This window comes from Colossoma macropomum, unplaced genomic scaffold, assembly GCF_904425465.1.
Source record: "Colossoma macropomum unplaced genomic scaffold, Colossoma_macropomum, whole genome shotgun sequence".
Lineage (NCBI taxonomy): Eukaryota > Metazoa > Chordata > Actinopteri > Characiformes > Serrasalmidae > Colossoma > Colossoma macropomum.
Window position 1 is genome coordinate 412,857 of NW_023494804.1, and position 60,948 is coordinate 473,804.

The window sequence follows — 60,948 nt, forward strand, 5'->3', positions numbered from 1 at the left end:
CTCCCAGTCATTGCCAACATGAGCACTGAAGTCTCCCAGTAAGACTATGGAGTCTGTAGGCAGGACCCTTTCCAGAACCCCGCCCAATTGCTCCAAGAAGGCCGAATACTCCGACCTGTTGTTTGATGCATAAGCACACACAACAGTCAGAGTTTTCCTCTCTGCGATTTTAATACGCATTGAGGCGACCCTCTCGTCCACCGGGACAAACTCCAACTGCACTGCCGCCAGCCGGGGACTCGTGAGTATCCCCATACCCGCCCGGCGCCTCTCACCTTGTGCAACCCCGGAGTAGGAGAGGGACCAACCCCTATCCAGGAGTTTGGTTCCAGAGCCGATACTGTGGATGGAGGTGAGCCCAACTAAATCTAGTTGGTACCTCTCAACCTCCCGCACAAGCTCCGGCTCCTTCCCCCCCAGTGAGGTTACATTCCACGTACCAAGAGCCAGTTTCTGCCGAAGGGGCCTAGGCCACCAAGGGCTCCCCTGCAATCTCCCACTGCCTGTACGGCACTGCACCAGTCCCCCATGCTGGACCTTGCGTGTGGTGGGCCCACATGGTCCCCCCACGTTGTCTCTTCGGGCTGAGCCCGGCCGGGTTACGTGGGCTGCCCGGCCACCAGGCTCTTGCCGAGGGACGCTAGCCCCAGGCCTGGCTCCAGGGGTAGGTCCCGGTGACCCTCTCCTGGGCAGGGCACACGATCTTCTGTGTCCGTTTTTCATGGAGGGTTTATGGATCGAGTTAGTCTGGGTCTTCACTCCAGACCTGTTCGCCCTGGGAGACCCTACCAGGAGCATGTTGCTCCCAACGACTTAGCTCTGAAGATCCCTCGACCACACAAGCCCTTCCGCCACGACAAGGCCCCGATCCAGGAAGGGCTCTTTTAATAAATATTAAGCCTTAAATTTAATCAAATAGTGAACATTTGAATTGAATCTAAAACTGACCTCTGCACTGGACAAAATATTTAGCACTGACCTTTATACTTAATCTGCAATGCTTTTTTGATTGAGAAAAAGATTATTTGTCCTAGGAAAAGAAATAAATCTACTAACTAATAAAAATAAGTGTCATAGAAAGCATTACATTAACGTTGAGATACATGTAATCACTCTGCTTCAACAGTAATTGGGATTTCAACAGTATATCATAAAAACATTCAGAAAATCCAGAGAAATCTGTGTATGCAAAGGACAAATCTGAAAACCAGTACAGTATGGCCATAATCATCAGGCCCTCAGATGGCATTGCATTAAAAACAGACATGGTTCTGAAGTGGAAATGACTGCATGGAGTCAGAAACACTTCCGAAAACCACTGCTTGTGAACACAGTTTGTCGCTGCATTCACAAATGCAAGTTAAAACTCCACCATGCAAAGAAGAAACCATATATAAACAGGATCAAGAAACACTGCCGCCTTCGCTGGGTCCAAATTCTTTTTGGAAATCATGGACACCGTGTCCTCCGTGATAAAGAGGAGAAAGACCACCCAGCTTGTTATCAGTGCACAGTTCAAAAGCCAGCGTCCATGATGGTATGGGGTGGATTAGTGTACATGGCATGGGTGAATTGCACATCTGTAAAGGCAGCATTAATGCTGAATGATATAAACAGGTTTCTGACAAACATAAGCTGCCATCCAGATGACGTCTTTTTCTGATAAGGCCTTTCTTATTTCAACAAGACAACACCAAACCACATTCTGCATGTATTACAACAGCATGGCTCTGTATTAAAAGAGTCTGGGTGCTAAATACAACAAAGAAGACCTCAAACTGTTGAGCAGCTGAAATCCGAAATCAAACAAGAATGGGAAAACATTTCACTTTCAAAACAACAGCACTTTGTTTCCTCAGTTCCCAAATGCTTACAGAGTGTTGTTAAAAGAAGAGGTGATGCAACACAGTACCTGCCTCTTTGCCTCTTGATGTCCATAGTGCCCTTTTTGAATTTTTTTTCCCTGCCCTTTAAGGAGGGTGTCAGTGATCGCCAGATCAGTTACTAGTACACTTAAGTTAAGTAAGACTTTGCCCCCCAGGAGAATCCGACTACCTTCTTGTGCACACGTTACACAAGCATTTGGACACTATAGATTACATTTGCGATTTGAGGAGTTTTTATGTGTAAATAATGATTAATGTATAATTTCTTTAAGAGTAAACAGCAGAACAAGACCTAAGGTCAAACACAGAGTCTCACAGTGAAAGCTTAACATATCATATTAACATCTACATATCAATGATTAACAATCATAGTAATCAGTATTACTAAAAAACTTAAAACGGTTCTTTAATTGAGTCTGGAGCAATAACACACTTATTATAAAACAGTTCACATCTGACCATGTGACGTTGCAGTATTACCTTTGTCTCATCATTTTTGGACAAGCTGACTTTCTATTTTAATGAGATCTTGGAGAAGTAATTTTCCAAAGAGCTAAGTGATATCTAGCTAGGATAAATCTAGAGTGCCTAATGAAATAACTTACAAACATGTATACACTCAACTGCATAAACAGTAACAAGTTGGCTATTGTGATTAAAAATGGCAGCAATTTTTAAGATTAATTTTCTTTGGAATGTTAGCAGAATTTACACAGTCAGGGGGAGATTTGAAAACCTGCCGAAAGTATATATACTTTTTTTTCTTTTTGACACTGCAGCCATTTTCTCCTTACATTTCTTTTGAAATCTCAGCCCAAATGTTTATGAGGTCTCAGCGGTGCAAAATTATGACGTAAAATTGCCTGAATTCCAGTCTGGCTGTTCAGACTCATTGCTACATATCAGATATGCATTGGATTTCAGTGCTACATATGAAAGGCTGTGTTCAGACTGCAGGCAAATTGGAATTGTTTTTCTAGACGACTGTCCCCACTGTTATTTGCAAGTGATCAGATCGGATTTGTGCATCCACACATCACCAACCTATCTGCATGTGTTGCCGTGGTAACCACGTAGGCATCAGTAACTACATAGCTATGCTGATAACATGGATTTCAAATGTGGATGCAGAGGTGATGGAAGTGCATCATCTCGCCCTCCAAACCCTTCAAAATTATCCAGCATAAGCATGAATCTTTGGCTCTCTTCCTTCACAAGAGCATCCAGACTGAGACTCATCTGTAAAAGTCCAATTGAAATCGCATTTCAAATCATCTCCAAATGTGGTTTGGTTCAAATTCCTTGGATTTGGCTTTTTGGGTTATTAGCTTTGTTTGGAGACAGGGGATGCATGTCTGACAATGATACCAAATCTTTTAGTTGTACTCCATATTTGGTGCTAAGGTTACAGAATAAATTGACAATTTCGTGAGACTACTGGCAAAAAACGATATTACAGCCAGCCTCAAAGTCAACACAGCAGTTGTTAGATGGAGTATCTGAATAATTGTCCATTGATCTTCTTTAATTTTCCTGAGAGATGCTGTTTGAAGAGGGTCCGTTGTGATCATTTTCAGACTGGAGCTGCAACGAATCAAGTAATTTACTTATTATGTGTTTAAGTTGGGACTTTTGTCTCCACCAAACAACATTGAGTTGCCTCTGGTTTCATATGAACTGTATGCTGTAGCTTTAACATCACCCTTCACTGGAACTAAGGGGCCCAAACCCTGAAGAACAGCCTCAGCCCATCATCCCTCCTCCACCAAACTTTACTGTTGGCACTGTGCATTCTGGTAGCTAGAGTTCTCCTGGCATCCACCAAACCCAGATTCTTCCATCAGGCTGCCAGATAGTGAAGCTGATTCATCAGTCCAGACAACACATTTCCACTGCTGCAGAGTCCAATGGCAGCATGCTTTACACCACTCCAGCCGACGCTTGGCATTGTGCAGAGTGATAGGCTTGTGTGTAGATGCTCGGCCATGAACACTCCTTTAATGAAGCTCACAACTCTACATGTTTCAGCACTTGGTGTGAGTTCATGTGGTCTGTTGCTTTGTGGCTATCCTGTTGTTGCTCCTAGATGCTTCCATTTCACAATAATAAGACTTGCAATTGACCAGGGCAGAAATTTCACAACCTGAACTGTGGCAATGATAGAGTTCTATGTCAGTGCCACATTTGAAGTCACCAGCTCTTCAGTAAAACCTATTCTACTGCCAATGCATGACTCTGTACTTGATTTTATCCACCTGTTAGCAACAGTTGTGGGTGAAACACCTGAACTCTTAACTAGGACGTGTCCACAAACCTCTGGCCAATTTATTTATATCCTAAAATTTCATTTATAATCCTAAATGTATCTCTCCTAACTTGTAGCCAGTAAATATATGTGTGTCATGCATACGGTCACGTATGCTTAGTCTTTGATCTGCCACCAGGGTCAACACTGGGACAACAAACTACACAGAGCAATGGCCAACACAAACAAAGAGAATCAAACTCACTAGCAGAACCAATCACAATCTCCATTTCAGCTGGAGGGTGAGACATTTCCCAAACAGTGAAGCCTTTGCGAGTTGGTGTTCAGTGAGAGGAGCTGCAGCTCACTAATCCAGCAAAATGTTTTACTGCAATACACAAAGTAAAGCACTGGATCCAGCTTTGAATTTACTGTCAGTTTTAATATTTCTTACTGCTATCTTGCTGTACTAAGGTCACTGTCACCCGTACCATGTTTGGTGTGGACCTATCAAACATTTTCTCCTAGTTTGGTCCATTTTGACATGTGAACATTTCACCCATATTCAGGACCACACCAAACAAGTGAACTTTGAACCAGTGACCCCTGCTTGTGCTGCTGGTGGGAATGCATTTTTACGATGGTCCACACCAAATGACAGAACTGAACACCAGAGACTGCTTTTCTCAGTGCACATCAGCGCTGTGCTCTCCATTTTATCTGTCTCTTTTAACATTTTACTCTTTACTAGCGGCAGCATAAGCATGAGCTGCCACTAATAACAGTAGAGGTGCTACAAAATATGCAAAGATATGTTTTTAATTTTGGCTCCTGGATTGCAGAACACATTTTAGCTATGCTTCAGTGATCTCCCTGGTTAAACTCAACTTGGTAAAATAATCATAAAATAGCAGAAATCAAATAGTTTGTTTTATTATACATATAGACGTGTCTCTATTGTCTAATTTCCATGTATGTTTTTTATATATTTTCATGGTGGTAAATGTGGGCACATAGTGTAACTGAGTGATTATATCCCTGCAAAGTTTCTGACCAATGAACAAACACCTGTGTGTGTAAATCAACCAAACCAAATGAATACGATATGATATCCTAAAATCTCATTTATGAGTTCAGACCATGTCTTCAACATGGTGGTGGTAGTATGAGGGTAGATTAATTGAGGAAGAACTCTGAGAATATGGACTGGAGTTATCACATAACTACATTAATAAGTTTAGAGAGAAAGGTCATTTTAGTTACTCAGTCAGTGGCCCAGTTGCATTTTGTCATTCAGCCAGCTGTCTTTTTTTTATTTTTATGTATTTATTTATTTATTTATTTTAACCACAGATTTTGCCCCACTACTTTTGAAGTTGTGGCGTCATCCCTGGTCACCGCTATGAACCCAGAGCTCAGCTTCTGCCATCTACTTTTGCATTTTCTGTACTTGAAGTGTGTGTGTGTGTGTGTGTGTGTGTGCGTGTGTGTGTGTGTGTGTGGCACATCTGTGCATGTTCCACTATATAAGAATCAGATGCTGATTGCCTGTTACATTCACCCCATTTTCAACTGAACTCTTCCACTCTGCACACATCTCAAATAAAATATCTCAGGATGAGGGTCAGTGTGGTTCTGCTTTGGTTCTGCTTGTCTTGTGTTCAGCTCCGGAGAGCTGACGACCAGCTCGTTTTCATCCTTCATGAAGTTTTGACAGTTTTCCTTGAATTCTCTTTCAGTTCATCTTCTCAGGGAAGGGGTCCGAAGTGCAAGCCATGCTACAAAATGTTCTTACGTGTTTCCACCAGAGGTGTCTTCAAATCCCCAAAACTTACATAGTGTAGCTTTTAATATGGAAAAATATGAGATTCGGTCTGACACAGTGCATGTTTCTGTTTGCAGGCAGACGGAAGGTGGCATTCTCATTTGCTTCAGGCTTAAACGGCATTTCATTTCTTGCCTTTGTCACTGATACAAAAATGAATGTGATATATATATATATATATATATATATATATATATATATATATATATATATATATACACACACCACATACCCCAAAAAATCTGCAAAAAACTAGTCGGTTGTGATAGTGTGAGACGCTCAGTCTCTTATCATCTGTTAAGACTTTAAAAGTCGTGTAGTGAATTCAAGGCTTTAGATTTTCTCTACCTATTCCCACGAATATTGTAGTCCAGTTGGTGATGAGAGATAAAAGATCCAAAATAAAATTATATTAAATGCGCTTACAAGCAAACAAACAAACAATCTCTTAATTACCATAAAACACATTAAAAATACTGACAGTGTCAATAAGGATTTGCAGAATTTCACAGCTGAATAGATTGATATGTCCTTGACCCTGATTCTGTGTGTTTGTAGATAATTTGTAAAAAGCAAAACAAACTTTTCATTTTTAATATATAATCATAAAGCACAGTAGTAATGAAATACATAATCAACAATAATAAAATAAAACAGTCCACAATATATACAAACACAGTTCCTTAGCTGGTGGGTGGGAAACTCCTCAGACCACCTTAAACATGGGTGAAGGTTCCTCTCAGCCCCTTGTAGCTGTGGTGTCAAGTTGCTTAAGTGGACAGATGGGGAGGCCTCATATGTGTGATGTAGCGTCACTTAAATGGCCAGCCCAGTAAAACCTCTTAGCAGTGATGTAGCATCACTCAAGCAGTAGGTCCAGGCAGCCTGATCGCTCTGGTGTAGTGTCATTTAAGCAGCCAATCCAGGTAGCCATAAAACTGCGGTGTTACATCACTCAAGCAAACAGCACCTATTTTATTAGAATGTTTATATATTATATACATTTATGCAAGGATCTCTAGAGATGCATCAAGAAAAATCTAACTAATCGATCTATTTAACATAATAATACATGGAAAAGTTAGTTTAAACGTAGCTCACTGTGCCTCCTAAAGTTCCAGGCACCCACTTTCACTTTCATTTCCTGTTTGGAGTGCAGTGACAAAAATGCTAAAGAAAACAAGACAGACTCTGTTTATCACTCATAAATGAGACGAATCACAGGATTGTGACATTGAATTTTTCACTTGTTATGCTTAAAAAGCTGCTTATCTGCTTTTTGTTTGTTTGTTTTCTTGCTTGTTTTTGTTTTTATTTTCATTTCAGGTCTTCCTCTGACCCATCAACCTGCCACATCTAGCACTAATTGTCTTTCCAGGACTTTGTTATTCACAAATTGTGCTCTACATATGCATTATTATTGGTTTAATTCATCAGCTGGATGAGTTTATGTTTAATCAGTTCCCTAATCTTTATCTTGGTGCATCCTTGTGTAAGTCTTCCTTGCTCTTTCAGCTATCATTCATGTTACAATGCTGACATCTAGTGTTCAAATGTACAATCACAGGTAACAATTTACCAAAACATGTGGCATACAGGAAAAGCATAGACGAGACATTTTTTAAAAAACAGATTCAGATGGATTAATATTGTTACAAGATTGTTTCTCTTATTATTGTCTAACTTATAAATAATAGACTGTTAATCAGTGAGAGCCAATTGGAAAAACTGACACAAGACAATTCAGATACAGGACAAAGTGAATTAAATGTGCTGCTGCGTCAGTCTGCATTGTGGATTCTCACAAACAACAAAAAAAAATCAAATCTGCAAATAGTTTTCAGGTACAATCATTCTTGTTCTCAACCACCAAATGCTGAGTTTAATTGTTTGCTGAACTGCAAATTTCCCTGGTAAAATCATATGATTAGTTGATTTTCTGAAAATAAGTTAACACAAATTGAAAACACAGCTCTGCACATTTTGATACACAATTATGGTTTATTGGCTGAATGTAACATATGTTAAACAAAATGTGTCCTGTGCCAAACCTATGGCACATTTTATTATGCAGGAAAAATGTTATTCAATTTCGTTCCTGTGGAGGATTTTCACTTAGAAATTGACCAACTTTATCTTGAATTGAAAAAGATATGTCTCATTAACATATTAAACAAATACTGATGTGCAATTTACATCATCTGCAAAGATTTAATCATTTATGGTAGTGTGCAAAAGATAGAGACCCCTCCCCCCTTTCATTATCTTTCTTTTTGTTTATTTCCAGTGCAAATGGTCTTTTGTTCAGAAAAAAGCAGAAAGCACATCTAACAGACATGTACACAGAAGCCTCATCGACTAAATCAGATATCAGATTAAATCAGTGTTCAGTGAGTCTCTCTTTCCCTTCATTCTAGCTGCCAATCTTTTCAGGAGACTCACTTTCAGTTTCTCAAAAAATCTGCAGACACACCTCCAAAGTTCAGTCTTAGAAGCTGGTTGTACTTTATACTCTTTCAAGGTACTCACAATCATCACATTTATCCTCTGATGGTAGGGGTGCAACGCACTATAACTAATGCAAAAGCATATAAAGCATGACTGATGTTCTAAATGTTCTTCCACACTTTCCATGCAATTACACATTTTCACCAGAGAGGTCTCCAAATCCACAAAATGCTGAAAGTTTATTGTTGTTGTGATAAAGTATGTCACAGTATGCTTTTTGACCATATCGGCTGATGGTGCAATGTTGAAGGAGGCGAGGGGGTAAGATACAAGTGTCAGTCTGGGTTTTTATTGTAATCCTTAATGAAAATGAAAGAAATCCACAAGAGTAACTAAGAACGAGACTAAAAAAGCACAAGAAATAAGATGTTTAAGCTAAAAGAAAACAAAAGACTAAGAGGATACAACCACAAACACTAAGCAAGGCCTGGAAACAACAATGCAAAGGCAAAACAAACCACCAGGATATAAATACACTCAGTGTACTAGAAACGAATGAACTAGAAACACCTGAGACTATTGAGTGGGTGGAGCTACAGACTACACACAGATGGGAACACTAATGGGAAGTTGAGGGAGCAGCGCAGAGACAAGGCCAAAAGCTACAACAAGAGTGCATGAAAGTCATAGAGTGCAATATATTAGGATCGGTAAGGTTCTCTCCTCAGCTGCAACTATAACACCAGAGCTCCACAAGGCTGCATTCTCAGTCCTTTTCTGTATACCCTGTACATTAATGACTGTAGAAGCCCCTTAACAGTCACTACATATATAAATGACTCAGATGACACTGTTATACTTGGGCATCTTAAAGACAATAACTCGGCCACAGCCTACCTGTAAGTAAGTAAGTCAGTAGAGTTTATTTATATAGCGCTTTTTACAACAGGTGTTGTCACAAAGCAGCTTTACAAGGAAATCAGCATTACAGAAAGAAATCCTGGTCCAAGACCCCATGAGCGTCGCCAGTGGCGACAGTGGCAAGGAAAAACTCCCTGGGGAAACAGGAAGAAACCTTGAGAGGAACCAAGACTCAGAAGGGGAACCCATCCTCCTCTGGTCGACACCAGATAGTAAACATTGTTAGTACAAAAACGGGGAAAACAGGTGGAGCAAATGATTAATTTGATTAGTTTAGTTCATGCAGTGGCAGCAGCAGCATCAGTGGGGTCAGGTTGTGAGGGTGAGGTTTGCACGGCATAGTACAGCATGGAGCTGGATGGTGGTCAAGCTGGTCCAGAGGGCTGGCGAGCAGTGGCACCCGATCAAGGCAGAGAGGCAGCAGCATCAGAATGCTTTGATCGCTCACTGCACTCTTTCTTCAATTTACTTCCATCAGGCTGGATGTATGTAGTCCTCATGTGTTTAAATGTGCTTTATTGATGGGTCTTGTTGCCTGTTCTTTATGTTTGTCTTGATGGTTTTTATCTAAATGTATGTAATTTTTCAAATATCTGACCTTATATGTCTCCGAAAAAATGTACGAATAGCAAAAATGTCCTCTCTGGAGATCAATAAAGAATCTAATCTAAATTATTTTTCTGCATCATTTGAGCTCAGAAGCTGTTCTTTACACTGTATGAAAGTTTGATGAAGAATAGACTGATACAGCTGCTTCAACACTGCTTGGAATAAAATCTTTTTATTAACTCACATTAAAAGTTAAGACATTTTTTGCTTTCTCCTGTAAAGTAACCATTTTGGAGATACTTAATTTCTTTGGACAGTGATAAAATAAAGCAGCTTACTGAATTTAATTTCTGGATCAAGTTTATACTGGAGATGAGAGAGCTGATCAGCATGGAGGTGGAGAGTGAAATCATAACAAAATTATTACTTATAAGCCATAAAGGTTAATGTGCCGTATTCTTTGTTTAATCTTGTGAAAATGTATTTTGCATTTCCAGTATTTTATTTCTCACCACAGGTTTTGTAAGCGGCCTTTGGGGCTTAAGTCCTGCATGTCGATGCTGTCGTGACCAAAATGGTCACTTTACAGGAGAAGAAAAAACCTACTTTACTTTTAATGTATCTCAGTGGAACCAGATGTTTTTCCCAGGGAGGGGTTTCAGCCATTCTCCTCCCCTCAAACTTCAGTTATGACATAACTACATTTCGGGAATTTAGTCACGTCTAAAAATTTTTCTCTTCATTTTTGTACAAACATACAGCCAGCCTGTTTGAACTGCTGGAACCAACTATATTAAACCTGAAGTAATAGACTCCTCTGAGTGGAGCAGTGAAAACACCTGCAGAAGGAGAAACAGATGGATCAGTACAGAGTCTCTACACCACCAGAGAGAAGAACCAAACCAGACATCAGACACCGTCTCTGTACTGACTGTGCATTTACCTGTGATTGGACTGAACATGTTTCCAATGTTTGTGATTTCTTTGCTGAAAACCAGTATGGTGTCCACATTGAAAGGCCCGACGTAGCCATTTAAGCCTGAAGCAGATGAGAACACCACCTTTGGTCTGTCTGCATAATGAATGAATGAATAAACAAACATTTTTGATACTGTTTTGATGTGCTGAATTTTGCATGTTGCTCAGCTTTTTTATTAATAAAGCCTTTGAAAAATGATCTTTCTGTTTCACATGTAAGACTTACTTGCATTCTCCTCTCTCAGTGCTTCCACACCCACTTCAGTAGAGACCACCCTCCCCTCCAAAGCTGTGAGACACACGCAACAAAAATTACTATCCAACCAGCTAAACACAGAATCAGATTATTGACCAATTGAATCAGTTTCGTTAAGGCACCATTGAGAGTCGTGATCAAAGTACAAACAATGCAAATGTACCCTCAAAAAGGTACAACAGTGGTTTTAAGGTCCAATTATGTAATAAGTTTTTCCAGGTGAAAAGTATAGACTTGTTACTTTTTATAACCTCAAGTTTTAAAATAGAACAATCAAATATGAAGCCTAGAGATGAGACGGGGTGTGTGGAGTCAATACAACTTAGAAAATATCATTTTAATGGATTATAGTACAATTATGTTCCTGACTAAAGGTACTGAGATGTACTTTTCAGGGTTCCACCCCAGTGACAAGAGGTGCACTGCCCCAGTGACAGTTTACTACCTTTATTTCTGAGAGTGTACCTGCAATGTGAACACATTAACTTTATTCTTTTTTTACTCATTCTTTGGTAGAATGACTTATCTGCTTAGGATCGTTGTATTGCTGCATGACCCACATTCTCTTGAGTTTCAGCTCACGGTCAGATGTCCTGGCATTTTCCTTTAAAATTTGCTGGTATTATTCAGAGTTCATTGTTCCATCAATGGCCTAGATGCAGAAAAACAGCTCCAAACAATGATACTACCACCACCATATTTCACAGATGGTATAAGGTTTTATGCTGGAATGCAGTGTTTTCCTTTCTACAAACATAACACTTCTCATTTAAATCAAAAAGATCTATATACTATCTGTCCACAAAACATTGTTCCAATAGCCTTCTGGCTTGTTCATGTGATCTTTAGCAAACAGCAGACTGGCAGCATTGTTCTTTATATCTGTTCTTTACAGCCAGATTTTTAAGGACACTGGCAATTTGACTGAAAATATTAAAACTACCCAGTTATTTCCTACAGATTTTTACATAATGATCATTACCCAAATTTGAAAAAAGGAACCATGGCAATGTAAATTCCCCTACATGGTTATAATGGAATGCCGGATGTAAAAAGCAATGGCAAATGGACTAATAAAGTCCAAGATAACTGCACTGATGTGATAGTGTTATGACTGGCATGTCAACCAGAAGAAAAATCTGGGGAAAAAAATCCAAGACTCCAGAGTAAGAGCTGGACATCACTGTTATCAGCAGTCCTAATGAGACTAAGGATGGCCCCACACAAACCAACAGGCTTCACACCTATTGAGTTAATGACAGGTAGGGCAGTGAGATCAGTATTAGATTCAGCATATGTAGCAGAAGGTTGTACAGGGTTATTTATGAGGAACTGAGACAATAAGATTCTGAGTTCAAGATAAAGTGATATATGTGGAAACAGATCGCAGTGCATATGCTGCAAGTCAAGGAGCTGAGTTAGGCAATAGTGAAATTGGTTTTATGATTATGATCTGTGAACTGTCCTCGCATGCACTGTTGTGTAAGTGGAAATACTGTTCAGAGTAATCTTTATATCACTTGTTACTTTCCTTAGCACTCCTGATGGTGTCTGACGAAGGCATAAATTCCAACTTAAACCCTTAATAGGTAAATTATTCTATTCTAAGCAGGTCCAGTCTGATGATGATCTTGACAGACCGTCTTCAAGCGGCGTACCTCAGAAAAATTGAGAGGGAACAATGGAAAACTGTTCAGATGCTCTGTCTTGTCTTATAAACTTTGTGTTTGACTTTAATGATGGTTGTAGTCATTTCAATTATAATTCATCTTGTCCTTCCAACACATACATGTAATTTAGTTTCACCATTGTTAGCATGTTGGGACCCTCCAGTTGTCATATGCAGTAGCAATCCTGGTAATGCAAACAAAACAAAAACTGAATATTTTCCTTATGATCAAGAGCTTTCATTGTGCAATACTACATTAAATGATTTTTTGATGCGGAAATTAATTGTTACACAAACAATACTTAACGAGAAAGTTAAAACTCAGTAAGTCATAACATTTGATTTTTGCCTTTGGCCTTTAAATATTATTTCAATTTTCTCTTAGACCTGAGACATAAGTGTACTGTGCAACTGAACAATGAGCACTGTTGATATATAGACGTAATAAATCCAGCACTGATAAAGTTTGGTATACTTATATTCCAGATAGACGATATGAGGCTGTCACTTGTATTACTATGCACAGTGGTGCTTGAAAGCTTGTGAACCTTTTAGAATTTTCTATATTTCTGCATAAATTTGACCCAAGTCCTACTAGTAGATAAAGAGAACCAAATTAAACAAGGCAGAAATATTAGACTTAGTCATTTATTGAAAAGTGATCCAATGTTACAGATCTATGGGTGGCAAAAGTACATGAAACTCTGCTTTCAGTATCTGGTGTTACCCCTGCTAACCGTTGATTAGTCCTGCACATCGGCTTGGTGGAGTTTTAACCCATTCCTCCATACAAAACAGCTTCAACTCTGTTATGTTGGTGGATTTCCTCCCATGAACTGCTGCTTCAGGCCCTTCCACAACATTTCTATAGGTTTTAGGTCAGGACGTTGACTTGGCCATTTCAAAACATTAACTTTATTCTTCTTTAGCCATTCTTTGGTAGAATGACCTGTGTGCTTAGGGTCGATGTCTTGCTACATGACCCACGTTCTCTTGAGTTTCAGCTCACAGACAGATGTACTACCACCCACCATGTTTCACAGATGGTATAAGGTTTTTATGCAAAAATGCAGTGTTTTCCCTTCTCCAAGCACAACACTTCTCATTTAAACTAAAAAGATCAATTTAATAATATTTTTGTCTCATTTTCTTTAATTTGGTTCACTTTATCTACTTCTAGGACTTGTGTGAAAATCTGATAAGGTTTTAGATTAAATTTATGCAGAGACATAGAAAATTCTGAAGGGTCCACAAAATTTCAAGCACCACTGTATACAATCAAACCATGTCCAAATTCTTAGCAGAACTGTATGCTTCATGGTTGTAGTAGTTACAATTTAAGAACAAAACTTTGAATTGAAGTCCCTGTAGTTACTGAATACTACATCATAACCCTTAGTGTGTAATAGGCTTGGGTTTTTAAGGGGTTAAATGGTCAGCAATGGTGGACAAACTCTTTACTTGTGTCAGTGAAGCATTATCTGACACTGCTAACACCTTCTGTACAGAGGCTAATGCATGGTTTCACACATCGGTGTGAAATTGCAAAAAAAGAAGGGGCAGTGTTGTGGATGCTGAAACTGTGGACATACTCCATGTTTTACAGTTCAGCATGACCTGGCAATAATGAATTGACTCACTTATATAGTTTGATACATTTGGGTCTTATCAGCTGTCTGATATGTCCATTATATCTATTGCACAATGTTGCCTCAGGGCAACAAACATTCTCCTCACTTTACAATAACATTATACATATTTAAGGACACTGACAGGGTTAACAATAAAGAGCAGAATTTGAGTGAGTCAGTTAAAAAAGCACGACCCCTGCACACGTTATTATTTTAAAAATGATGGGAATTCAATAATCAGGTCAATTTTATGCAAGAACAGTGAATCAAATACACACACATACACACATATATATATATATATATATATATTTTATTTTATTTTATTTTTTTTTAATTGCTCTTATAATGCGTGCAGTAGAGGGCCAAGCCTAGTCACAATCAGGTAGTTCCTCGTCACTCGTGTGCTAGCTCTGTTGCCCTAAAACCTTCATTAGCATAATCATTTGCCATCACACCATCCTAAATAATGGAATTGTCCCACATTGTCTTAGTTGGCCATGCATCTTAGTTGACCTCATACTCTTGGTTCTCCCATAAGAAACCCTGCTATCTAAAATCTTCTGTGGTTTATCCTCAGCAACCCATACAGTTATATGTTAATACTGTATGTGGAGTGGTCATTTGTAGGTGATTAATAAACTGTTAACCTAATCCCAGCCCAGGGTTAGGGCTAAGAGTAGGTTTTGGGTTGAGGTTAAGTTTAGGGTTAGGATTAGGGCCAGGGTGACGGTTAGGTTGTGGGTAAGGTTGGTAAAGTTGAGTTTTGCATAATGGAAGCAAAATATTAACAACACATCTACTTAATGTAAGTAATGTATCAACAGAACATCTACAAGATATTTACTTTAGTGTATTCAGATGCTTCACTGCTGCTACTTCACTGGTGTGTTGATGTGTTACTGATACTCAGTTAGGGGACCCCTCCAAATAAAGTGTTGCCAATTTGTCTCCCTCAAATACGATAAGGCTTAGTTGGAAAGGAGGGAATTGGAGGGGTTCAGCTGAAAATGACACGCGTGTACCAGGAAATGGACATCTGGCTCTTACAGAAGGGAATGCACTGTAAGACTGTGGATACATTTGAAGAATAGAAAATACAGAAGTAAACTGTACAAGCTCAACTTTGGGTTCAATGACATAACTAACTGGTGTAAAGTGCATAGTGAAAGTGTCGTTACAGTAATAGTTGTGATACATTGCACAGTGTGTATTAATCAGAGAGGAGATACAGTGATGTGGTTCAGCACAGTTCAGACAGCAGGAGATCAGTACCGTCTCTGCAGTAAGGAGACGTTGTAGAGCCGTATATCAGTGGGTAAGAAAGATCTCACACGTTGCTCTTTAACACAGCGCAGCTGCAACAGACGGCCACTGAAGGAGCTTCTCTGTTTATCCAGTGTAGCATGCAGGGGGTGTGAGGTGTTATCCATTATGGCTAACAGCTTGTTGAACGTCCTCTGTTCTTTCAGCGTCCAGCTTGACTCCTACAACAGAGACAGCCTTCCTAATAAGTTTGTTTATTTTCTTCAGAGCACTTTTGTTAATGCTGCTGCCCCAGAACAGCATAGAACAAAGCACTCGCTACAACAGACTGGGGTTGTCCACGATGCTGGTAGCTTTGTGGATGCAGCGTGTGGTGTAGATGTCCATGGTGGAGGGGAGAGAGACCCCGATGATCCTCTCAGCTGTCCTAAGTGTTCGCTGTAGGGTCTTGCGGTCGGAGGCGGTGCAATTCCCAAACCAGGCGATGATGCAGCTGCTCAAGATTCTCTCCACAGTCCCTCTGTAGAACATGGTGAGGATGGGAGGGGGGAGATGAGATGACAGCTGTGTCACGTTTCCATGTCACAGTGTATTCAACATTTGTGTAACTCAAGTGCTGCAAAGGACTAATCCGTCACCCCAACAGGAGACTGTGAGTCTGAACCTCAGCAATGCCATAGCCATTCATATGTGTCTGATGGGATTGTGTTATGGATTGTGTATGAATATTTACATAGAGCTTTTCCCATGTTGGCTATACGGTTACTTTATCATTATACTTGGTACTAGATCTCTGTATGCAAGGGACAAAGTTGAAAACCAGTATTGGCTGGTTGTGATCTTCAGACCATTTTATGAGCGCATATTCTACTGGATTATTTCTTTCTAGCATTTTTATAGGTTTTTTTATTGATGTTGACATCACATTACAATTAAATTCACAACAAGAGAGAGAGAGAGAGAGAGAGAGAGAGAGAGAGAGAGAGAGACTGAGCAAGTGTGTGTTTCTTGTATGTGTTTGTGTGAGGGGTGTGTGTGTGCATGCATGTGTGTGCGTGTGTTGTAAGGGCTGCCAGCAGAGGGCGACAGCGGTGACGTGCCATAAATTCAGGGAACTCCAATTCCCAGAAGCCCTCAGACTAATTAGGCCCAACCTGGCACACCTGTGGACTCCTCCACTTAAGGCCGTGGCAAACAGCAGCCGTTTGTCACACCTTTATAGAGGGGACAAATTGGTCATTTTGATTTTTATGCATTCGTATGATCACTGTTGAAGTCAAACATCATGAAAAAATTAAAGTGTATTTGGATTTTGGCAACATGATGGGAGTGCTTAACGTAATTACATATTTAGTGTTACATTGTGGGCGTATACCACAATGACCTATATTAAACCGGAAAACCACAGACAGGACAAGGTTACTGTCTTTCATTCAGGGAAAACAAAAAAAGGTTGATGTTCCTCTGTGCAACTCCTACTGCATTTTAGTCCCCTCTAGTGGACAAACTAGAAAATACAACCCAAGATATGTTTAAAAGGAAAACAAAGTAAAGTGATGAACGAGTCACACTTTATTACTCATTAAATACTGATTCTTCATAATGAATTCATGTTTGTGCCCCTGAAAGTGATGAGCGAATCACAATTTATTACTGATTATATACTAATTCTTCATGATGAGTTCATAAGCTAATAAAATAGCAGAAGTTAATCATTTTACTTACCAAAATGACTTCATTCTTTTGCCTCTCAAGAACAGTGATGAAGGATAAGTAGCTACAACATGGCTCATATGAAAACATGACATTAACAAAATTCACAGGAATAAAAAGTATTTTATCATATGACTTCTACACCAACACATACTGGTTCTGTAGTTCCACAAACATCTGTAAAACGGTCAGAACTGCCAGCTAATTAAAGTCACACAGATGTTCATACTGCAGCGGTGTTTCCACAGAACTCACACAAGCTGAAGGTCGAGTCTGTGACTCAGCTTTACTGACAAACTCAGACGGAGCACTAAAGAAAGGGGAGAATACGGCTCTAGGTTAGCGCTCGGCTAAGTGCAGTTAGCGCCCTCTCGCACTGCCACCGCACACACATAGCCCTTCACAATAAGAGTCCCTGTCAAAGGAGGAATAACAAATGAACCAAGCAGCAGAAAATGAACGTGATTTTAACCAGACAGAGTAGATATTACTACTACAATCCCGCGACGCTCATGAGAAACACCTTCCCGTTAAAACCAAAAAGGGTTATTGCAAATAACTAAGCACCAAACCAAATATTTAAGCCACTTTATAATGAATTTAGAAATAATAGTTCCTGCAAATCCGTTTTGTTTCACCACAGACAACAACTGCATGTTTTACAGCTTAGTCTAAAAAGAGGTGAGGCACGAACATACATACTCACAACACTCAGACAACAATACCACGTGTAAATATCATCTGCGATGTAAATTACGTATATAATACAGTATACATATGCATAACTCACCTTTAAAAGTAAGAAAAATGTGAAATATTGCAAAAAGGCGAAAAGAGAAATTGAATTTTTTTATTATTTCAATTATTTTCATTTGCTTCTCTTAAACGTTGTACTAGAGATATTCACTCAAGACACTATGGCTGCTTGACATATAGCATTTAACGCAATTACTGCCATTTCCTGGCGAAGAAAAATAGCAGTAATTTCCAGCTGCGGAAACAGTTGAAGTGTTACATTGCAAAATGCTGTTTCCATTAATAAAAACATTTAGATATGGCACATTTTTAAAAGAATAATAGATGTATAATGGGAAACACTGTCATTTTCTGAAGGTGGTATTTCTCAGAATAACTGTGGCATAAATTACGATAATTCACAGTTTTAATTAAATCAAATGCCTATTTTCAGGAAATAAACTAGTTTAGTTTATTAAACATACAACAGTTTATGTTTCTGTTGTAACAGTATGACATTGCAGTATGACATAGGTGATCATAAATTGCATGAATAGAATGAAACTAAGAGCTTCTAGCAGTTCGCCAATGTGTACGAACATTCTTTTTGTTTGCTTAATTAACACACGAATTTCTAATTAAATCAGGCACTGAATAAAGCCTTTATTACCTTCATCTTCATTCATTAGTACATTTGTTTGTTCCTGATTAATGACTCATTACTTTCTGATTAGTTATTCATTAGTAAATGCCTTAATTACTGCCAGTTCATGTACCCTTATCATAAAGTGTTACTGCATATTTTATTGTTTGTCTTGATCTGTTTTTATTTATTAATTTATTTATTTATTTATCACACCTGCATTCAATTGCTTCAGCTCGTCCACTTGGTTCACAGTAGCCAGCAGTCGGCCATTCGTAGCTTAAACACAATAATACATAAGACTAAACACAGAATCAGATTGTCGTATGCAAAAGTTTGAACAACATGAAACAAAGATTCAGCAATAAAGGAAAAATCAAATCTTTTGGTTTACCTGTGTTCTCCTTCTTCTTTGACTGAACTGCAGCTGCACCCTCTGCTCCACCACCATGTCCCTCAGCTCCCTCAGCTCAATCCACACATCGGGCTGGTTTGGATTCAGCTCTGATCTCTCCACACGACTCTGGTTCTAAAGTCTGTTCAGTCTGGACTGTGTGTCCTCCACTGTGAGCTGGTCATCGCCTCTCTGGAGCTGAACACAAGACAAGCAGAACCAAAGAACCACACTGACCCTTTTATCTATTATTTATTTATACGGTCACTTCAGAGTGAGTTCTAATATTTAAAGTTGAATTTTAAAATTCAACACCTGATGTATGGCTGAAATACATATGCCCAGTCTCATATGATCATCTTTAACTTCCATTCACCTCCCTCCCCCACCAAAAAGGGTTTTATTTATCATTTTATTGTTTTTTTGAAGTGCCACTGTAATTTTATGACTGAACACTAGATGCCAGTATTGAAAAACTAATGAAGGCTGGCAAGACCCTATATAGCTGGAGAGGGAGGAGTTGGAGAGAAGAAGGAGGAGGCTGCTTTCGAGATTCATAAATACCACTATTAGAGTATATTTAAGATTAAGCAACACATTCTCATCCATTACAGGGTTACTACAATTTGATATTGTATTTAGTTATCCTTACTTTATTTTGGTTTTCAGTTTAGCTTCAGTTCTTTTTATGACTGCTTTATAGTAAAATATTAGATTAAAAAAATATATAGTAAAAAGTACATTTCTTTGCATGTTACATCAGCTTTGACCACAAGGGGGCAGGTGTTTCTTTTTTTTTTTTCCCCTGTTACTCTTGAGACCAAGTTCAGACCAAAAAAAAAGGAGCTAACTGGCTAACAATTAACAAGCTACTGCTAAATCTTGGTTATTATTATTATTATTTTTTTTAACTTGATCAAAGCTACTATAGCCTAGTAATTGTTAGCCTTTTAGGTCCCTAGTGAGTTTCACAAAGCTGTTGTTGTTTCACCTGTTTGCTCTTTGTGGAGCAAACACCTCTCGTATTGCTTGGAGCCGTTTCTTGCTCAAGCCTTCTTTTGGTTTTTAAGTAGTTTTGAGGCAATTTCTCTCATTTTTTTTCCTGCCCTCTTTTCTTTTTTGTTTAAATACCCACCTGGCCTAAGTACCGTGCTGGTCACCCCTCTACAAAGGTGTGACAAAGGCTGCTGTTTGCCACGGCCTTAAGTAGAGGAGTCCACAGGTGTGCCAGGTTGGGCCCAATCAGCCTGAGGCCTTCTGGGAATTGGAGTTCCCTGAATTTATGGCACCTCGCCGCCGTCACGCTCTGCTGGCAGCCCTTACAACACACACACACACACACATACACACACACACACACACACACACACACAATCAATCAATAAAGTTCTATCCATCCATCCTTTCATTCATCCATCCATCCATCCATCCATCCATCCATCCATCCATCCCTCACACAGACTTTTTTCACTGCTGCTGTCTGGCAGAAGGTCCCGGAGCATCTGTGCCATCACTGCCAGACTCTGAAACAGCTTTGTTCCTCAAGTTCCTTAAATTCACAAGGACTGAACTAAAAAACCCCCTCACACACACACACACACACACACACACACACACACACACACACACACACACACACTCCTCTTTTGATGCTCTTTGCACTATCTGAAACTTTGCTGCTAACACTGTGTTTGCACTTTGTTTACTCAAACACTGTATATCCTACCTCGGGAACTGCTCACATATGGTATAATCTGACTGCGTTTACTCACAGATCACAGCATGTTAAATAATCTTTGCACCTTATTCCACAACCCTACCTCATGCTCAGAAATATGTGCTGTGTCAGCGCTGCACTGTCCTGTCTGTTTACTGTGTCTAATGTCTGTTTTATTTACTGTATTGTCTCTAGTCTAATGTTTTTGCACACTTGCGTCTGCATGTTTGCACTTTGCACTGTGTATATTGCTCCATGTTGCACCGTATTTCCTGGAAGAATGTAATTTCACTCCACTGTGTACTTACACATAGATGGAATAACAATAAAAGCCTATTGACTTGACTTGACCTGACTAACAATCTAATCATTCGTTCCACCATCTGGATATTGAAGTCCAGCAAAGCCACAGTTGCCCACATCCGGAATCCCATGAAGAGAAAATGTTTTACTGGGTCAAAACAGTTTGGAGAACCTTTGACTCAGCTAAGAAATTTGAGTTGAATTAACACGACTTAACTCAGAGCAGTCGGTTCTGGTGACAGACTTTTTTCGTACTCCATTATTTATTATTCAGGTAAACTAGCTTATATTATGAACTATCCAGCAATTGAAGTGTCTCACCTTTGAGCAGACAGTGTTGTGGGTCCACAAGTTCAGTTAACCACACAGATTAATCCAAAGATGTTTTAATGTCTGTTTTGTCTTTGGAACTGAGTGGGAAACCAACACACCCACATCTTTGACCATATCTGGAGTTTCACATTCAAATGTGGTGCACTGGCTGAACTGAGGACTTGACTGAGGTAATGATTATTAAACAGTGATTGGAAGACCAAAGGAAAAACAGCCTTTCAATACAAGGGCCGGGTCTCTCTAAAAAGGATATGCCATTCAGTAAAGAATGATATTCTTAAGGCCAAATTAAAATACAAGGAAAGACTGCACTGTTAGAAATAAAGGGACTGTACTGGACAATAAAATCAGCTTTGACCAACATGTAATGGGCCTCTATAAGAGATGTCAGCAGAGAGAAAGCCAAGAGCACTTCATGTAGCACTTTCATTGCTCTTGCTCCACTATAGAAGCATAATTGAGCGTATTATGCTGTACTGTTCAACCTGTTTCTTTACAATGTTAAAAGTATCAAGCATTAACAAACTGTTATGCATTACACATTTGTCTCAACAACCATAGGCCTTCCCACAGACAACCTGTCAAACCTGAACAATAAAGCTATTTTAGGAAGGGCTATCATAGTAGTACAAGACCCTGATCACCCACTGCACTCTTTCTTCAGTTTACTTCCATCAGGCTGGATGTATGTAGTCCTCATGTGTTTAAATGTGCTTTATGGATGGGTCTTGTTGCCTGCTTTTTATGTTTGTCTTGACAGTGTTTATCCAAATATGTGTAATTTTTCAAATGTCTGATCATCTACACAGATCAGGCATAACATTATGACCACCTCCTTGTTTCTACACTCATTGTCCATTTTATCAGCTCCACTTACTATATAGGTGCACTTTGTAGTTTGGATTGGTGTATGTTTATCTATCTCTCTGGAGGTCAATAAAGAATCTAATCTAATCTAAATTGTCACCGTTGTTGAAAACAAGTATCTCCATTTTTTGCAACGATTATTTTTTCTGCCTCATTTGGGCTCAGAAGCTGTTCTTAACACTGCATGAAAATTTCATGAATAATAGACCAATACAGCTGCTTCAACATTGCTTGGAATAAAATCTTTTTACATTAACTCACATTAAAAGTTAAGATTTTTTTTGTTTTCTCCTGTAAAGTAATCATTTTGGAGATACTTTTCTTTGGGCAGTGATGAAATAAAGCAGCTTACTGACTTTAATTTCTGGATCAAGTTTATACTGGAGATGAGAGAGCTGATCAACATGGAGGTGGAGAGTGAAATCATAACAAAATGAATGTGGTTCCAGACCATCAGTTATTTTTTCTTTCAAATTTACAGTAACTAAAAGTTATATTAACCTTTATGTGTTTTACATGGAGTTTTATAGACTATAAAGGTTAATGTGCCATATTCTTTGTTTAATCTTGTGAAAATGTATTTTGCATTTCTAATATGTTATTTCTCACCACAGGTTTTGTAAGCAGCCTTAAGGGCTTAAGTCCTGCATGTCGCTGTTGTCGGAACAAAACTTTTGTCAAGTCATTTCGGGCCGTTTATTTGGTCCATTCATCATGAAATGTACACACAATGTAAAGAGCAACAGCTATCAAACAATGCCAAAAACTGAAAAATGATTAAAAAAAAATGGAGATATGAGATTTTGTTCTTTTATTTTTTTTACATTAAATAACAGCAACCCAAGCAGTCGAGTCCTCACCCTTTCCAATAATGTATCCATGAAACGTTTCCATGGGATGCATGTGACTAAGTCCTGAATCTGTTGGTTTAAATTATATCCTATATTCGGCACTAAGGGTCCACATGACAGTCGAGAAACATATGTTGGTATCACACAGCAAATACCTTACATGTACTATTCTACATTTGTCTCTCCCAAACTGTAGCCAGTAAATATATGTGTATCATGCACAGAGTCACATATGCTTAATCTTTGATCTGCTGTCCCCACTATGAACCCAAAGATGAGCTTGTGCAGTTTACTTCTGTGTTTTCTATTCTTCAAGTGTACAGAGTCTTACAGTGCATTCCATTCTGTAAGAGCCAGATGTCGATTTCCGGGTACATGCATCCCATTTTCAGCTGAACCCCTCCAATTCCCTCCTTTCCAACTAAGTCCGATCATATTTGAGGTAGACAAATTAGATACACTTTATTTGGAGTTGTCTTTTGTAGATGATCAACAAACTCTTAACTGAGTATCAGTAACACATCAACAACACACCAGTGAAGTAGCAGCAGTGAAGCATCTGAATACACTGAAGTAAATATCTCACATTACTTACATGTGGATTTGTTGTTAAAATGTTGCTTCCATTATGCAAAACCCAGCCTTACCAACCTCACCCACAACCTATCCCTCACCCTGGCCCTAATCCTAACCCTAACCTTAACCTCAACCTCAACCCAAAGCCTAACCTTTACACCACTTAGAATTTAGCACAGCTTTTACAGCTCGTCCAATGATTCTGATTCTGATGATTCTGATCCTGTATTTAACAGAATGGTAGAACAGCCAAAGTAAAACATTAATACAATCGATGAAGTAGATGATACAAACATTCAGTGGACACTCAGTAACATGTCAAAAACATCTGAGGGTTACAATTAGGTTTTGGGTTGAGGGTAAGGTTAGAGTTAGGATTAGGGCCAGGGTAAGGGTAAGGGTTAGGTTTTGGGTAAGGTTGGGTTAGGGTTAAGTTTTGCATAGGAAAGTAAGTAACATTTACAGTACATCTAGTTAATGTAAGTAATGTATCAACAGAACATCTATATATTTACTTCAGTGTATTCAGATGCTTCACTACTGCTACTTCACTCATATGTAGTTGATGCGTTACTGATAATCTGCTAAGAGTTTGTTAATCATCTACAAAGGACCACTCCAAATAAAGTGTTAACATAACTGTATAGATGGCTGAGGATAAACGTCCACAGTTTCAGCATCTAACACTCTGCCCCTTCTTTTTATTGCAGTTTCACACTTCAACAAATGACGTGTGGAACCATGCATCAGCTTCTGTACAGAAGGTGTTTGCAGTGTCAGATAATGCTTCACTAACACAAGTAGAGAGTCACAAGTAGAGATCATTGCTGACCTTTTAACCCCTTACAATCCCAAGTCTATTACATTCTAAGTGTTATTATGTAGTATTCAGTAGCTACACGGACTTCAGTGCAAACTAGCTGAGTTAATTTTGGGTGATAGAAGTTTGAATAAAGCTTTGGGCCCACTGTAACCACAGTAGAACTACATTTAAATGTCAATTCCAGAGAGAAAACCATAAAGAGGTTATTATTTTTACAATAGGAACTGGAGTTTTTGTAACTACTACAACCACAAAGAAGCTAAGAATTTAGACATGGTTTCATTGTATACAGAGGTGCTTGTGGAAGTTTGTGGACCTTCGTTTTTTTTTTTTATTTATTTTATTTATTTCTGCATAATTTTGACCTAAAACTTTATCAGATCCTAAAAGTACATAAAGAGAACCAAATTAAACAAATGAGACAAAAAATAGTATTAAATAGATCTTTTTAGTTTAAATGACAAGCGTAATGTTTGGAGAAAGCAAAACACTGCATTCCAGCATTAAAACCTTATCCCATCTGTGAAACACAGTGGTGGTAGTATCATAGTTTGCTGCATCGGTGCCTGGACGGCTTGTCATCACTAATTGAACAATGAACTCTGAACTATATCGGCACATTCTAAAGGAAAATGTCAGGACAGCTGACTGTGAGCTGAAACTCAAATTGTGGTTCATGCACCAAGCCGATGTGCAGGACTAATCAACAGTTACCGGAAACATTTAGTTGCAGTTATTGCTGCTCACCAGATACTGAAAACAAAGCTTCACATATTTTTGCCACTCACAGATTTGTAACATTGGATCTTTTTCCTCAATAAATAAATGACCAAGTCTAATATTTTGTCTCATTTGTATAATTTCATTCTCTTTATCTACTATTAGGACGTGTGTGAAAATCTGATGAAGATTTAGGTCAAATTTATGCAGAAATATAAAAAATTTTGTTCCCAAACTTTCATGCACCACTGTAATACAAGTGACAGCCTCATGTTGTCTATCTGGAATATAAGTATACTAAATCGTATCAATGCTAGATTTATTTTGTCTATATAACAACAATGCTAAATGTTCAATTTTATAGTATGAATTATTTATATGTTTCCCAAGTAGTATAAAGTTTAAATAATACTCATTTGAAAAAGGCAAAATTAAGAACCCCATTAACACAATTACTGTCTACTTGACATTTTTTTTAAATCCATGGCAAAAATCAAATACTACAACCTACTAACTATATTTATTTTTACCAAATTAATGATTATTTATTGCTTGTGTAACAATTGATTTCAACATCAAAAATCCATTCTTGATCATAAGGAAAATATTCAGTTTTTGTTTGGTTTGCATTACCAGGATTGCTACTGGAGGGTCCCAGCATGCTAACAGTGGTGACACTAAACGTGTTGGAAGGACGAGATAAATTATAATTGAAATGACTACAACCATCATTAAAGTCAACACAAAGGTTATAAGACAAGACAGAGCATCTGAACAGTTTTCCATTGTTCTCTCTCAGTTTTTCTGAGGTACGCCGCTTGAAGACGGTCCGTCAAGATCATCATCAGACTGGACCTGCTTAGAATTGAATCATTTACATATTAAGGGTTTAAGTTGGAATGTATGCCTTCATCAGACACCATCAGGAGTGCTGAGAAAAGTAACAAGTGATGTGAACAGTCTTTCCACTTAGATCACAGTGCATGCGAGGACAGTTCACAGATCACAATCATAAAACCAATTTCACTATTGCCTAACTCAGCTCCTTGACTTGCAGCATATGCATTGCGATCTGAGTGTTTCCACATATCACTTTATCTTGAACTCAGAATCTTATTGTCTCAGTTCCTCATAAATAACCCTGTACAACCTTCTGCTACATATGCTGAATCTAATATTGATCTCACTGCCCTACCTGTCATTATCCCAATAGGTGTGAAACCTGTTGTTTTGTGTGGGGCTGCCCTTAGTTTCATTAGGACTGCAGGTAACAATGATGTCCAGCTCTTACTCTGGAGTCTTGGATATTTATTTATTTATTTTTCCAGATTTTTCTTCTGGTTGAAACACCAGTCATAACTCTATCACATCAGTGAAGTTATCTTGGACTTTATTAGTCCCTTTGCCTTGGCCTTTTACATCAGGCATTCCATTATAACCATGTAGGAGAATTTACAATGCCATGGTTTCAGTCACCATTTGATTCCTTTTTTCAAATTTGGGTAATGATCATTATGTAAAAATCTGTAGGAAATAACTGGGTAGTTTTAATATTTTCAATCAAATTGCCAGTGTCCTTAAAAAGCTGGCTGTAAAGAACAGATATAAAGAACATTGCTGCCAGTCTGCTGTTTGCTAAAGATCACATGGACAAGCCAGAAGGCTATTGGAACAATGTTTTCTGGACAGATGTTGTATAGATCATTGATTTAATGAGAAATGTTATGTTTGGAGAAAGGGAAACACTGCATTCCAGCATAAAACCTTATACCATCTGTGAAACATGGTGGTGGTAGTATCATGGTTTGGGCCTGTTTTGCTGTATCTGGGCCAGGACGGCTTGCCGTCACTGATGAAACAATGAACTCTGAATAATACCAGCAAATTCTAAAGGAAAATGTCAGGACATCTGACCGTGCGCTGAAACTCAACTCAAGAGAATGTGGGTCATGCATCAATAAAACGATCCTAAGCACACAAGTCGTTCTACTAAAGAATGGGCAAAGAAGAATAAAGTTTGTTTTCAAAAGTTTAATATTTTCAAACAAATTGCTAATGTCCTTAAAAAGCTGGCTGTAAAGAACAGATATAAAGTATAAATGGAGAGTTTCATTTCAAATGAAAGCTGTCTATGTATGGATGGACCAACACTCGAGTTCCTTGGAGATCTACTGAAGAATCTTTAGCAAAACCTCATAGATTATAAGACTGTTTACTGGAAATGGTAGGACAAATCATAATGTATAACTCCATGAGTATCTGTTTACAGACTCCTTTATGGAATAATTTCAAGAATTTTATTAGGGATGAACCATTTTATAATTCTTTTTGGTCCTGTCATGGTATAAAGACAGTAGAGGACGTGTGCGGCGATGGTGGTTTGCTGTCATTTCAGGAGCTGCAGATGCTTTTTAATGTTTCAGCTTCTTCATATTTTATTTACAAGTTTGTTCTGCACTTTGAGCCTATGGAGTTTCTTGGGGCAGCACTCTCAGCTCTCACCCCTTGCTAGACTGGATAAGGCCTTTGGACAATCTATGGGGCAGAGTATTGTTAATTTACAAAACTTTGGTAGACCACCATATAAAGCAACAACTGTGGGAGCGAGAGATTTCCTGTACTGGTCCTTCCTAGGATTGGAACACTATATGGGCTAATTTAAGTCAAAAATCTGTTTATCCATTATAAAATACACCAATCAGTCATAACATTATGACCACCTCCTTGTTTCTACGCTCATTGTCCATTTTATCAGCTCCACTTACTATATAGGTGCACTTTGTAGTTCTACAGTTACAGACTGTAGTCCATCTGTTTCTCTGCATACTTTGTTAGCCCCCTTTTACCCTGTTCTTCAGTGGTCAGGACCCCCATGGACCCTCACAGAGCAGGTACTATTTGGGTGGTGGGTCATTTTCAGCACTGCAGTAACACTGACGTGGTGGTGGTGTGTTAGTGTGTTGCGCTGGTCTGAGTGGATCAGACACAGCAGTGCTTCTGGAGTTTTTAAACACCTCAGTGTCACTGCTGGACTGAGAATAGTCCACCAACCAAAAATATCCAGCCAACAGCGTCCTGTGGGCAGCGTCCTGTGACCACTGATGAAGGACTAGAGGATGACCAACACAAACTGTGCAGCAGCAGATGAGCTATCATCTCTGACTTTACATCTACTAGGTGAACTGACAAGGTAGGAGTGTCTAACAGAGTGGACAGTGAGTGGACACAGTGTTTAAACACTCCAGCAGCACTGCTGTGTCTGATCCACTCGCACCAGCACAACACACACTAACACACCACCACCATGTCAGTGTTACTGCAGTGCCGAGAATGATCCACCACACAAACAGTACCTGCTCTGTGAGGGTCCATGGGGGTAAAATGATAAAATGGACAATGAGTGCAGAAACAACGAGGTGGTCATAATATTATGCCTGATCGGTGTAATTCACAGAGCATATGCAACACCTTACAGGAGATATCAAATGAAACAAATTTCTAGTTATACCTCTAATATTTGTAACTCTGCACCTGGTACATTTATGCATATGTTCTGGGAATCTAGCAGATATATGGACCTCTACAGTAGATATCTTATCTAAAGTACTTTATATCAGTTTTCCACTTTCGCCACATTTATGTCTTTTAAATGACTCAGCTCTTCAGTTTTCTTTGATTCAGCGAAGGATGGTGATGGCAGATTTTACAGCTAGCACTTTGGATCACCCCACAGCTTTCAGTTATGAAATTCCATATCTAGTTTTCAAAGGCAAAACAGTCAACAATAAGAAACTGGGAGAATTTTTATGACTCTATTCAAGAATTTTAGTTTTCAATTAAATCATGTAATGTTGTTTAGTTGTGTCGTTGTTTATGTATTTTCTTAGTTTTATTGTTGATTTGTGTGAATTCCTAAAAATGCATGTCACCGTCCTGCCTTTCCCCACCCCTTTACCTTTTCCCACGCTTGTTGTAAAACATAATGAAAAATACAATAAAAAGTGGATCACAAAAAAAAGAAATGGAGAGTTTTTAACAACAACAACAACAGTAATCAAAAGAAAAATGCATTTTACAGATGAGCTGGCACCGTGGGGGGGGGTGTCCTTTGAACATAACAGACTCTAGCACAAACCTCCACTCTGCCCATCACTGTTCCCCTCCACACCATCTATTTCCCACCAGGTTGTCATTCTTCAACCTTGTGTACGCCCCTCGAGAATCCGACCAAAGGCCCTAGCACTGCATCTTCAGCTCCTCTAGTGCCAGAAGCTTCACCCACGAAAATCTGTGGAACCTTCAACCTGACTGTTCACCGTGTCCATGGAGTTCCAGCCAGAGACTCTAGCACTGCATGTTCAGCTCTTCTAGTGCCAAAGCCTTCTCTCACGGAAGGCAAAACCCTCACTAGCAGGGAGCCTCAACCATCTGCCTCGACTCCACATGCTGATCTACTTGCCTTGTGACATTGATCACGGCTCCCATCACCACCAGGAAGTCTAAACAAAGCACATTGGCTTCTCATATGAGTTCATGCCAGAATTCATGTACTTTGTTAAGACCCCGGATATGAGCAGGAGCTGCTTCCTTCCTCTCATGTCACCTTGACTACTGGTAATGGAGCCAAGTTGGATGATAGTAACCTTCCAGCCGTCCAGCCTCCCTCTCGTGGTGTACCCCTAATGCCCAGCTGCAGCAGAGAGATAGTTGAACCTGTGTCAGTGAGCACGGTGAGCCATTCACTCTCAATACTGCACTCTATCCTAAGTCCATGGCGGTGGCTGCTCTTTCTGGCTGTTCGGGCAGTGTGGAGCGTTATTCTCTCAGGGGTGATCAGAGGCTGCCTTTCTCAGTGCCCATCAGTGCAGTACTGTCTGCATAATCTGCCTGTTTTAACATTTTACTCCTTGCAGAATGTCTTACTGCACCTGTAGCACAAGCTGCTGCTACGAAGACAGATGAACAATACAATAATGGCATAGATACACTAAATGGACAAAAGTATTGGGTCACCTACACAATAAATCTGCAGGAGTTTTTCTGACATCCCATTCTAAATCCATGGGCATTAATATGGAGTTGGCCCCTTTGCAGCTGTAACAGCTTCCACTCTTCTGGCAAGCTTTCTATAAGATTTTGGAGAGTGTCTGTGGGAATTTTTGGCCTTCATCCAGAAGAGTATTTGTGTTCAGTGGGGTTGAGGTCAGGGCTTCCTCAAACTGTTCCTACAAATTTGGAAGTATAGAATTGATCAAAATGTCTTGTTCTGCTGAAGCATTAAGTTTTCGCTTCACTGGAACTAAGGGTTCTAGGCCAACCCCTGAAAAACAGCCCCATATCATCATTCCTCCTTCAACAAACTTTATAGCTGGCACAGTGCAGTCAGGCAGGTAACGTTCTCCTGGCATTCACCAAACCCAGACTTGTTCATCAGACTGACAGATAGAGAAGCGTGACTCGTCACTCCAAAGGAAATGTTTCCACTGCTCCAGAGTCCAGTGGCGGCGCTTTACAGCACTCCATCCAACGCTTGGCATTGTGCTTGGTGATGTAAGGCTTGCATGGAAACTCATGCCATGAAGCCCCTGGTGCAGTTTTTGTGCTGATGTTTAGGTTTAGAACTCAGTTATTGATCAGCAGAGTGTTGGTGACGTTTATACTCTATGCTCTTCAGCGCTCGGCGACCTGCTCTGTAACTTTACGTGGTCTGACACTCCGTGGCTGAGTTGCTGTGATTCCTAAACCCTTCCACTTTTCAATAATACACTCACAGTTGATCATGGAATTTCTATAAGGAAAGTGTATAAGGAGGTGTGATGCCACACTCAGTCACAGAGTTCAGCTTCTTCTGAATTTCCTAAACACCTTTTGCAAGTGTGAAGCCACCACTACTTCTGCATTTTCTTCTCCTGAAGTGTGTGTACGTGTGTGTGTGTGTGTGTGTACGTGTGTGTGCGCACGTGTGTGTCTGGTATATCTGTGCATGTTCCACTATATAAGAATCAGATGCTGATTGCCTGTTACATGCGTCGCATTTTCAACTGAGCTCTTCCACTCTGCACACGTCTCAAATAAAATATCTCAGGATGAGGGTCAGTGTGGTTCTGCTTTGGTTCTGCTTGTCTTGTGTTCAGCTCCAGAGAGCTGATGACCAGCTCACAGTGGGGGACGAGCAGGGGGAACAGCTTGTAGTGGGGGACGAGCAGGGGGAACAGCTCATAGTGGGGGACGAGCAGACTGAGTTCACTCAAAGCCAGATTGAAGAGCTGAAGAAACAAAACACAGGTAAATCAAATGACTTGAAAGATCCCCAAACAACCTTTTTTCACAATTGTTTTGAATTGTTTTGCTTAAGACCGTAATCCTGAATGAACATCTATGAAGGTCAAACAATTCCACAAGTTTGTAAAATTGAATGAAATTTGTTTGAAAGATTCAGATAATTTTATTCTGCATTTTGTTGCTTGTTGTTCTACATTGTTTATGCTGTTTATAAAGTTTGTAATGACATAATGATCCACATACATTTGTACTATTTAAGTACATTTTCCTTTAATATTGTTTGTTATTTTTATGTTAAAGCCATAAAAAACAGTGCTGAATTAAATTTGCTGCTGCTGTGTCATTAGTTTTTAGCTTTTTACAAACAAACAAACAATAAATGAGCAAGGAAGAATTATTATTTAAAGTGTGGGATGGGGGGGTTGTCTAGGGCATACTGCACAGCTCTGCATACTGCACCCCTAAAGCTCCTCTCCTGAGACTGAAGCCAGTGGCAGCTCCCACAATATATCAAGTTTAAGACTGTTTTCTAATGTTCTTTAATTCATTATTTTGCTAAGAAATAAACAACTGAATAATATATATAAAATATACATAGATATAATTAATAATAATAATAATAATAATAATAATAATAATAATAATAATAATGTGCTGCTGGTATACATCTAGCAAAAAATATTTAATTTTTAAACCTACTCAAAATTTCAAAACTGGGCTTTGAGGTTGTTTGTTTAATTTTTCTGCTTCTGAATTGGGTTATAATTCACATGATAGATATTAAAGAGAACAGAACTGGAATAAATAACACAACTCTGTGTTTATTAAATGCCACCATTTAATTATTTATTTTCATGACCTGAAATCTTTCATCTTTGAAATGTATTTGAAATGCTAAAACAGCAAGTTATTCTCATGTATATATGTGTGTGTGTGTGTGTATATATATACATATATATATATATATATATATATATATATATATATATATATATATATATAGAGAGAGAGAGAGAGAGAGAGAGAGAGAGAGAGAGAGAGAGAGAAATTGGTCCATTTGGTGTAAAATCTGACTGTGTTGTTGGTTGGTTGGATTATTTTTGTGTGTTTCACAGTTGCGGAGGGGAGTGCGGACTCTGTGGAAGCAACAGGAGAGGAGAATTCAAGTAAGACTTAAATGTGAAAGAAATCATAAACATGTGATGTATGTAAATATAACAAACTGAGTTTGTAGTCAGGCTCCATGTGCAGAGTAGTTATACTAAGGGCAGTCCAGCTCTGCCAAAGCACAAGAGGAGCTGAACATGCATTGCTAGAGCCTTTGGTCGGATCCTCGAGGGTCGTACACAAGCAGCTCATCTACCAAGAAAGACGGCCTGGTGGGAATCCAATAGTATATCATAGGCAGGGGTCAAAAATAGGCCAGCAGGTGCTCACAGGGAAAAAGGATTAGTGAAAATCAGGGGAACAGGCAAGAGTCACACATCAAGAGTCAGACTGTGTAAAGCCAAACAAAGAAGTTTATATATGCGAAGAGGTATATATCTCCATAAACTATCAGCAGGGGGGTGTAATGATGGAGGGGTGGAGCCAGGGAGGAGCAGGAGCTGGAATGAGCCATTTCAGACTGAGCAGGTCCAAAGGAAGTCTCCTCAAAAGGAGAGGGGGGGTGGGGGTGGAAGCATAATTACTGAGTGAGGAGGATAAAAACAGGCTTAAATCTGGTGTGTGTGCTGCTGTGAGTCACATTGTAAACTAATCTTAATCTTAAATTTAGTCGATATATCTGACATTCCCATTTTGAGATGGTTGTGCACTTATTATAAGATTATTTAGCTTATTTTCAGAAATTTTTTAGGTCATTTCATTGAGTAAAATGATCTCACTATACTGGCAGATGATTTTGTTGGTGTCAAGCACATTTCTAGAAACAAGCAAAATGATCTGCCACTATAGTGAGATAATTTTACTTGATAAGATACCACTTTTTGCAGTGATCAGGTCCACACCACAATGTATATCACTCTTATGGAAAAAGATCAAATTTGCCCTGAGACTGTACATGTTTCTGTTTGCAGTCAGGCGAAAGGTGGCGTTCTCATACGCTTTAGGCCTAAATGGCAATCTTGGGCCTCACAGCACTGGCGTTATAGTGCCTTTCCGCAGAAGAATCACAGATGTTGGAAGGGCGTACAATACCGTCACAGGTAAATGCACAGTCAGTACAGAGACAGTGTCTGATGTCTGGTTTGGTTCTTCTCTCTGGTGGTGTAGAGACTCTGTACTGATCCATCTGTTTCTCCTTCTGCAGGTGTTTTCACTGCTCCACTCAGAGGAGTCTATTACTTCAGGTTTAATATACTTGGTTACAGCAGGTCACACAGGCTGGCTGTATGTTTGTACAAAAATCATCAGAAAATCTTAGACGTGACTGAATACCCAAGAGGATGGTATAAGTACGCCGTTGGTGGAGCCACTCTGCTGCTGCGGAGAGGAGATCATGTGTATGTTGCGCTCAGACGTAACAGTCAGATTCATGACAACAGTAACAACCATTGCACTTTCACTGGTTTTCTGCTGTTTCCTATGTGAAGTGTTTTTACTGGTGAGGATAAATGTTGCATTCTAAGTTCTAAGACTATATTTCACAATAAACTGCCTTTGGCTTCTGTAGCTGATACTTTTTAGAATACATATAAAATGTGACCTGCATTTTTAAAATGGAGGAGAGATTATTAAACAATAAGTAACATATTAAGTGCCAGAAATCATTGAACAGGGCAAAAACAACCACTATAAGTACATCAGAATACAGAACAACTATGTAGCTTGATGCTTTCTTCTTTACTTGAAATATATTAATACTTTCTTTGCTTTAAGTTCCTCACCATTCCTTGCCATTTTCAGCATCGCAAAAAATGTGGTAAAAATGCTTTATAGATATAAAGAATCATTTTGTACTGCACAAGTGTGTTGTGTTTATTTCCTAAAGTGATGTTTATCATTGAAAGCAAGTGGCACTAAGGACTTTCAGAGAGATCATGTGATCAAAATGTGTGTGTAGTAATTTCAGAGGAAGCTGAACTGAACATACAAGGACATTTTACCCCTTTAATTCATTTGGTATAGTGTAGTTGGTAATATTACTGCCATTCTCATAGCAGACTGGGGTTTGATTCTCTGTCAGAGCAAGCACACCATGCTATACCAATAAGAGGGAGATGTAGTTAATGTACACGTGCTCACTAGAAAAAGACTGAAGAATCAGGATGCATCTTAATTATCATGAAAACACATATCGCTGTTGTTGATATTTCCAAAATGGTATTTTCACAGGAGAAGTAAAATACTTATTTATTTTCAATGTAAGTCAATGGAACCAGACTTTGTTCTAAGTCATTTTGGCCCATTTCTTTAGGTTCATTTATCATGAAACAATGTAAAAGGCAACAGGCACCTTCAAATTATGTCAAAAACTCAAAAATGACAAAAATGGGGATACAACGTTTTGTTCCGACATCAAGCGTAGACAATTAGTAACAGTGTCAATAAATAATCACAGAATATCACTTATTAAAGCAGCTGAGAACATAAGCAACTGAAAGGCTTTTGATCCTGACCCTCATTCATTCATTCATCTTCTTAAACCACTTGATCCAGCTAGGGTCACGATAAAAATAGAGAAAACAGGTCCCAGATGACAGAGAGTCCTCCTGTAACTTCCTCCAGCTTGTTCTGGGGATCCTGAGCTGCTCCAAGGCCAACTCGGAGATATAATCCCTCCAGCAAGTCCTACGATGACCTCTCTTCCCAGTCAGCCATACTTAGTAAACCAAAGGCAGGTGGCCAGGGGGGCATCCCAATCAGATGTCCGAATCACCTCAACGGTCTCCTCTCAATCTGGAGGAGTAGTGGCTCTACTTTAAGCTCCTCCTGGAAGACTGAGCTCCTCACCCCATCAAGTGGACTGTGGCCTTGATAAGCTAGTTTAATGTAGAATACTGTGTCACCTCCTACAATGGCATACACACACTTTAACTGTGAACTCCCGTTTGGTGTGTAGTGACAGAAATGATCATTAACATAAACACAGATTCTGTTTATCCATCATAAAGGAGATAAACTACTGGATTTGTTTTTGTTCCAGATCTTCCTGTTACCTGCCATATCTAGCACTACTTATCTTTCCAGGACACAAGTTGTGCTCTGCATATGCATTATCATTGGTTCAATTTGTCATTTGTTCATGCATAACCCAAAAATTTAATGTGTTTAATCATTTCCCTGATCATTATCTGGGTGCATCTTTGAGGTTTGCACAAGTGTTGCCGGCTTTTTCCAGCCATTATTAATGTTATAATACAGATGCCTGGTGTTCACATATACAATTACAGGTAGCATTTTACCCAAAACATGTAACATTACAACAAGAAAACATCCTTGTTCGGTTTTATGAAAATGCCGAAGATTAACAGTTTAAGCAATTTAAAATGGGACTCAGTGACACAAGACTGGTCATGCTAATGGTGTAAGGAGATGCTTAGGACAAGTCCTGCCTAGAAGACTCCAATGCTGTCACTCATTCATTACTCAGACCAATCACTGATTGCCACCTGTCTTTACAATGACTCAGCTTGCCTTGTTCAGCTGTTTTCAGGTGACGACATGTCGACGTTCCATCATTTTGATACACGTAGCAGCTACGTCTCCGAGAGAGATTGCTGATATTCAAGTTTCTGATTCCGGCAGTGAGCTTGTTCCTCCGTCTCTGATGACTTCTTATGCATTGCAGTGCTCACATCCACAGCTGTGAGTCTTTATGGTCTTCTTGGCCTTCCAAGAAGACTTCGGGGCTTTTGGGTGATCATGGCATTCCGGCTGCTAATTCTCTGAGCTGCCCCTCCATTCCTCCTGCAGACTTGCTCCTGCTTCTCCCGCAGCATCAGCTCAGCCAACAAAGGTTGGGAGGAAGTGTTTGGCAAAGTTGTCCTCTCCTCACTCAGCGAAAAGTTCCTGTAAGCACCCTGCTTTCTCTGTAGCCAGTCTCCTAGGATCCAGCTGCCCTGGATCTCCAACTGCCATAAGTCATCCAGAGTCTCACAGACTCTGCCTTAAATTCAGCCAGTTTGCCATTAAAAAGACAGTAAGACTCTTCCCCTTGGCATGCTGTGCTGATCCATGATGCCCTGCTGTTCCTGCCCTGCCTGCTTCAGCCTCTTCACTGCTCTACCTCCGCAAGGCTTGGGTAGGCCTCTCATTCCTCTTGTGGTCACTACTGCCTCTGCTTGCATCATGTCCAATATTCTTCAGGGTAAGAACTTTAATTAGGCCTCCTTGCTCGTCCATCCATCTTTTGTTTTTTCTTAAAATGTCTAATCCTATGCTGCAGCACAATCTCTCCTTTGGGGAGTCCGTTGTCACATTTGACATTTATAGGGATTTTTTGTGTCAAGTCTACCCCGAACATTGGGAGGAATCTTTTATCATAAATCATTTTTGGCCAAGTCTATCTAGCTGTTACACCTCCCTCCAGTCCCACAGACACTACCTCCCAGCCTCTGGAATCCATCTCCCAGAACACTTTGCCTGATCACATGACCTCTGATCTCCCTCACATGACTCTCCACAGGTCTGCTTCACCTGACTACTGATTCACCTCACCTGTTCCTTGTTTCTTGTGATCTGTTAGTTTAGTATATAAGCCCAGGCTTTAGCATAGATATTTGTGAAGTGTAGTCTTTGTTTACAGAGCTTTACTGAGCCTTCTAGTCTGTTTGTTTCACCATTCATGTGTGCTTGTCTTCTAATTGAATATTACCTTTCTGCTGGTTAAGTTGAGACTTGCTCTAGCTTAGACTCTGTTAGTTACAAGGCTGTCTTGTAGAACCTTGTGCTTAATTGTAATTACTAGTTTCAGGAGTAGTTTGACTTCAACCTGCCATTGGACAAACTGTAGTCATCCTGCCTGTTACCACTGCTATCATACTTCGACCTCACCCTCAACCAGACTCCTCCAATGCACAGAGCAGGCAACGCTTTGGACCTGATATTCACCAGACCTACCTCCGCACTGGATGTCACAGTAACTCCCCTTCACCGCTCTGATCACCACTTCCTATCTTTCTCACACTTCCTACCTGCTGTCCATTCCACCCCTTCACGCTCCTCCTCTCGACGCAACCTGCACTCCACTCCTTCCTCCTCTTTCACTTCAACTATCCTGACCACTCTTCCCCATCCTGATTCATTTTCTTCTCTCACTGGACACAGCTACAGATGCTTTCCTTTCTTCACTCTCATCTGCAATTAACTTTGTGTCCTCTCTCCTCCAGGCCAGCAAGATGTTCCCCACCTGCTCCCTGGCTGACAGGTGTCCTGCGCAGCAACCGGCAAGAAGTTCTCACTCGAAGTTACTGCTGCAAAGTCATCTTTCTACAGAGGGGAAACTGGAAGCATCAGCATCTGATCCACGCAAGCTCTTCAGCATTTTCTCCTCTCTCCTCAACCCTCCTCCTCCCCCTCCACTCTCTTCTCTCACCCCTGAGGATTTTGTCCCCTTCTTTGAGGAGAAGGTTGATAGAATCTGCCAGTCTTTTCCCTCTGTCTCCACTCCTTCCACTAGACCTCCTCTCATTCTCAATCCCTTAAACTGTATCTTCTCTTTCCACAGATGCTGTCCTTCAACTGATCAAATCCAGTAACCCAACCACCTGCCCACTGGATCCCATTCCATCCGCATTGTTCGTCAATCTCCAAGGATCTACTGTCCTTCATCACTTTTCTCATTAACAAGTCCTTGTCATCAGGTGAAGTTCCATCAACTTTGAAGACTGCAAGAAGCCCATGCTTGACAGCTCTGTCAACAACTACAGACCGGTATCACTCCTTTCTTTCCTTTCAAAAATTCTTGAATGTGCAGTCTATAATCAACTGTCTTTCTCACACAGAACCAGCCCCAGGACCCCATCCAGTCTGGCTTCAAACCAGCGCACTCAACAGAAACTGCTCTTATAGCAGTGACTGAGAAGCTCCAGTCAGCAAGATCAGCCTGTCTGTCATCTGTCCTGATTCTTCTTGACCTCTCAGCAGCTTTTGACACGGTCAACCACACAATCCTTCTGGACGTCCTCACCAACCTTGGAATCACTGGTTCTGTGTGGAAGTGGTTCAAGTCCTATCTGGAGGATCACTCATCAGGTAACATGGAAAGGGTCCACATCCTCTCCATGCAGGCTCTCCACTGGTGTCCCACAAGGCTCTGTGCTAGGTCCTCTTCTCTTTTTCTCTTTACACTAGCTCTCTTGGCAATGTAATCATCTCATGGCTTCTCTCATCACTGTTATGCTGATGACACTCAACTAATGCTTTCTTTCTCACCCTCTGACACACAGGTTTCCAGTCGGATCTCGGCATGTCTGTCTGACATCTCTTCATGGATGGCAGCTCACCACTTGAAGCTCAGTCCTAGCAAGACTGAGCTGCTATTCATCCCTGCAACTACAGGTCCTCATGATCTTGCCATCTCATTCGAGAACTCTCTGATTGTCCCGTCTGTAGAGGCAAGAAGTCTTGGTGTGGTTCTGGATGGCCAGTTATCGTTCTCGACTCACATCGCGAACCTAACTCAGTCATGCAGATTTCTCCTGTACAACATCCAGAGGATCCGACCCTTTCTCACTTGAGGCCACCCAGGTGCTAGTGCAGTCTCGTCATCTCAAGGCTTGACTACTGCAACTCGCTCTTGGCTGATTTTCCAGTGCAGCTTTGGAGGGTAGAGTGGTCTCTGCTGAAGTGGGTGCGGAAGCACTGAGAGAGGAGAATGCAAATAAGTCTTACATGTGAGAGAGAAATCATTTATCAAAGGCTTTATTAATAAAAAAAGGTAAGCAACATGCAAAATTCAACACACCAAAACAGTATCAAAAATGACAGACCAAAGTCAAAAGTCAAAGGTGGTGTTCTCATTCACTCCAGGCTTAAAAGGCCACCTGGGGCCTCTCAATGTGGACACCATACTGATTTTCAGCAAAGAGATCACAAACATTGGAGATGCGTTCAGTCCAATAACAGGTAAACTCTCCACTCAGGAGTCTATTACTTCAGGTTTAATGTACTTGGTTCCAGCAGGTCACACATGCTGGCTGTATGTTTGTACAAAAATGAGAATTTTAGACGTGACTGAATTCCCGAAAGGATCATATGAGTATGCCGCTGGTGGAGCCACTCTGCTGCTGCAGAAAGGAGATCATGTGTATTTATAATAGTGACAACTCATTGGTGATTTCCACTACAAAATGATGGTGCAATACTGCCCCCTTCTGGTTCCATTTCCATTCTTTTCTGCAAATCTGCAGAATCTTTTAGCTTCTCAAAACAAGTGGTAAGTATCCAAATGGAAGTAGAGACCACTTGCCAAGATCTTAGTGTTTAGCTTTTCTAATCTATAAAAACAGGACATCATATCCTTTTACATGTACAGTAACGTCACTCTTAATGACTTCTGATCAGACTGATATTAGTGAAACATGAATTTTGGAAGCACTGTGTGAAATACCCACAATTCTGTCCTTTAAAGCACAAAATATACTGAACAGTTGAAGAAATTATTATTATTATTATTATTATTATTATTCTCAAAAACAGCTGTTCACTCAAATTTAAAAAACTGATACATTTGAAAACACCTTTTTTAAATCCAACACCTCATTGGCTGCAAGCAGAGCAAAGGGGTCACCAAGACACTGCTCTGTTCTAAAGTGAAGATTTCTAATTACCATGTGCTAAGAAGGTGTTAATTTCTAGTGATTTGACTTTATTTGAACATCAACTGTGCTTATTTACAGTTTCTAGTTGTGTTGTAGCATCTAGACCAGTCTTGAGATGGTAAATGAATGATCTCATTCATTAAGATAAACTGGTAATTTGGTCTTGAGACCAGCTGAGTTTGACGCCTCCATTTGACGTAACCAGAAGCTGAAGTTTTTGTTCATTTATGAATATCAACAACACCTAGGTTCCAAGGTTTAAATTGACTTCTATGGGTGGTCAGTCATTTAATGTAGTAGCTCCCAAATTATGGAATACCCACCCCAGTCTATTCAGAATGCAACCTCTCTATCTTCATTTAACTCTGTGTTACAGACTTACTTGTTTCACTGTATTATCATTTACCTTGAATGTTTACCTGTATTGTCCTCTTGTTTAATGTGTTGATGTTCTTTGATTGTAAAGCATCCTTGAGCACGCTATATAAATAAAAGTGATCAAGAAATAAAGTGATATTGGGTTAAGAATTGTCCAACGCATCATTAAAAACTAAAACAATAGTGGTGATCCGTCAACTATGTGGAAGACACGTCGTCAGAAAAAAATCTTGAATGACCACAATCAGAGTTGTTTGGAAATAATGTTGTTTAAACACCTGGTCAAATCGTACAAAATCGACAGTAGAACTCACTGCAATGTTTCGAAGTGAAAATAAAAACTTTCCCACATGCACATTGATAAACGCAAACCACTTGTTTTTGTTGGGGAGCATAAAGATTGGAGCATTGGAACAAGGTCATGTGATCTGATGAGTCCAGCCTTATCATGGGCGTGTCAGGGTAAGACTGGAAACACATGAATCAATGCACTCATCATGTATAGTGCCCACTGTACAAGCCTCTGGAGGCAGTGCTATGATCTGGGGTTGCTTAAATTGGTCAGGTCTAGGCTCACCAACATTATGTGGCAATAAAAAGAAGTCAGCTGACTTCCTGAATGTACTGAATGACCAGGTTATCCCATCAATGGATTATTTCTTCCTTGAGTGCTCAGGCATATTTCACAATAGACCTTATGGAGTGGGTCGACTCTCCCGTCATCAATGCAAGATCTCAGAGTTAAAGGTGGTCCAACAAAATATAAGAGTGTGTGGCTTTTTTTGGCCAGGCAGTGTTTCGTATTTAAGCCGGGGTTACGACTTTTACCCCGATTTTAGCCCCGATTCTCAGTCTGGTTGAGTCTGTCCAAATTGGCTGTAGACTGCAGATTTTTTGGTCAGTCTGAGTCAAGAGTTGGAGAGAGACGTGAGTAGTGTGTGAGGGCCTCAGCCTCCCGATGGTGTTTCAGACCAGTCGGAGTTTATTGAACATGTTTGATTTTTGGTGTCAAGTTGCTCAAGTGGACAGATGGCGAGGCCTCATATGTGTGATGTAGCGTCACTTAAATGGCCAGCCCAGTAAAACCACTTAGCAGTGATGTAGCATCACTCAAGCCGTCGGTCCAGGCAGCCTGATCGCTCTGGTGTAGTGTCGCTAAAGCAGCCACTCCAGACAGCCACAGAGCTGCAGTGTTGCATCACTCAAGTGGCCAGTCTAGGCAGCCTCATAGCTTCAGTGTTGCATTGATCAAGCAACCAGCACCTATTTTATTAGAATGTTTATATATTTGTGGCATGCGCCCGCCCCCCGGGCCCCGACGATGACGGCCGCGAGAGTCGGCAGGAAGGCGGGGCCCGAACACCCAGCGGCGACGAACCTCGGCCAGGGCGGCAGGAAGAGAGCCGCGAGTGTGGAGGGGGCGGAGCGAAAAGCCCGAGCTCGTCAGAGTGGCGCGAGTGACGGCGGGAGGAGGAAGACGACGACGGTGCCGGTAACGAGAGGCACCAGGGGAAGGAGCGAGTCCGGAGCTCCGCCGCCTGGGCCCCGCCCCCTGTTACGCAGCGAGGCCGCGCCACTACACCTCACCTTCGACCCGGGCGGCTGAGCCGCCAGCTGGGGGCGGTGACGAGGAGGCGGAGCAGCGAGCTCTCGTTCCCTCTCGGCTCAGGTGCTCGCGCTGCCTTAATGAGAGCCAGCTGATGCTGATCTGGCGGGCAGCGTGAGCGCCTTTTAAAAGAGCTGAGAGGGAAGAGAGAGAGAGAGAGAGAGGGGGACACGTAGCAGCAACAAGAGACTGAGGAGCTGGAAAGCTCCTTATTGAGGATAAAGGGACTGAAGCCACTGAAGAGTGGCCAGCTTAGGTTCTTTGTATTGTTCGGTTTGTCTGTTTTGGTGTTTTATTTGAGTAATTAAAGAGATGGCTGCTGCAACCCGAAACCCTGCCTCCAGCGTCCTCCTTGAGCCCGGGGTAGCACATGCCGTGCTACAATATTATATACATTTATGCAATGATTTGTAGAGATGCATCAAGAAAAATCAAACTAATCAATATATTTAACATAGTAATACATGGAAAAGTTAGTTTAAACGTAGCTCACTGTGTCACTGTGGCAGGCAAACACTTTCACTTTCATTTCCTGTTTGGAGTGCAGTGACGAAAATGGTAATTAAAACAAGACAGACTCTGTTTATCACTCATAAATGAGACGAATCACAGGATTGTGACATTGGATTTTTTTTTTTTTTATTTTCATTTCAGGTCTTCCTCTGACCCATCAACCTGCCACATCTAGCACTAATTGTCTTTCCAGGACTTTGTTATTCACATATTCTGCTCTACATATGCATTATTATTGGTTTAATTCATCAGCTGGATGAGTTTATGCACCAACATTTCAGCGTGTTTAATCAGTTCCCTAATCTTTATCTTGGTGCATCCCTATGTAAGTCTTGCTGGCTCTTTCCAACTATAATTAATGTTACTATGCTGACATCTAGTGTTCAAATATACAATCACAGGTAACAATTTACCAAAACATGTGGCAATACAGGAAAAGCATACACTCATTTTTTTTTTTTTTAATGTATTTATTTATCTTTATTTTATAAAGATGCAGAAGGTGTAATAATGTATTTATGCAACCCAAATTGGGTGACACAATACTGATCACTGCTAAGGAGATATTTTAATTACACAAATTTTATTTATGGCCAAACCAGCTTCAAGTAAAGTAGATTGTTCACACATACATACAAGCCCACAGTGCACTTCACCACATATCTGGTTATGATTTTCCCCTGTTTTTATCTAAAAAGACAGGGCCGACACATTTTGGAAAGGTTGAACACAACAAGAAATTATTTTGCAAGTTTTATTAAATTTGTTCAACAATATTGTTTCACATTATTCTGAATTTCTGTTGTTTCACAATTTTTTAAATTTTTCAGATGGATTAATATTGTTGCAGTCTAAGATTTTTTCTCTTAATATTGTCTAACTTATATATAATAATAGACTGTTAATCAGTGAGAGCCAATTGGAAAAACTGACGCAAGACAATCCAGACAGAGGACAAAGTGAATTAAATGTGCTGCTGTGTCAGTCTGCACTGTGGATTCCCACAAAATCAGATCTGCAAATAGTTTTTAGTTACAATCATTCTTGTTCTCAACCACCAAATGCTGAGTTTAACTGTTTGCTGAACTGTAAATTCCCTCATTTGCAAATTCTATATTTTAACATGATTTGAATATAATCATACAGTAACATGCAAATCAAAATCATATGATTAGCTGATTTTCTGAAAAGTTAACACAAATTGAAAACACAGCTCTGCACATTTTGATACACAATTATGGTTTATTAGCTGAATGTAACATATGTAAAACCAAATGTGTCCTGTTCCAAACCTATGGCACATTTTATTGTGCAGGAAAAATGTCATTCAATTTCTTTCCTGTGGAGGATGTTTACTTAGAAAATGATCAACTTCATCTTGAATTGAAAAAGATACGTCTTATTAACATATTAAACAAATACTGATGTGCAATTTACATCATCTGCAAAGATTTAATCATTTATGGTACTGTACAAAAGACCGAGAGCTATTTTAATTTTCTTTCTTTTTTTTTATTTCCAGAGCAAATGTCCTTTTTTTTCAGGAAAAAAGCAGAAAGCACATCTAACAGACATGTACACAGAAGCCTCATTGACTAAATCGAATATCAGATGACATCAGTGTTCAGTGAGTCGCTCTTTCCCTTCATTCTAGCTGCCATTCTTTTCAGGAGACTCACTTTTAGTTTCTCAAAGAATCTGCAGACACACCTCCAAAGTTCAGTCTTAGAAGCTGGTTGTACTTTATACTCTTTCAAAGGACTCGCAATCCACACATTCATCCCCCGATGGAAGGGGTCCAAAGCACTATACCTGATGCAAAAGCATATAAAGCATGACTGACATTATAAATGTTCTTCCACACTTTGCATGCAATTACACATTTTCACCAGAGAGGTCTCCAAATCCACAAAATGTGTGCAAAATGCTGAAAGTTTATTGTTGTTGTGATAAAGTATGTCACAATCTGCTTTTTTGACCACATCGGCTGATGGTGCAATGTTGAGGGAGGCGAGGGGGGTAAGATGCAAGTGTGAGTCTGGGTTTTTCATTGTAATCCTTGAAGAAAATGAAAGAAATCCACAAGAGTAACTAAGAACGAGACCAAAAAAAGCACAAGAAATAAGATGTTTAAGCTAAAAGAAAACAAAAGACTAAGAAGATACAACCACAAACACTAAGCAAGGCCTGGAAACAACAACGCAAAGGCAAGACAAAAGTAAAGTAACCATTTTGGAGATACTTACTTTGCTTTGGACAGTGATGAAATGAAGCAGCTTACTGACTTTAATTTCTGGATCATGTTTATACTGGAGATGAGAGAGCTGATCAAAATGGAGGTGGAGAGATCATACCAAAATTAATGTGGTTCCTGAACGTCAGTTAATTTTTGTTGACCTTTGTGTTTATATGAAGTTTTATAGACTATAAAGGTTAATGTGCCATATTCTTTGTTTAATCTTGTGAAAATGTATTTTGCATTTCCAATCTTTTATTTCTCACCACAGGTTTTGTAAGCGGCCTTTGGGGCTTAAGTCCTGCATGTCGCTGCTGTCAGAACAAAACCTTATATCTCCAAAATGGTAACTTTACTGGAGACCTACTTTACTTTTCATGTAAGTCAATGGAACCAGATGTTTTTCCTAGTCATTTGGGCTGTTTATTTTGGTCCATTATTTATTTATTTATTTTGGCCCAGAGTTCTTAATGCAATGTTTTTTTTTTAAACCAGCATTTATTAAAATTGCATTACATAACAGCAACCCAAGTAGTCGAGTCCTCACCCTTTCCAATGATGTATACATGAAACATTTCCGTGGGATGCATGTGACTAACTCCTGAATCTATTGGTTTAAATTATAACCTATATTTGGCACGAAGAGTCCACATGATGCTTATCTTCAAAGCTCCAATTTCTAAACATAGACAGTGGAGAAAATGCATCCCATCTTCAGCTGAACATCTCCAATTGGCTCCTTTCCAAATAAGCCTGATCATATTTGAGGTAGACAAATTGGATACTCTTTATTTGGAGTGGGTCCTTTGTAGATGATCAACAAACTCTTAACTGAGTATCAGTAACACATCAACAACACACCAGTGAAGTAGCAGCAGTGAAGCATCTGAATACACTGAAGTAAATATCTTGTAGATGTTCTGTTGATACATTACTTACATTAAGTAGATGTGTTGTTAATATGTTGCTTGCAAAACCCAACTTTACCAACATTACCCACAACCTAACATTCACCCTGGCCCTAATCCTAAACTTAACCTCAACCCAAAAGCTAATACTAATCCTAACTCTGGCCCTAATCCTAACCCTAAACTTAACCTCAACCCAAAACCTACTCTTAGCCCTAACCCTGGGCTGGGATTAGGTTAACAGGTTATTAATCATCTACAAATGACCACTCCAAATACAGTATTAACATATAACTCTATGGGTGGCTGAGGATAAACCCCAGAAGATTTTAGATAGCAGGGTTTCTTATGGGAGAACCAAGATGCATGGCCAACTGAGAGCAATTTTAAAAATATATATCCGATTCACTTTTCTTGAATAAGATTGACCTGATTATAGAATTCAAAACATTTATTAAATGATAATGTGTGCAGGGGTCCTTTTGGGATATGTTGCCTTGAGGCAACATTGTGCGACAATTGGACGAAATGATATAGATCCATGTTCCCTCAAGTGGTGAGAACTGGCTTGTGAGTGGCTAAATCCACCCCACTGTTGCACAATGTTGTTTCTAGGCAAGAAAACTATTTCTGCAATTTCACATAACTGAAAAATGATACTGAATGTTAAAAAGAGGTTTGAAAGTGCCCTCTAAGAGATAGTATGACCAAAAACGTGCTTTTTTACTGACTCAGTCAAACTCTGCCCTTTATTGTTAACCCTGTCAGTGTCCTTAAATATGTATAATGCTATTGTAAAGCGAGGAGAATGTTTGTTGCTCTGAGGCAACATTGTGCAATAAAGGGTTAATGGACCTTCAGACAGCTGATAAGACCCAAATGTATCATAAACTATAAAAGTGCATGAAAGATTTCACTGATGGCCCAGAAAGACGTTTACACAGTCCACAGTTTCAGCATCTACCACTCTGCCCCTTCTTTATATTGCAATTTCACACTTCAACAAACGATGTGTGAAACCATGCATCAGCTTCTGTACAGAAGGTGTTAGCAGTGTCAGATAATGCTTCACCAACACAAGTTGAGAGTTTGTCTATCATTGCTGACTCTCATTACAGATGATGGAAGTTTAAATAAAACTTTGGGCCCACTGTAACCACCATAGAACTACATTTAAATGTCAATTCCAGAGAGAAAACCATAAAGAGGTCATTATTTTTACAATAGGAACTGGAGTTTTTGTTTTTGACTTGTAATTACAACAATCATAAAGAACCACACAGTTCTGCTAAGAATGTAGACATGGTTTCATTGTATACAGTGGTGCTTGGAAGTTTGTGAACCATTTAGAATTTTCTACATTTCTGCAGGTATTTGACCTAAAACTTTATCAGATCCTAAACGTAGATAAAGAGAATCAAATTAAACAAATGAGGCAAAATAGTATTAAACATATGTTCTTAGTTTACTTTATGTTTGGAGAAAGGAAAGCACTGCATTCCAGCATGAAAATCTATCCTATCTGTGAAACATGGTGGTAGTAGTATCATAGTTTGCTGCATCTGGGCCTGGACAGCTTGCCATCACTATTGTACCAGCAAATTCTAAAGGAAAATGTCAGGACAGCTGACTATGAGCTGAAACTCAAATTGTGGGTCATGCACGTAAAATGATAGAGCAGGGTAATTTCCAAAACCTACTCTTAGCCCTAACCCTGGGCTGGGATTAGGTTAACAGATTAATAATCATCTACAAATGACCACTCCAAATACAGTATTAACATATAACTGTATGGGTAGCTGAGGATAAACCCCAGAAGATTTTAGATAGCAGGGTTTCTTATGGGAGAACCAAGATGCATGGCCAACTAAGATAGTGTGGGACAATTCTATTATTTAGGATGTTATAATGGCAAATGATTATGCAAATATTCACACTTTGGAAGAGTTTTGGGGGCAACAGAGCTAGAATACGAGTGAAGAGGAACTACCTGATAGTGTCTAGGCTTAAATCTGCCTGGCACACATTATAAGAGCAATTTAAAATTTTATATATATATATGATTCACTTTTCTTGCATAAAATTATAAAATTGACCTAATTATAGAATTCAAAACATTTATTAAAAAATAATGTGTGCAGGGGTCCTTTTGGGATATGTTGCCTTGAGGCAACATTGTGCGACAATTGGACGAAATGATATAGATCCATGTTCCCTCAAGTGGTCAGAACTGGCATGTGACTGGCTAAATCCATCCCACTGTTGCACAATGTTGCTTCTAGGCAAGAAAAATATTTCTGCAATTTCACATAACTGAGAAATGATACTTAATGTTAAACAGAGGTTTGAAAGTGCCCTCTAAGAGACAGTATGACCAAAAATGTGCTTTTTTACTGACTCACTCAAACTCTGCCCTTTATTGTTAACCCTTTCAGTGTCCTTAAATATGTATAATGCTATTGTAAAGCGAGGAGAACGTTTGTTGCCCTTAGGCATCATTTCAGCATCTACCACACTGCCCCTTCATTTTTATAGCAATTTCACACTTCAACAAACGATGTGTGAAACCATGCATCAGCTTCTGTACAGAAGGTGTTAGCAGTGTCAGATAATGCTTCACTAACACAAGTTCAGAGTTTGTCTATCATTGCTGACCATTTGACCTTGCCAACACTGTTATACCAGCAAATTCTAAAGGGCAATGTCAGGACAGCTGACTGTGAGCTGAAACTCAAATTGTGGGTCATGCACCAAGCCGATGTGCAGGACTAATCAACAGTTACCGTAAACATTTAGTTGCAGTTATTGCTGCACAAGTGGGTCACACCAGATACTGAAAACAAAGGTTCACATACTTTTGCCACTCACAGATACACTATACTGCATATATATGCAGACTGCTTCTACAAACATTAGTGAAAGAATGAGTCGCTCTCAGGAGCTCAGTGAATTCCAGCGTGGTACCGTGATAGGAGTTGAAGCTGATATAGCTGCAAAGGGTGGGCCGACATCATATTAAACCCTATGGATTGAGAATGGGATGTCACTCAATTTCATTTGTGTGTGAAGGCAGACAAGCAAATACCTTTGGCAATACAGTGAATGTAATATTGGATCATTTCATTTTCAACAACAATTAAATGACCAGGTCTAATATTTTTGTAGCATCTTTTTAATTTGGTTCTTTTGATTTACTATTAGGACGTGTGTGAAAATCTGATGAAGCTTTAGGTCAAATTTATGCTGAAATATAGAAAAAGGGTTCAGAAGCTTTCTAGCACCACTGTGCATAGTATTATAAGTGAAAGCCTCATATCGTCTATCTGGAACATAAGTATACCAAATTTTATCAATGCTAGATTTATTTTGTCTACATATAAACAATGCTTATTGTTCTATTTTGTAGTATGAATTATTTATATGCCTCCCAGAAAGTGAAGGTATCAAGGTGGCTCTTATTTAAGAGAAAATTTAAATAATGCTCCTTTGGCAAAATTAAGAACTCCATTAACACAATTACTGTCTACTTGATCATTTTTTAAAATCCATGACAAAAATCAAATACTACGACCTGCTAACTTTATTTATTATTACTCAATTTATGAATAGTTATTGTTTGTGTAACAATTACTTTCAACATCAAAAATCCATTCTTGAGCAGGAAAATATTCAGTTTTTTTGTTTGCATTACCAGGATTGCTACTGCATATGACAAATGGAGGGTCCCAACATGCTAACAATGGGGGCACTAAATTAGGTTAATTAGGTGCTTAGACATGTTAAGGGTTTAAGTTGGAATGTATGCCTTCGTAAGACACCGTCAGGAGTGTTAAGGAAAGTAACAAGTGATATAAAGATGACTCTGAACAGTATTTCCACTTAGACGTGTATGGGAGGGTAGTTTACAGATCATAATCATAAAACAAATTTCAATAGTTGCCTAACTCAGCTCCTTCACTTGCAGCATATGCACTGCGATCTGAGTGTTTCCATATATGGTGTACAGAGTAACTCAGACTCTTATTGTCTCAGTTCCTCATAAATAACCCTGTACAACCTTCTGCTACATTTGCTGAACCTAATACTGATCTCACTTGCCTTTGCTTTTTACATCAGGCATTCCATTTTAACCATGTAGGGGAATTTACATTGCCATGGTTTCAGTCACCATTTGATTCCTTTTTTCAAATTTGGGTAATGACCATTATGTAAAAAGCTGTAGGAAATAATTGGGTAGTTTTAATATTTTCAATCAAATTGCCAGTGTGCAGTGGCTGTAAAGAACAGATATAAAGAACATTGCTGCCAGTCTGCTGTTTGCTAAAGATCACATGGACAAGCCAGAAGGCTATTGGAACAATGTTTTCTGGACAGATGATGTATAGATCATTGATTTAATGAGAAATGTTATGTTTGGAGAAAGGAAAACACTGCATTCCAGCATAAAACCTTATACCATCTATACATGGTGGTGGTAGTATAATGGTTGGGGCCAGTTTTGCTGCCTCTGGGCCAGGATGGCTTGCCGTCCCTGGTGCAACAATGAACTCTGAAAAATACCAGCAAAGTTCCTTGGAGATATATTGAAGAATCTTTAGCAAAATCTCATAGATTACAAGACTGATTGTTTACTGGAAATGGTAGGACAAATCATAACGTCTAACTCCCTGAGGATCTGGAGAAAAGTGGAGAGGTTTCTGGGTGTTCCACACCAAATCTGTTTACTCCTCTGTGGAATAATTTCAAGATTTTTATTAGGGATAAACATCCTGTAATTCTTTTTGGTCCTCTCATGGTATAAATACAGTAGAGGACGTGTGCGGTGATCGTGGTTTGCTGTCATTTCAGGAGCTTCAGATGCTTTTTAATCTTTCAGCTTCTTTATATTTTGTTTATTTACAACTTTGTTCTGCACTTTGTGCCTATGGAGTTTCCTGGGGCAGCACTCTCAAACTTCCACCCCTTGCTAGACTGGATAAGGCTTTGGACAATCTATGGGGCAGAGTATTGTTTATTTACAAAACTTTGGTAGACCACCATATAAAGCAACAACTGTGGGAGCGAGAGATTTCCTGTACTGGACCTTCTAAGGATTGGAACACTATATGGGCTAATTTAAGTCAAAGATCTGTTTATCCATTATAAAATACACCAATCAGGCATGTTTCTACGCTCATTGTCCATTTTATCAGCTCCACTTACTATATAGGTGCACTTTGTAGTTCTACAGTTACAGACTGTAGTCCATCTGTTTCTCTGTATACTTTGTTAGCCCCCTTTTACCCTGTTCTTCAGTGGTCAGGACCCCCATGGACCCTCACAGAGCAGGTACTATTTGGGTGGTGGATAATTCTCAGCACTGCAGTAACACTGACGGCGGTGGTGTGTTAGTATGTGTTGTGCTGGTCTGAGTAATTGTTACACAAACAATAACTTTCCACAATAATACACTCACAGTTGATCATGGAATTTCTATGAGGGAAGAAATTTCACAGTTTGTCTCTCAGTCAATCTATTTTTTTTGAACATCTTATGGAGGCGTGATGCCACACTCAGTCACAGATCAGCTTCTGCAATCTTCTTTTTGTAAGTGTGAAGCCAGGCCTACTTCTGCATTTTCTTCTCCTGAAGTGTGTGTGTGTGTGTGTGTGTGTGTGTGTGTGTGTGTGTGTGTGTGTGTGTGTGGCACATCTGTGCATGTTCCACTATATAAGAATCAGATGCGGATCGCCTGTTACATTCACCCCATTTTCAACTGAGCTCTTCCACTCTGCACACATCTCAAATAAAACATCTCAGGATGAGGGTCAGTGTGGTTCTGCTTTGGTTCTGCTTGTCTTGTGTTCAGCTCCAGAGAGCTGATGACCAGCTCATAGTGGGGGACGAGAAGATTGAGTTCACTCAAAGCCAGATTGAAGTGCTGAAGAAACATAACACAGGTAAATCAAATGACTTGAAAGATCCACAAACAACCTTTTTTCACAATTGTTTTGAGTTGTTTTGCTTAAGACCGTAATACTGAATGAACATCTATGAAGGTCAAACAATTCCACAAGTTTGGAAAATTGAATGAAATTTGTTTGAAAGATTCAGATAATTTTATTCTGCATTTTGTTGCTTGTTGTTCTACATTGTTTATGCTGTTTATAAAGTCTGTAATGACACAATGATCCACATACATTTGTACTATTTAAGATTGTTTTGCTTCAATATTGTTTCTGTTATTTTTATGTTAAAGCCATAAAAAACAGTGCTGAATTAAATTTGCTGCTGTGTCATTAGTTTTTACCTTTTTACAAACAAGCAAACAAACAATAAATGAGCAAGGAAGAATTATTATTTAATTCATACAAAACACTGAAAAACTGGACTCTCGATCTTTCACATTTGCACCATCATGTTCTAAACAACAGCTTAACTATTGATTTTAACTCATTAGTAAATAACTGACTTGAAATCTGGCCTCGTTGTTAATAATAATAATAATAATAATAATAATAATAATAATATGCTGCTGGCAGAAATCTAGCAAAAAATATATATTTTTAAAACTGCTCAAAATTTCAAAACTGGGTTTTGAGGTTGTTTGTTAATTTTTTTCTGCTTCTGAATTGGGTTATAATTCACATGATAGATATTAAAGAGAACAGATGTTACAGAGAACTGGAATAAAAAAAAGTAATAAAAAAAAAAAAACACAACTCTGTGTTTATTAAATGCCACCATGTACTTATTTATTTTCATGACCTGAAATCTTTCATCTTTGAAATGTATTAGAAATGCTGAAATAGCAAGTTATTCTAACTATATATACTTTTATTTTTTAACATACAACCTACATATGACCTCTTTTATATATTATTTTTAATTTTTTCTCCATTTGTTGAGATTATATATATATATATATATATATATATATATATATATATATATAGAGAGAGAGAGAGAGAGAGAGAGAGAGAGAGAGAATCCCTTTGGTGTAAAATCTGATCATGTGTTGTTGGTTGGTTAGATTATTTTTGTGTGTTTCACAGTTGTGGAGGGGAGTGCGGACTCTACTGAACTGAGTGCTGAAGCGCTGGGAGAGGAGGATTCAAGTAAGACTTAAATATGTGCTAGAGCCTTTGGTCGGATCCTTAAGGGTCATACACAAGCAGCTCATCCGCCAAGAAAGACAGCCTGGTGGGAATCCAATAGGTCATCATAGGCAGCGGTCAAAAATAGGCCAGCAGGTTTTCACAAGGAAAAAGGATTAGTGAAAATCAGGGGAACAGGCAAGAGTCACACATCAAGAGTCAGACTGTGTAAAGCCAAAGGCCAAACAAAGAAGTTTATATATGCGAAGAGGTATATATCTCCATAAACTATCAGCAGGGGTGTGTAATGATGGAGGGGTGGAGCCAGGGAGGAGCAGGAGCTGGAATGAGCCATTTCAGACCAAGCAGGTCCAAAGGAAGTCTCCTCAAAAGGAGAGGGGGGGTGGGGGAAGCATAATTACTGAGTGAGGAGAATAAAAACAGGCTTAAATCTGGTGTGTGTGCTGCTGTGAGTCACATTGTAAACTAATCTTGATCTTAAATTTAGTCGATATATCTAACATTCCCATTTTGAGATGGTTGTGCACTTATTATAAGATTATCTAGCTTATTTTCAGAAATTATTCAGAAATTTTACTTGTTTTACGTCATTTTATTAAGTAAAATGATCTCACTATACTGGCAGATGATTTTGCTCGTGTCAAGCACATTTCTAGAAATGAGCAAAATTATCTGCCACTATAGTGAGATAATTTTGCTTGGTAAAATTACTTAAAACAAGTAAAAAAGTCTAGAAATGAGTTACATAAGCTTACATTAAGCTTACAACAATTTATTTACTATATTTAAGATGATTTTACTTTTTGCAGTGATCAGGTCAGCAGTTTTCCAAACCACATTGTACATCTTTCTCATGGAAAAAAAATAAAATTTACCCTGAGACTGTACATTTTTCTGTTTGCAGACAGACAAAAGGTGGCGTTCTTATATGCTTCAGGCCGAAATGGCTATTTTGGGCCTCACAGCACTGGCCTCATACTGGCTTTCCGCAGAAGAATCACAGATGTTGGAAGGGCGTACAATACAGTCACAGGTAAATGCACAGTCAGTACAGAGACAGTGTCTGATGTCTGGTTTGGTTCTTCTCTCTGGTGGTGTAGAGACTCTGTACTGATCCATCTGTTTCTCCTTCTGCAGGTGTTTTCACTGCTCCATTCAGAGGAGTCTATTACTTCAGGTTTAATGTACTTGGTTCCAGCAGTTCAAACAGGCTGGCTGTATGTTTGTACAAAAATCATCAGAAAATCTTAGACGTGACTGAATACCCGAAAGGACAGTATGAGTACGCCGTTGGTGGAGCCACTCTGCTGCTGCAGAAAGATGATCATGTGTATGTTGCGCTCAGACGTAACAGTCAGATGTATGACAACAGTGACAACCATTGTACTTTCACTGGTTTTCTGCTGTTTCGTATGTGAAGTGTTTTTACTGGTGAGGACAAAATGTTGCATTCTAAGTTCTAAGACTATATTTCACAATAAACTGCCTTCGGCTTCTGTAGCTGATACCTTTTAGAATACATATAAAATGTGACCTGCATTTTTAAACTGGAGGAGAGATTATTAAACAATAAGTAACATATTAAGTGCCAGAAATCATTGAACAGGGCAAAAACAACCACTATAAGTACATCAGAATACAGAACAACTATGTAGCTTGATGCTTTCTTCTTTACTTGAAATATATTAATACTTTCTTTGCTTTAAGTTCCTCACCATTCCTTGCCATTTTCAGCATCGCAAAAAATGTGGTAAAAATGCTTTATAGATATAAAGAATCATTTTGTACTGCACAAGTGTGTTGTGTTTATTTCCTAAAGTGATGTCTGTCATTGAAAGCAAGTGGCACTAAGAACTTTCAGAGAGATCATGTGATCAAAATGGCTTCAGTCAGGTGATGTCATTAAATTGTGTGTGTAGTGATTCCGGAGGAACCTGCACAGAACATACAAGGACATTTTACCCCTTTAATTCATTTGGTATAGTGTAGTTGGTAATATTACTGCCATTCTCATAGCAGACTGGGGTTTGATTCTCTGTCAGAGCAAGCACACCATGCTATACCAATAAGAGTCCTTGGGTAAGACCCCTAACACTGCATTCGCTTACCTCTGTAAGATAATACAATTTTAAGTCGCTCTATGTAAGAGCATCTGCCAAATGCATGTAAATGTAAAAATATGGGCTAAAATTTAGTTTTGGATTTGTGCTCCAAATAATATTCACTAAGCCTTTATATAGGTGTATATAAATCATCACAACTTTTTTCCCATGAATGTGTTTCTGATTGCAGTCCAGTTGGACACGGGAGATGTAGTTAATGTACACGTGCTCACTGGAAAAAGACTGAAGAATCAGAATACATCTTAATTACCGTGAAAACACAAATCGCTGTTGTCGGAATCTCCAAAATGATATTTTTACAGGAGAAGAAAAAACATATTTCATTTTCAATGTAAGTCAGTGGAACCAGACTTTGTTCTAAGTCGTTTTGGCCCATTTCTGTGGGTTCATTTATTAAATTTACACACAATGTAAAGGGCAACAGGCACCTTTAAATTATGTCAAAAACTCAAAAATGACAAAAATGGAGATACGACGTTTTGTTCCGACAGAAGCGTAGACAATTAGTGACAGTGTCAATAAATAATCACAGAATATCACTTATTAAAGCAGCTGAGAACATAAGCAACTGAAAGGCTTTTGATCCTGACCCTCATTCATTCATTCATCTTCTTAAACCACTTGATCCAGCTAGGGTCACAATAACAACAGGGAGTCCCAGACGACCCTGTCCCCCGTAACTTCCTCCAGCTCATTCTGGGGGATCCTGAGCTGCTCCAAGGCCAACTTGGAGATATAAACCCTCCAGCAAGTCCAATGACAACCTCTCATCCCAGTAAGCCATGCTTGGTAAACCAAATGGCAGGTGGCCAGGGGGGCATCCCAATCAGATGTCCGAATCACCTCAACGGTCTCCTCTCAATCTGGAGGAGTAGTGGCTCTACTTTATGCTTCTCCCAGAAGACTGAGCTCCTCACCCCATCAAGTAGACTGTGGCCTTGATAAGTTAAGTCTTACATGTGAGATAGAAAGATCATTTATCGAAGGCTTTATTAATAAAAAAGCTGAACAACATGCAAAATTCAACACACCAAAACAGTATCAAAAATGACATTGATTTATTTGTTTGTATATTGATTCATTCATGCAGACAGACCAAAGGTGGTGTTCTCATTCACTCCAGGCTTAAAAGGCCACCTGGGGCCTCTCAATGTGGACACCATACTGGTTTTCAGCAAAGAGACCACAAACATTGGAAACGCGTTCAGTCCAATCACAGGTAAACTCTCCACTCAGAGTCTATTCTTCAGGTTTAATGTACTTGGTTCCAGCAGGTCACACATGCTGGCTGTATGTTTGCACAAAATGAGAATTTTAGACGTGACTGAATTCCCAAAAGTACGCCATTGTTGGAGCCACTCCTGCTGCTGCAGAAAGGATATCATGTGTATGTTGCGCTCAGAAGTAACAGTCAGATTTATAATAGTGACAACTCATTGGTGATTTCCACTACAAAATGATGGTGCAATACTGCCCCCTTCTGGTTCCATTACCATTCTTCTCTGCAAATCTGCAGAATCTTTTAGCTTCTCAAAACAAGTGGTAAGTATCCAAATGGAAGTAGAGACCACTTGCCAAGATCTTAGTGTTTGCATTTCCAGTAACTTTTTTTTTCCACTGAAAAAACACCCACTTTCAGTAGCTTTTCTAATCTATAAAAACAGGACATCATATCCTTTTACATGTACAGTAACGTCACTCTTAATGATTTCTGATCAGACTGATATTAGTGAAACATGAATTTTGGAAGCACTGTGTCAAATACCCATAATTCTGTCCTTTAAAGCACAAAATATACTGAACAGTTGAGTATTATTATTATATTATTATTATTATCATCATTATTATTATTATTATATTATTATTCTCAAAGACAGCTGTTCACTCAAATAAAAAAAAAACAGATACATTTGAAAACACCTTTTTTAAATCCAACACCTCATTGGCTGCAAGCAGAGCAAAGGGTCACCAAGACTGAGACTGGGAAACCCTGCTCTGTTCTAAAGTGAAGATTTCTAATTACCATGTACTAAGAAGGTGTTAATTTCTAGTGATTTGGCTTTGTTTGAACATGAACTGTGCTTATGTACAATTTCTAGTAGTGTTGTAGCATCTAGACCAGTCTTGAGATGGTAAATGAATGATCTCGTTCATTAAGATAAACTGGTAATTTGGTCAGCTGAGTTTGACGCCTCCATTTGACGTAACCAGAAGCTGACATTTTTGATCGCTTGTGAATATCGACAACACCTAGGTTCCAAGGTTTAAATTGGCTTCTATGGGTGGTTGATGTATTGTATTGATGTATAATGTATTAGCTCCCAAATTATGGAATACCCGCCCCAGTTTATTCAGGATGCAACCTCTCTATCTTCATTTAACTCTGTGTTACAGACTTACTTGTTTTACTGTATTATTGTTTACCTTGAATGTTTACCTGTATTGCCCTCTTGTTTAATGTGTTGATGTTCTTTGATTGTAAAGCGTCCTTGAGCATGCTATATAAATAAAAGTGATGAAGAAATAAAGTGATATTGGGTTAAGAATTGTCCAACGCATTATTAAAAACTAAAACAATAGTGGTGATCCGTCAACTATGTGGAAGAGACATTGTCAGAAAAAAATCTTGAATGACCACAATCAGAGTTGTTTGGAAATAATGTTGTTTAAACACCTGGTCAAATCGTAAAAAATCGACAGTAGAACTCACTGCAATGTTTCAAAGTGAAAATACAAACTTTCCCACATGCACATTGATAAAAGCAAACCACTTGTTTTTGTTGGGGAGCATAAAGATTGGAGCATTGGAACAAGGTCATGTGATCTGATGAGTCCAGCCTTATCATGGACGTGTCAGGGTAAGACTGGAAACACATGAATCAATGCACTCATCATGTATAGTGCCCACTGTACAAGCCTCTGGAGGCAGTGCTATGATCTGGGGTTGCTTAAATTGGTCAGGTCTAGGCTCACCAACATTATGTGGCAATAAAAAGAAGTCAGCTGATTTCCTGAATGTACTGAATGACCAGGTTATCCCATCAATGGGTTTTTTCTTCCCTGATTGCTCAGGCATATTTCACGACAAGACTTTATGGAGTGGGTCGACTCTCCCATCATCAATGCAAGATCTCAGAGTTAAAGGTGCATAACCAGCTGTCACTGTGTCTTAAGATGTCTTGAAAGTATAAGATGTCTCGAGACATTTTTTTATGCCAAGACATCTCAAGAACGTCTGAAGACATATGAGTGAAGACACGATCTTTGTCTTGAGACATGAAAGTTAACGTCTTAAGGCAAAGAAGTAATTATTTTGTGTGTCTTGAAGACGGGGCATGACTTAAGACATCACTTTGTCTTAAGACATAGAGATGTTGTGTCTTAAGACAGTTCAGTTGAGTCCAAAGAGTGGTCCATTACAAAAAGTCCTGTGGTATGAGTGTGGTATTCCTGTGGTACTGCCAACCTGAAAATTACAACTGAGGATTACCAGGATTACCACAGCACTGCCTAATGTAAAATATAATTACTATATTATAGTACTTTTGTGATTTTTTTTTTTTGTGTGTTTTTTGATTATTGTAAAAATGTGTATACAGTAGAAAAACAGCAAAAGAAAAATTGAATTCTTAAACCATTTACCTCACCTTAAAATGTTTAAACTCGTTTCCTTATATCATTGAAGTTCATGGTAGAATAACTTTTAATTTGTAACAATTACCAATGGAGATAATCACAATCAGTCACAGCCTTTTGCTCATTTGCAGAAAACATGCTATGATTAACACAACATTGATCTACAAGCTAGGAACCAAGATAAAACAACTTTGAACTATTAGGAAGTAAATGTACTTAACAGCTAACCTGGGTACTTTAGAGATCACATACCATCAAAACTTAATGCAAAAAAAGCCCTTGGTTCACTTCAACATCTACACTTCTGTTTATTTTCTTAAGTAGATCAGGGCTGCCCAAAGTTTGACCATTAGGACTTTTAATTTGGCCCAACAGAAAAAGAGAACAAACTTTTTTATATACCATGTAGAACTTTCAAAATGATTCTCCAGGTATTTGGAAAACATGAACAATAATAAACAAATGTATTTGAGTAGTAATATATAAAGACCTGTATTGTTTCACCACGTAAAATTACATAATAAACAGATTTTTGTTTAAATGTCCAACTTCATACTTTGACTTTAATATATTAAGACATGGCCTCCAGTGATGTTTTGTAAAATAATGCTGTACAGCTGTCTCATGTATTTCAAGGGTTTGCAGTTTTCTATTCTGTGTCTAGATTAAAACAAACAAACTAACAGAAACAAAGCAGCACAGTTCATTCAGTACAGAGAGGCGCGAACCAGAAAAACAAAAGCTCTATGGGAGGACAAACAAAAGACTGGCGGGAGTTTCAGACCAATCAGAGCGCGAGACTCCGCCTCTTGGGCGTTCGGTTTTGAAGCGCGAGCGCTCTCCGCCGTTCCTCCTTTTAAAGCCAAACGCGACCGTTACAGCCGTTTACAGTGAGCGAGTCTCTCAGGTCGCTAACGCGGGCAGTTTATCGAGTTTGTTTAGCGAGTGTTAAACCTCGATAAGACTCTCTTACTCTCCTTACTGAGACAGCGCCGCCTGCCGGGTGACGCTTTCAGCTCCCACAAACGAGGATTTTCAGCTGATTAGTTAGCGTTAGCTAAGCTAACTAGCTGACTGGACCGAGTGGAGTCCCGACTGCAGCGGTCAGAGTCTGCTTTTAAAAGGTGAGTAGTGACAAAATGAGACGAGGAGCCTCACTGACAGTCAGCTGGAGTAAACCTTTATTTCTGTATTTCTGGGTTGATCTGCCGAGTGAAGACACCGGCGGTAGGTTAGCGTATGTAGTTAGCTAGCTAGCGGCTAAGCGGCGTGTCTGTTTACGCCTCGCGGCTGCGTCAGATGTCACTTAGCGCCCGCTCCAAATGAAAGACTGCCTCAGAGTGAAACCTAAGACTGAACACAGTGCAGCAGGGTCAGCACACTGAGCAATACAGCAATGAAACTGGACATAGTCCGTCAGTCTGTGTGGTTCAGAGAGGGTAGTAATAATCTTAATTTGCTCAGTTACATTTACTCCAGTAACGTCTTGGTGGATTTGTACTTTCTAGAGTATTTTTAAAATGTATTATCTGTGCTTTAGATGTTTTACTCGGCTACATTTATTAGTAATATACAATGACCAGTTTGTTTTGTGTTTAAGTTTATTGTTATGCATTGCTGTTATTGTTTCACTGCATTTACCTCGTGTCTGTTTTGTTTTAGATGTTTATCATCAGAAATCATCTGAAGCTGAGCAACTGGTGAGACCCAAGTTTTAATTTTTTAAATAAAACTATATGAATGTCAGACAGATGTTTAGATTTGGTGGGTATTTCAAACAAATATATTTCATGAAGTATTTATTCTAATACAGAAGAGCAGAATGTTTTGGTAAAGCTGGGTTACAGTACTCAAATATCTGCACTTTATTCATTCAATTTATTAATATGTTATTTGCCACTACAGCTGTGTTCAAAATATCGATATGGCAATATCACCAACACTGTATCAATATTTATGAATTTACTTCTTCACAGTGCTTTAATGTGCAACAGAAACGTTTAAAGGCGAATTTCACGTTTTTGTACACTTGATTCTGTCCTTGCGATGTAAACA

General features: G+C 39.2%; 2 protein-coding genes and 1 long non-coding RNA gene across 3 annotated transcripts; 2 read left to right on the plus strand and 1 right to left on the minus strand.

Moving 5' to 3' along the window:
• Nucleotides 1-10,154: 10,154 nt before the first annotated feature.
• LOC118824945 lies at nt 10,155-19,324 on the minus strand. Its single transcript, XR_005008635.1, has 4 exons — nt 19,160-19,324; nt 11,079-11,141; nt 10,818-10,913; nt 10,155-10,713 (listed from the first exon to the last, which is right to left on the minus strand). It is a non-coding gene; the product is annotated as an uncharacterized LOC118824945 (long non-coding RNA).
• A 12,023-nt stretch (nt 19,325-31,347) lies between these two features.
• LOC118825273 (collagen alpha-2(VIII) chain-like) lies at nt 31,348-34,548 on the plus strand. Its single transcript, XM_036595883.1, has 4 exons — nt 31,348-31,634; nt 32,747-32,797; nt 33,710-33,838; nt 33,943-34,548. Exons 1-4 carry the CDS (start codon nt 31,436-31,438, stop codon nt 34,221-34,223), a joined length of 660 nt encoding a protein of 219 aa, XP_036451776.1. The 5' UTR covers nt 31,348-31,435; the 3' UTR covers nt 34,224-34,548.
• Nucleotides 34,549-51,790: 17,242 nt separating this feature from the next.
• On the plus strand, nt 51,791-54,878 carry LOC118825274 (complement C1q subcomponent subunit C-like). Its single transcript, XM_036595884.1, has 4 exons — nt 51,791-51,976; nt 53,072-53,134; nt 54,039-54,167; nt 54,272-54,878. The coding sequence occupies exons 1-4, from the start codon at nt 51,838-51,840 to the stop codon at nt 54,550-54,552; spliced, it is 612 nt and encodes a 203-aa protein (XP_036451777.1). The 5' UTR covers nt 51,791-51,837; the 3' UTR covers nt 54,553-54,878.
• Nucleotides 54,879-60,948: the final 6,070 nt, after the last annotated feature.

What these genes read in the sequence shown, in the direction of transcription:
- LOC118825273 (XM_036595883.1), top strand. Translation starts at nt 31,436, where the DNA reads ATGAGGGTCAGTGTGGTTCTGCTTTGGTTCTGCTTGTCTTGTGTTCAG. An exon ending in GCTGAAGAAACAAAACACAG is followed by an intron (nt 31,635 to 32,746) that starts GTAAATCAAATG and finishes TGTGTTTCACAG; the next exon opens with TTGCGGAGGGGAGTGCGGAC. An exon ending in AACAGGAGAGGAGAATTCAA is followed by an intron (nt 32,798 to 33,709) that starts GTAAGACTTAAA and finishes TTCTGTTTGCAG; the next exon opens with TCAGGCGAAAGGTGGCGTTC.
- LOC118825274 (XM_036595884.1), top strand. Translation starts at nt 51,838, where the DNA reads ATGAGGGTCAGTGTGGTTCTGCTTTGGTTCTGCTTGTCTTGTGTTCAG. An exon ending in GCTGAAGAAACATAACACAG is followed by an intron (nt 51,977 to 53,071) that starts GTAAATCAAATG and finishes TGTGTTTCACAG; the next exon opens with TTGTGGAGGGGAGTGCGGAC. An exon ending in GGCGTACAATACAGTCACAG is followed by an intron (nt 54,168 to 54,271) that starts GTAAATGCACAG and finishes CTCCTTCTGCAG; the next exon opens with GTGTTTTCACTGCTCCATTC.